Consider the following 72089-nt stretch of genomic DNA (forward strand, 5'->3'; position numbering starts at 1 on the left):
AGGAAAAAGTTATAGGAAAAGGTAACTTCAATGGCCCTTCTTAATTCTCAGTGGCCAGTGATTGATTACAGATTTTATAGATTTCTGCCTGGCATAATTTAGCCCTGGTGGTGGTTCTTAGAACCAGAAAGGAAAAAGTTACAGGAAAAGGTAACTTCAATGGCCCTTCTTAATTCTAAGTGGCCGTTGATTGATTACAGATTTTATAGATTTTTGCCTGGCATAATTTAGCCCTGGCTGTGGTTTTTAGAACCAGAAAGGAAAAAGTTACAGGAAAAGGTAACTTCAATGGCCCTTCTTAATTCTAAGTGGCCGTTGATTGATTACAGATTTTATAGATTTCTGCCTGGCATAATTTAGCCCTGGCAAGGGTTCTTAGAACCAGAAAGGAAACCCTGGCATGACTCAGGAAGAAAGGAAAGTGATAGAGGAAGAAAGAAGAAAGAAGTGATGAAGAAGATGTCTGTAGCTCAAACCCGTTTAGCCTTTGGCTTTGATGTGGCCTTCGACTTAGCGAGGTAAGTTCGGTTGTGACTTGTCTTCTCCAAGATTTTGGGATAATGGAGGGAGGTGGATGGTCTTTCACTACATCACAGTCTGTTCTTCCTAGGTAAGTAAGGGTTAGGGTTAGGTTTGAGGTAATAATAATCACAATTTTTTTTTATTATTATTATTATTATTATTATTAATTTTATTATTACAGTGGACAGGAATTGAAATAATGATTTGTTGTTTTATCTCAAAGGGACATATGGCAGCATCGTAGAAGAAAGAAGATTCATTTCCCTTCCTGCAGCATGATAAACTCAATGGTCTATGTTAATGCTAGGTGTGGCCATTGGTTGATTACAGATTTGATAGATTTTTGCCTGGCATAATTTACCCCTGGCTGTGGTTCTTATAACCAGAAAGGAAAAAGTTACAGGAAAAGGTAACTTCAATGGCCCTTCTTAATTCTCAGTGGCCAGTGATTGATTACAGATTTTATAGATTTCTGCCTGGCATAATTTAGCCCTGGCGGTGGTTCTTAGAACCAGAAAGGAAACCGTGGCATGACTCAGGAAGAAAGGAAAGTGAAAGAAGAAGAAAGAAGAGATCAAGAAGATATCTGCAGCTCAAGCCCTGTTAGCCTTTGGATGTGATGTGGCCTTTGACTTAGCGAGGTAACTTCGGTTGTGACTTGTCTTCTCCAAGATTTTGGGATAATGGAGGGAGGTGGATGGTCTTTCACTGCTTGGTAGTCTGTTCTTCCTAGGTAAGTAAGGGTTAGGTTTAGGTTTGAGGTAATAATAATCACAATGATTTACTATTATTATTATTATTACAGTGGACAGGAATTGAAATAATGATTTGTTGTTTTATCTCAAAGGCACATATGGCAGCATCGTAGAAGAAAAGAAGATTCATTTCCCTTCCTGCAGCATGATAAACTCAATGGTCTATGTTAATGCTAGGTGTGGCCATTGATTGATTACAGATTTGATAGATTTCTGCCTGGCATAATTCGGCCATGGTGATGGTTCTTAGAACCAGAAAGAAAACTTCAGTGGCCCTTTTTAATGCTATGTGTGGCCAGTAATTGATAATCGATTTTAAACCTATTTTGCCTGGCATAATTTAGCCCTGGCTGTGGTTCTTAGAACCAGAAAGGAAAAAGTTACAGGAAAAGGTAACTTCAATGGCCCTTCTTAATTCTAAGTGGCCGTTGACTGATTACAGATTTTATAGATTTCTGCCTGGCATAATTTAGCCCTGGCTGTGGTTCTTAGAACCAGAAAGGAAACCCTGGCATGACTCAGGAAGAAAGGAAAGTGAAAGAAGAAGAAAGAAGAGATCAAGAAAATGTCAGCAGCTCAAACCCTGCTAGCTTTTGGCTGTGATGTGGCCTTCTACACTGTAAGTTTGGTTGTGACTTGTCGTCTTCAAAGTTTTGGGATAATGGAGGGAGGTGGATAGTCTTTCACTTCTTGATGGTCCCTTCTTCCTCGGTAAGTAAGGATAACACAGTGGTTTGTGTAATCACAGTGGTTTGTGCATTCTTAGTATGGCAATTGAAGTAATGTTGCGTTGGGGTTTTTTTAATGTCCAAGGGACACAGTACAGCAACTTAGAAGACAGAAGATTCATTCGTCAGCCTGCAATGCTGAGAGTGAAAATGGAAGAAGGAATGGAACCCAAGAATGATACTTCAAGTAAATAGAAGGTGAACTGTATAAGAATTTCTGAAACTGTAAGTCTCTTCCACACACACATCATACCAGACATCATGTACATTTCAATATTTAATATCATAAGATTTTAATGCTGTGGCTGTTGATCGATAGTAGGGTTTCTAGTTTTCTTGCCTGCGTAGTTTTACCCATTGTGGTGTTTTTTTAAAAGCAGAAATCAAAGGTCAGTTACCCTTTTTAAATGTGTGTGTTTCATGATTAATATAAGATTTCATATTTTTCTTACCTCCTTACTTTTAGACCTGGCAATGGTCCTTAAAACTAGGAAGAATGCCTCTGTCTCCTTTTAATGCTAGATGTGGGCAGTGGTTATTTAACTAGTAATTGTTTATTTATTTATTAGATTTCTATGCCGCCCTTCTCTGAAGACTCGGGGCAGCTTACAGCACATAAAAAACAGTAAATTGCAATAGCATTAATCCAATTAAATTATAAATTAAATTATAAATTAAATTAGTACTCTGTTATGGTGTAATGTTAGCCATAGCTGTGGATGTTAAAATTTGATAGTGTCCCAAAAGCATTTCATACCAACACAGAATGGAAATGATAGGGCTGACCCATTGGTATAGGTTTTTCCAGTCCCTGAGCCCACCACCCTCTGTGAGACTCACACTGGAAGTCTCTCTGGAGCTCCACTGGGTGAACCTTCCAGTCCCTGAGCGGGCACCGAGGGCGAGTCACACTGGAGGAGTCAGAGCACTCAAAGAGAAGGCTCTCCCAGTCCCTGAGCGTCCTTAAATGACTCCCAAACTGGAAGGGAATCCTTTTGGGTCACCTCCCACATGGCCAGGGATGACCATTAGCAGTGCAGTCTGTGAAACAAGTGAGTCAAAAGAGATGCGCTACCCCTGATTCCATCTGTGCTCAAAATGAGGGTGGAAAGGCCGCAGCGCCTCCTGGTGGAGGAAGTCGTCCAGTCCCTGAGTGGGCAGTTGAGGGTGAATCACACTGGAAGGGTCCAGAACGCTCAGAGTGAAGGCTCTCCCAGTCCCTGAGGATCCCCAGAGAGTCTCAAACTGGAAGGGAATCCTTTTGGGTCACCCTCCACATGGCCAGTGATGACCGCTCGCAGTGCAGTCTGTGAAACAAGTGAGTCAAAAGAGATGTGCTACCCCTGATTCCATCTGTGCTCAAAATGAGGGTGGAAAGGCCACAATGCCTCCTGGTGGAGGAAGTCGTCCAGTCCCTGAGTGGGCAGTTGAGGGTGAATCACACTGGAGGAGTCTGGTGAGCTCAGAGTGAAGGCTCTCCCAGTCCCTGAGGATCCCTAAGTGACTCTCAAACTGGACATTTCAGGCCTGAGCACAGATGAGTTGATGGGGGCATTTCTCTGGGGAAAGGCTGCATAGTTTCTGAGGCCATTGTGACTGACACCAGGCACCCACACATGATGGTGGAAATGCCACAGCGCCTCCAATTTCAGAAGGTCTTCCAGTCCCTGAGCGGGCGGTGTGGGTGAATCACACTGGAAGGGTCCAGAGCGCTCAGAGACGAGGCTCTCCCAGTCCCTGAGGATCCCCAGAGAGTCTCAAACTGGAAGGGAATCCTTTTGGATCACCTCCCGCATGGGCAGTGATGACCGTTTGCAGTGCAGTCTGTGAGTCGAAGGAGATGCGCTACTCCTGATTCCATCTGTGCTCAAAATGATGGTGGAAAGGCCACGGTGCCTCCTGGTGGGAGGAGGTCTTCCAGTCCCTGAGCGGGCGGTGAGGGTGAATCACACTGGAAGGGCCCAGAGCGCCCAGATCGAAGGCTCTCCCAGTCCCTGAGGATCCCCAAAGAGTCTCAAACTGGAATCCTTTTGGCTCACCAGTCCTCCTGCCTACATTGATGCGTGAGCACAGATGAGTTGATGGGGGCGCTTCTCAGGGAGAAGGCTGCACTGTTTCCAAGGCCATCCATGTTCATAACAGACATCCATGCATCATGGTGGAAAGGCCACGGTGCCTCCTGGTGGGAGGAAGTCGTCCAGTCCCTGAGTGGGCAGTTGAGGGTGAATCACACTGGAAGGGTCCAGAACGCTCAGAGTGAAGGCTCTCCCAGTCCCTGAGGATCCCCAAAGAGTCTCAAACTGGAAGGGAATCCTTTTGGGTCACCCTCCACATGGCCAGTGATGACCGTTCGCAGTGCAGTCTGTGAAACAAGTGAGTCAAAAGAGATGTGCTACCCCTGATTCCATCTGTGCTCAAAATGAGGGTGGAAAGGCCACAATGCCTCCTGGTGGAGGAAGTCGTCCAGTCCCTGAGTGGGCAGTTGAGGGTGAATCACACTGGAGGAGTCTGGTGAGCTCAGAGTGAAGGCTCTCCCAATCCCTGAGGATCCCTAAGTGACTCTCAAACTGGACATTTCAGGCCTGAGCACAGATGAGTTGATGGGGGCATTTCTCTGGGGAAAGGCTGCATAGTTTCTGAGGCCATTGTGACTGACACCAGGCACCCACACATGATGGTGGAAATGCCACAGCGCCTCCAAATTCAGAAGGTCTTCCAGTCCCTGAGCGGGCGGTGTGGGTGAATCACACTGGAAGGGCCCAGAGCGCCCAGATCGAAGGCTCTCCCAGTCCCTGAGGATCCCCAGAGAGTCTCAAACTGGAATCCTTTTGGCTCACCAGTCCTCCTGCCTACATTGATGCGTGAGCGCAGATGAGTTGATGGGGGTGTTTCTCAGGGAGAAGGCTGCACTGTTTCCAAGGCTATTGTGACTCACACCAGACATCCACGCCTTCTGGTGGAGGAGGTTTTTCAGTTCCTGAGTAGATCCTCTGTAAGACTCACACTGGATGTCTCTCTGGAGTTCCACTGGGTGACCTTTCCAGTCCCTGAGCATGTGGTGAGGGCGAATCACACTGGAGGAGTCCAGAGCGCCCAGAGAGAAGGCTCTCCCAGTCCCTGAGGGTCCCCACTAAGCCTCAAACTGGAATGGAATCCTTTTGGCTCACCAGCCCTCCTTCCCCTTCTTAGGAATAACGTTAGTAGCAGCCAGATGTTACAGTAGAACCAAAAGTAAATCTGGTGACGCACTTTAATACGAGCCATTGCCATTTCAATAAATTAATATCTCCACTTTTGCTAGGGTGAGACGTTAGGTCCTCGAAATAGAAAGTCAATACGTGCCATCCTTTTTCATTCGAGATGTGGCCATTGAAATCCCGAGTAGATTTCTTGCCTGGGTCAATTTAGGCACGATGTTGGTTCTTAGAACCAGAAAACAATGGGCCCTTTTAATGTTAAGTGTGCCGGTGATTTATAATAGACTTTATAGTTTTCTGCTTGGCGTAAATTTATCCATGGCAATTGTTCTTAGAACCAGGGGGGGAAAAAGCCTCAACAGCTCTTTTTAATGTTAGGGGTGGCCAGTGATAGATAAAAAGTAGTGATAGATAAATAGTTTCTAGTTTTCCCCCTTCGAATAATTTTAGCCTGGGCTGTTGTTGAAAATATATGTTACGTTTCTGACTGGTAAAAATGTTAATCGTGACACACACTGGGTATCACTCACCTCAAGAATTTTGATTTGTCACACACATTTGTCATCTTTTTATACCTGGAATATTTCTAAATGGCATTCAGGCTTGGTAATAACCTCACATGTATTTTTTGAAATACTGCTGAGTTTTACTCTTAATTTACTATTGTTAAGTTGTTGTAATGCTCATGATAGACAAGATATTTAGCCCTGGCAAGGGTTTTTAGAACCAGAAAGGAAACCCTGGCATGACTCAGGAAGAAAGGAAAGTGAAAGAAGAAGAAAGAAGTGATGAAGAAGATGTCTGCAGCTCAAGCCCTGTTAGCCTTTGGCTGTGATGTGGCCTTCGACTTAGCGAGGTAACTTCGGTTGTGACTTGTCTTCTCCAAGATTTTGGGATAATGGAGGGAGGTGGATGGTCTTTCACTACTTGATAGTCTGTTCTTCCTAGGTAAGTAAGGGTTAGGATTAGGGTTGAGGTAATAGTAAATCACAATGGATTAATATTATTACAGTGGACAGGAATTGAAATAAAGTTTTTGTTGTTTTATCTCAAAGGCACATATGGCAGCATCGTAGAAGAAAGAAGATTCATTTCCCTTCCTACAGCATGATAAACTCAATGGTCTATGTTAATGCTAGGTGTGGCCATTGGTTGATTACCGATTTGATAGATTTTTGCCTGGCATAATTTAGCCCTGGCGGTGGTTCTTAGAACCAGAAAGGAAAAAGTTACAGGAAAAGGTAACTTCAATGGCCCTTTTTAATTCTAAGTGGCCGTTGATTGATTACAGATTTTATAGATTTCTGCCTGGCATAATTTAGCCCTGGCAAGGGTTCTTAGAACCAGAAAGGAAACCCTGGCATGACTCAGGAAGAAAGGAAAGTGATAGAGGAAGAAAGAAGAAAGAAGTGATGAAGAAGATGTCTGCAGCTCAAACCCGTTTAGCCTTTGACCTATTTTGCCTGGCATAATTTAGCCCTGGCTGTGGTTCTTAGAACCAGAAAGGAAAAAGTTATAGGAAAAGGTAACTTCAATGGCCCTTCTTAATTCTCAGTGGCCAGTGATTGATTACAGATTTTATAGATTTCTGCCTGGCATAATTTAGCCCTGGTGGTGGTTCTTAGAACCAGAAAGGAAAAAGTTACAGGAAAAGGTAACTTCAATGGCCCTTCTTAATTCTAAGTGGCCGTTGATTGATTACAGATTTTATAGATTTTTGCCTGGCATAATTTAGCCCTGGCTGTGGTTTTTAGAACCAGAAAGGAAAAAGTTACAGGAAAAGGTAACTTCAATGGCCCTTCTTAATTCTAAGTGGCCGTTGATTGATTACAGATTTTATAGATTTCTGCCTGGCATAATTTAGCCCTGGCAAGGGTTCTTAGAACCAGAAAGGAAACCCTGGCATGACTCAGGAAGAAAGGAAAGTGATAGAGGAAGAAAGAAGAAAGAAGTGATGAAGAAGATGTCTGTAGCTCAAACCCGTTTAGCCTTTGGCTTTGATGTGGCCTTCGACTTAGCGAGGTAAGTTCGGTTGTGACTTGTCTTCTCCAAGATTTTGGGATAATGGAGGGAGGTGGATGGTCTTTCACTACATCACAGTCTGTTCTTCCTAGGTAAGTAAGGGTTAGGGTTAGGTTTGAGGTAATAATAATCACAATTTTTTTTTATTATTATTATTATTATTATTATTAATTTTATTATTACAGTGGACAGGAATTGAAATAATGATTTGTTGTTTTATCTCAAAGGGACATATGGCAGCATCGTAGAAGAAAGAAGATTCATTTCCCTTCCTGCAGCATGATAAACTCAATGGTCTATGTTAATGCTAGGTGTGGCCATTGGTTGATTACAGATTTGATAGATTTTTGCCTGGCATAATTTACCCCTGGCTGTGGTTCTTATAACCAGAAAGGAAAAAGTTACAGGAAAAGGTAACTTCAATGGCCCTTCTTAATTCTCAGTGGCCAGTGATTGATTACAGATTTTATAGATTTCTGCCTGGCATAATTTAGCCCTGGCGGTGGTTCTTAGAACCAGAAAGGAAACCGTGGCATGACTCAGGAAGAAAGGAAAGTGAAAGAAGAAGAAAGAAGAGATCAAGAAGATATCTGCAGCTCAAGCCCTGTTAGCCTTTGGATGTGATGTGGCCTTTGACTTAGCGAGGTAACTTCGGTTGTGACTTGTCTTCTCCAAGATTTTGGGATAATGGAGGGAGGTGGATGGTCTTTCACTGCTTGGTAGTCTGTTCTTCCTAGGTAAGTAAGGGTTAGGTTTAGGTTTGAGGTAATAATAATCACAATGATTTACTATTATTATTATTATTACAGTGGACAGGAATTGAAATAATGATTTGTTGTTTTATCTCAAAGGCACATATGGCAGCATCGTACAAGAAAAGAAGATTCATTTCCCTTCCTGCAGCATGATAAACTCAATGGTCTATGTTAATGCTAGGTGTGGCCATTGATTGATTACAGATTTGATAGATTTCTGCCTGGCATAATTCGGCCATGGTGATGGTTCTTAGAACCAGAAAGAAAACTTCACTGGCCCTTTTTAATGCTATGTGTGGCCAGTAATTGATAATAGATTTTAAACCTATTTTGCCTGGCATAATTTAGCCCTGGCTGTGGTTCTTATAACCAGAAAGGAAAAAGTTATAGGAAAAGATAACTTCAATGGCCCTTCTTAATTCTAAGTGGCTGTTGATTGATTACAGATTTTATAGATTTCTGCCTGGCATAATTTAGCCCTGGTGGTGGTTCTTAGAACCAGAAAGGAAAAAGTTACAGGAAAAGGTAACTTCAATGGCCCTTCTTAATTCTCAGTGGCCAGTGATTGATTACAGGTTTTATAGATTTCTGCCTGGCATAATTTAGCCCTGGCGGTGATTCTTAGAACCAGAAAGGAAAAAGTTACAGGAAAAGGTAACTTCAATGGCCCTTCTTAATTCTCAGTGGCCAGTGATTGATTACAGATTTTATAGATTTCTGCCTGGCATAATTTAGCCCTGGCGGTGGTTCTTAGAACCAGAAAGGAAACCCTGGCATGATTCAGGAAGAAATGAAAGTGAAAGAAGAAGATAGAAGTGATCAAGAAGATATCTGCAGCTCAAGCCCTGTTAGCCTTTCGATGTGATGTGGCTTTTGACTTAGCGAGGTAACTTCTGTTGTGACTTGTCTTCTCCAAGATTTTGGGATAATGGAGGGAGGTGGATGGTCTTTCACTACTTGATAGTCTGTTCTTCCTAGGCAGATAAGGGTTAGGTTTAGGTTTGAGGTAATAATAATCACAATGGGTTATTATTATTATTATTATTATTATTATTATTATTATTATTATTATTATTATTATTATTACTACTACTGCTACTACAGTGGACAGGAATTGAAATAATGATTTGTTGTTTTATCTCAAAGGCACATATGGCAGCATCGTAGAAGAAAAGAAGATTCATTTCCCTTCCTGCAGCATGATAAACTCAATGGTCTATGTTAATGCTAGGTGTGGCCATTGATTGATTACAGATTTGATAGATTTCTGCCTGGCATAATTCGGCCATGGTGATGGTTCTTAGAACCAGAAAGAAAACTTCAGTGGCCCTTTTTAATGCTATGTGTGGCCAGTAATTGATAATCGATTTTAAACCTATTTTGCCTGGCATAATTTAGCCCTGGCTGTGGTTCTTAGAACCAGAAAGGAAAAAGTTACAGGAAAAGGTAACTTCAATGGCCCTTCTTAATTCTAAGTGGCCGTTGACTGATTACAGATTTTATAGATTTCTGCCTGGCATAATTTAGCCCTGGCTGTGGTTCTTAGAACCAGAAAGGAAACCCTGGCATGACTCAGGAAGAAAGGAAAGTGAAAGAAGAAGAAAGAAGAGATCAAGAAAATGTCAGCAGCTCAAACCCTGCTAGCTTTTGGCTGTGATGTGGCCTTCTACACTGTAAGTTTGGTTGTGACTTGTCGTCTTCAAAGTTTTGGGATAATGGAGGGAGGTGGATAGTCTTTCACTTCTTGATGGTCCCTTCTTCCTCGGTAAGTAAGGATAACACAGTGGTTTGTGTAATCACAGTGGTTTGTGCATTCTTAGTATGGCAATTGAAGTAATGTTGGGTTGGGGTTTTTTTAATGTCCAAGGGACACAGTACAGCAACTTAGAAGACAGAAGATTCATTCGTCAGCCTGCAATGCTGAGAGTGAAAATGGAAGAAGGAATGGAACCCAAGAATGATACTTCAAGTAAATAGAAGGTGAACTGTATAAGAATTTCTGAAACTGTAAGTCTCTTCCACACACACATCATACCAGACATCATGTACATTTCAATATTTAATATCATAAGATTTTAATGCTGTGGCTGTTGATCGATAGTAGGGTTTCTAGTTTTCTTGCCTGCGTAGTTTTACCCATTGTGGTGTTTTTTTAAAAGCAGAAATCAAAGGTCAGTTACCCTTTTTAAATGTGTGTGTTTCATGATTAATATAAGATTTCATATTTTTCTTACCTCCTTACTTTTAGACCTGGCAATGGTCCTTAAAACTAGGAAGAATGCCTCTGTCTCCTTTTAATGCTAGATGTGGGCAGTGGTTATTTAACTAGTAATTGTTTATTTATTTATTAGATTTCTATGCCGCCCTTCTCTGAAGACTCGGGGCAGCTTACAGCACATAAAAAACAGTAAATTGCAATAGCATTAATCCAATTAAATTATAAATTAAATTATAAATTAAATTAGTACTCTGTTATGGTGTAATGTTAGCCATAGCTGTGGATGTTAAAATTTGATAGTGTCCCAAAAGCATTTCATACCAACACAGAATGGAAATGATAGGGCTGACCCATTGGTATAGGTTTTTCCAGTCCCTGAGCCCACCACCCTCTGTGAGACTCACACTGGAAGTCTCTCTGGAGCTCCACTGGGTGAACCTTCCAGTCCCTGAGCGGGCACCGAGGGCGAGTCACACTGGAGGAGTCAGAGCACTCAAAGAGAAGGCTCTCCCAGTCCCTGAGCGTCCTTAAATGACTCCCAAACTGGAAGGGAATCCTTTTGGGTCACCTCCCACATGGCCAGGGATGACCATTAGCAGTGCAGTCTGTGAAACAAGTGAGTCAAAAGAGATGCGCTACCCCTGATTCCATCTGTGCTCAAAATGAGGGTGGAAAGGCCGCAGCGCCTCCTGGTGGAGGAAGTCGTCCAGTCCCTGAGTGGGCAGTTGAGGGTGAATCACACTGGAAGGGTCCAGAACGCTCAGAGTGAAGGCTCTCCCAGTCCCTGAGGATCCCCAGAGAGTCTCAAACTGGAAGGGAATCCTTTTGGGTCACCCTCCACATGGCCAGTGATGACCGCTCGCAGTGCAGTCTGTGAAACAAGTGAGTCAAAAGAGATGTGCTACCCCTGATTCCATCTGTGCTCAAAATGAGGGTGGAAAGGCCACAATGCCTCCTGGTGGAGGAAGTCGTCCAGTCCCTGAGTGGGCAGTTGAGGGTGAATCACACTGGAGGAGTCTGGTGAGCTCAGAGTGAAGGCTCTCCCAGTCCCTGAGGATCCCTAAGTGACTCTCAAACTGGACATTTCAGGCCTGAGCACAGATGAGTTGATGGGGGCATTTCTCTGGGGAAAGGCTGCATAGTTTCTGAGGCCATTGTGACTGACACCAGGCACCCACACATGATGGTGGAAATGCCACAGCGCCTCCAATTTCAGAAGGTCTTCCAGTCCCTGAGCGGGCGGTGTGGGTGAATCACACTGGAAGGGTCCAGAGCGCTCAGAGACGAGGCTCTCCCAGTCCCTGAGGATCCCCAGAGAGTCTCAAACTGGAAGGGAATCCTTTTGGATCACCTCCCGCATGGGCAGTGATGACCGTTTGCAGTGCAGTCTGTGAGTCGAAGGAGATGCGCTACTCCTGATTCCATCTGTGCTCAAAATGATGGTGGAAAGGCCACGGTGCCTCCTGGTGGGAGGAGGTCTTCCAGTCCCTGAGCGGGCGGTGAGGGTGAATCACACTGGAAGGGCCCAGAGCGCCCAGATCGAAGGCTCTCCCAGTCCCTGAGGATCCCCAAAGAGTCTCAAACTGGAATCCTTTTGGCTCACCAGTCCTCCTGCCTACATTGATGCGTGAGCACAGATGAGTTGATGGGGGCGCTTCTCAGGGAGAAGGCTGCACTGTTTCCAAGGCCATCCATGTTCATAACAGACATCCATGCATCATGGTGGAAAGGCCACGGTGCCTCCTGGTGGGAGGAAGTCGTCCAGTCCCTGAGTGGGCAGTTGAGGGTGAATCACACTGGAAGGGTCCAGAACGCTCAGAGTGAAGGCTCTCCCAGTCCCTGAGGATCCCCAAAGAGTCTCAAACTGGAAGGGAATCCTTTTGGGTCACCCTCCACATGGCCAGTGATGACCGTTCGCAGTGCAGTCTGTGAAACAAGTGAGTCAAAAGAGATGTGCTACCCCTGATTCCATCTGTGCTCAAAATGAGGGTGGAAAGGCCACAATGCCTCCTGGTGGAGGAAGTCGTCCAGTCCCTGAGTGGGCAGTTGAGGGTGAATCACACTGGAGGAGTCTGGTGAGCTCAGAGTGAAGGCTCTCCCAATCCCTGAGGATCCCTAAGTGACTCTCAAACTGGACATTTCAGGCCTGAGCACAGATGAGTTGATGGGGGCATTTCTCTGGGGAAAGGCTGCATAGTTTCTGAGGCCATTGTGACTGACACCAGGCACCCACACATGATGGTGGAAATGCCACAGCGCCTCCAAATTCAGAAGGTCTTCCAGTCCCTGAGCGGGCGGTGTGGGTGAATCACACTGGAAGGGCCCAGAGCGCCCAGATCGAAGGCTCTCCCAGTCCCTGAGGATCCCCAGAGAGTCTCAAACTGGAATCCTTTTGGCTCACCAGTCCTCCTGCCTACATTGATGCGTGAGCGCAGATGAGTTGATGGGGGTGTTTCTCAGGGAGAAGGCTGCACTGTTTCCAAGGCTATTGTGACTCACACCAGACATCCACGCCTTCTGGTGGAGGAGGTTTTTCAGTTCCTGAGTAGATCCTCTGTAAGACTCACACTGGATGTCTCTCTGGAGTTCCACTGGGTGACCTTTCCAGTCCCTGAGCATGTGGTGAGGGCGAATCACACTGGAGGAGTCCAGAGCGCCCAGAGAGAAGGCTCTCCCAGTCCCTGAGGGTCCCCACTAAGCCTCAAACTGGAATGGAATCCTTTTGGCTCACCAGCCCTCCTTCCCCTTCTTAGGAATAACGTTAGTAGCAGCCAGATGTTACAGTAGAACCAAAAGTAAATCTGGTGACGCACTTTAATACGAGCCATTGCCATTTCAATAAATTAATATCTCCACTTTTGCTAGGGTGAGACGTTAGGTCCTCGAAATAGAAAGTCAATACGTGCCATCCTTTTTCATTCGAGATGTGGCCATTGAAATCCCGAGTAGATTTCTTGCCTGGGTCAATTTAGGCACGATGTTGGTTCTTAGAACCAGAAAACAATGGGCCCTTTTAATGTTAAGTGTGCCGGTGATTTATAATAGACTTTATAGTTTTCTGCTTGGCGTAAATTTATCCATGGCAATTGTTCTTAGAACCAGGGGGGGAAAAAGCCTCAACAGCTCTTTTTAATGTTAGGGGTGGCCAGTGATAGATAAAAAGTAGTGATAGATAAATAGTTTCTAGTTTTCCCCCTTCGAATAATTTTAGCCTGGGCTGTTGTTGAAAATATATGTTACGTTTCTGACTGGTAAAAATGTTAATCATGACACACACTAGGTATCACTCACCTCAAGAATTTTGATTTGTCACACACATTTGTCATCTTTTTATACCTGGAATATTTCTAAATGGCATTCAGGCTTGGTAATAACCTGACATGTATTTTTTGAAATACTGCTGAGTTTTACTCTTAATTTACTATTGTTAAGTTGTTGTAATGCTAATGATAGACAAGATATTTAGCCCTGGCAAGGGTTTTTAGAACCAGAAAGGAAACCCTGGCATGACTCAGGAAGAAAGGAAAGTGAAAGTGAAAGAAGAAAGAAGTGATGAAGAAGATGTCTGCAGCTCAAGCACTGTTAGCCTTTGGCTGTGATGTGGCCTTCGACTTAGCGAGGTAACTTCGGTTGTGACTTGTCTTCTCCAAGATTTTGGGATAATGGAGGGAGGTGGATGGTCTTTCACTACTTGATAGTCTGTTCTTCCTAGGTAAGTAAGGGTTAGGATTAGGGTTGAGGTAATAGCAAATCACAATGGATTAATATTATTACAGTGGACAGGAATTGAAATAAAGTTTTTGTTGTTTTATCTCAAAGGCACATACGGCAGCATCGTAGAAGAAAGAAGATTCATTTCCCTTCCTACAGCATGATAAACTCAATGGTCTATGTTAATACTAGGTGTGGCCATTGGTTGATTACAGATTTGATAGATTTTTGCCTGGTATAATTTAGCCCTGGCAAGGGTTCTTAGAACCAGAAAGAAAACGTCAAAGGCCCTTCTTAATGCTTAGTGTGGCTGTTGATTGATTATTGATGGTATAGATTTCTGCCTGGCATAATTCAGCCATGGTGATGGTTCTTAGAACCAGAATGAAAACTTCAGTGGCCTTTTTTAATGTTATGTGTGGCCAGTAATTGATAACAGATTTTGTACTTATTTTGCCTGGCATAATTTAGCCCTGGCGGTGGTTCTTAGAACCGGAAAGGAAAAAGTTACAGGAAAAGGTAACTTCAATGGCCCTTCTTAATTCTAAGTGGCCGTTGATTGATTACAGATTTTATAGATTTCTGCCTGGCATAATTTAGCCCTGGCAAGGGTTCTTAGAACCAGAAAGGAAACCCTGGCATGACTCAGGAAGAAAGGAAAGTGATAGAGGAAGAAAGAAGAAAGAAGTGATGAAGAAGATGTCTGCAGCTCAAACCCATTTAGCCTTTGGCTTTGATGTGGCCTTCGACTTAGCGAGGTAAGTTCGGTTGTGACTTGTCTTCTCCAAGATTTTGGGATAATGGAGGGAGGTGGATTGTCTTTCACTACATCACAGTCTGTTCTTCCTAGGTAAGTAAGGGTTAAGTTTAGGTTTGAGGTAATAATAATCACAATTTTTTATTATTATTATTATTATTATTATTATTATTATTATTATTATTATTATTATTATTATTACAGTGGACAGGAATTGAAATAATGATTTGTTGTTTTATCTCAAAGGGACATATGGCAGCATCGTAGAAGAAAGAAGATTCATTTCCCTTCCTGCAGCATGATAAACTCAATGGTCTATGTTAATGCTAGGTGTGGCCATTGGCTGATTACCGATTTGATAGATTTTTGCCTGGCATAATTTAGCCCTGGCTGTGGTTCTTATAACCAGAAAGGAAAAAGTTACAGGAAAAGGTAACTTCAATGGCCCTTCTTAATTCTCAGTGGCCGTTGATTGATTACAGATTTTATAGATTTCTGCCTGGCATAATTTAGCCCTGGCGGTGGTTCTTAGAACCAGAAAGGAAACCCTGGCATGACTCAGGAAGAAATGAAAGTGAAAGAAGAAGAAAGAAGTGATGAAGAAGATGTCTGCAGCTCAAGCCCTGTTAGCCTTTGGATGTGATGTGGGCTTCGACTTAGCGAGGTAACTTCGGTTGTGACTTGTCTTCTCCAAGATTTTGGGATAATGGAGGGAGGTGGATGGTCTTTCACTACTTGATAGTCTGTTCTTCCTAGGCAGATAAGGGTTAGGTTTAGGTTTGAGGTAATAATAATCACAATGGGTTGTTATTATTATGATTATTATTATTATTACTACTACTACTACTACTACTACTACTACAGTGGACAGGAATTGAAATAATGTTTTTGTTGTTTTATCTCAAAGGCACATATGGCAGCATCGTAGAAGAAAAGAAGATTCATTTCCCTTCCTGCAGCATGATAAACTCAATGGTCTATATTAATGCTAGGTGTGGCCATTGATTGATTACAGATTTGATAGATTTCTGCCTGGCATAATTCGGCCATGGTGATGGTTCTTAGAACCAGAAAGAAAACTTCAGTGGCCCTTTTTAATGCTATGTGTGGCCAGTAATTGATAATAGATTTTAAACCTATTTTGCCTGGCATAATTTAGCCCTGGCTGTGGTTCTTAGAACCAGAAAGGAAAAAGTTACAGGAAAAGGTAACTTCAATGGCCCTTCTTAATTCTCAGTGGCCAGTGATTGATTACAGATTTTATAGATTTCTGCCTGGCATAATTTAGCCCTGGCTGTGGTTCTTAGAACCAGAAAGGAAAAAGTTACAGGAAAAGGTAACTTCAATGGCCCTTCTTAATTCTAAGTGGCTGTTGATTGATTACAGATTTTATAGATTTCTTGCCTGGCATAATTTAGCCCTGGCGGTGGTTCTTAGAACCAGAAAGGAAACCCTGGCATGATTCAGGAAGAAATGAAAGTGAAAGAAGAAGAAAGAAGAAAGAAGTGATGAAGAAGATGTCTGCAGCTCAAGCCCTGTTAGCCTTTGGATGTGATGTGGGCTTCGACTTAGCGAGGTAACTTCGGTTGTGACTTGTCTTCTCCAAGATTTTGGGATAATGGAGGGAGGTGGATGGTCTTTCACTACTTGATAGTCTGTTCTCCCTAGGTAAGTAAGGGTTAGGATTAGGGTTGAGGTAATAGGAATCCCAGTGGATTGTGGTTTGTTAGGGCAGCAGTTGAAACAATGTTTTTGTTTTATCTCAAAGGCACATATGGCAGCATCGTAGAAGAAAGAAGATTCATTTCCCTTCCTGCAGCATGATAAACTCAATGGTCTATGTTAATGCTAGGTGTGGCCATTGGTTGATTACAGATTTGATGGATTTCTGCCTGGCATAATTTAGCCCTGGCATGGGTTCTTAGAACCAGAAAGAAAACTTCAATGGCCCTTCTTAATGCTAAGTGTGGCTGTTGATTGATTATAGATTGTATAGATTTCTGCCTGGCATAATTCGGCCATGGTGATGGTTCTTAGAACCAGAAAGAAAACTTCACTGGCCCTTTTAAATGCTATTTGTGGCCAGTAATTGATAATAGATTTTTTATACTTATTTTGCCTGGCATAATTTAGCCCTGGCTGTGGTTCTTATAACCAGAAAGGAAAATATAATAGGAAAAGGTAACTTCAATGGCCCTTCTTAATTCTCAGTGGACCTTGATTGATTACAGATTTTATAGATTTCTGCCTGGCATAATTTAGCCCTGGCTGTGGTTCTTAGAACCAGAAAGGAAACCCTGGCATGACTCAGGAAGAAAGGAAAGTGAAAGAAGAAGAAAGAAGAGATCAAGAAAATGTCAGCAGCTCAAACCCTGCTAGCTTTTGGCTGTGATGTGGCCTTCTACACTGTAAGTTTGGTTGTGACTTGTCGTCTTCAAAGTTTTGGGATAATGGAGGGAGGTGGATAGTCTTTCACTTCTTGATGGTCCCTTCTTCCTCGGTAAGTAAGGATAACACAGTGGTTTGTGTAATCACAGTGGTTTGTGCATTCTTAGTATGGCAATTGAAGTAATGTTGGGTTGGGGTTTTTTTAATGTCCAAGGGACACAGTACAGCAACTTAGAAGACAGAAGATTCATTCGTCAGCCTGCAATGCTGAGAGTGAAAATGGAAGAAGGAATGGAACCCAAGAATGATACTTCAAGTAAATAGAAGGTGAACTGTATAAGAATTTCTGAAACTGTAAGTCCCTTCCACACACACATCATACCAGACATCATGTACATTTCAATATTTAATATCGTAAGATTTTAATGCTGTGGCTGTTGATCGATAGTAGGGTTTCTAGTTTTCTTGCCTGCGTAGTTTTACCCATTGTGGTGTTTTTTTAAAAGCAGAAATCAAAGGTCAGTTACCCTTTTTAAATGTGTGTGTTTCATGATTAATATAAGATTTCATATTTTTCTTACCTCCTTACTTTTAGACCTGGCAATGGTCCTTAAAACTAGGAAGAATGCCTCTGTCTCCTTTTAATGCTAGATGTGGGCAGTGGTTATTTAACTAGTAATTGTTTATTTATTTATTAGATTTCTATGCCGCCCTTCTCTGAAGACTCGGGGCAGCTTACAGCACATAAAAAACAGTAAATTGCAATAGCATTAATCCAATTAAATTATAAATTAAATTATAAATTAAATTAGTACTCTGTTATGGTGTAATGTTAGCCATAGCTGTGGATGTTAAAATTTGATAGTGTCCCAAAAGCATTTCATACCAACACAGAATGGAAATGATAGGGCTGACCCATTGGTATAGGTTTTTCCAGTCCCTGAGCCCACCACCCTCTGTGAGACTCACACTGGAAGTCTCTCTGGAGCTCCACTGGGTGAACCTTCCAGTCCCTGAGCGGGCACCGAGGGCGAGTCACACTGGAGGAGTCAGAGCACTCAAAGAGAAGGCTCTCCCAGTCCCTGAGCGTCCTTAAATGACTCCCAAACTGGAAGGGAATCCTTTTGGGTCACCTCCCACATGGCCAGGGATGACCATTAGCAGTGCAGTCTGTGAAACAAGTGAGTCAAAAGAGATGCGCTACCCCTGATTCCATCTGTGCTCAAAATGAGGGTGGAAAGGCCGCAGCGCCTCCTGGTGGAGGAAGTCGTCCAGTCCCTGAGTGGGCAGTTGAGGGTGAATCACACTGGAAGGGTCCAGAACGCTCAGAGTGAAGGCTCTCCCAGTCCCTGAGGATCCCCAGAGAGTCTCAAACTGGAAGGGAATCCTTTTGGGTCACCCTCCACATGGCCAGTGATGACCGTTCGCAGTGCAGTCTGTGAAACAAGTGAGTCAAAAGAGATGTGCTACCCCTGATTCCATCTGTGCTCAAAATGAGGGTGGAAAGGCCACAATGCCTCCTGGTGGAGGAAGTCGTCCAGTCCCTGAGTGGCCAGTTGAGGGTGAATCACACTGGAGGAGTCTGGTGAGCTCAGAGTGAAGGCTCTCCCAGTCCCTGAGGATCCCTAAGTGACTCTCAAACTGGACATTTCAGGCCTGAGCACAGATGAGTTGATGGGGGCATTTCTCTGGGGAAAGGCTGCATAGTTTCTGAGGCCATTGTGACTGACACCAGGCACCCACACATGATGGTGGAAATGCCACAGCGCCTCCAATTTCAGAAGGTCTTCCAGTCACTGAGCGGGCGGTGTGGGTGAATCACACTGGAAGGGTCCAGAGCGCTCAGAGACGAGGCTCTCCCAGTCCCTGAGGATCCCCAGAGAGTCTCAAACTGGAAGGGAATCCTTTTGGATCACCTCCCGCATGGGCAGTGATGACCGTTTGCAGTGCAGTCTGTGAGTCGAAGGAGATGCGCTACTCCTGATTCCATCTGTGCTCAAAATGATGGTGGAAAGGCCACGGTGCCTCCTGGTGGGAGGAGGTCTTCCAGTCCCTGAGCGGGCGGTGAGGGTGAATCACACTGGAAGGGCCCAGAGCGCCCAGATCGAAGGCTCTCCCAGTCCCTGAGGATCCCCAAAGAGTCTCAAACTGGAATCCTTTTGGCTCACCAGTCCTCCTGCCTACATTGATGCGTGAGCACAGATGAGTTGATGGGGGCGCTTCTCAGGGAGAAGGCTGCACTGTTTCCAAGGCCATCCATGTTCATAACAGACATCCATGCATCATGGTGGAAAGGCCACGGTGCCTCCTGGTGGAGGAAGTCGTCCAGTCCCTGAGTGGGCAGTTGAGGGTGAATCACACTGGAAGGGTCCAGAACGCTCAGAGTGAAGGCTCTCCCAGTCCCTGAGGATCCCCAAAGAGTCTCAAACTGGAAGGGAATCCTTTTGGGTCACCCTCCACATGGCCAGTGATGACCGTTCGCAGTGCAGTCTGTGAAACAAGTGAGTCAAAAGAGATGTGCTACCCCTGATTCCATCTGTGCTCAAAATGAGGGTGGAAAGGCCACAATGCCTCCTGGTGGAGGAAGTCGTCCAGTCCCTGAGTGGGCAATTGAGGGTGAATCACACTGGAGGAGTCTGGTGAGCTCAGAGTGAAGGCTCTCCCAGTCCCTGAGGATCCCTAAGTGACTCTCAAACTGGACATTTCAGGCCTGAGCACAGATGAGTTGATGGGGGCATTTCTCTGGGGAAAGGCTGCATAGTTTCTGAGGCCATTGTGACTGACACCAGGCACCCACACATGATGGTGGAAATGCCACAGCGCCTCCAATTTCAGAAGGTCTTCCAGTCCCTGAGCGGGCGGTGTGGGTGAATCACACTGGAAGGGCCCAGAGCGCCCAGATCGAAGGCTCTCCCAGTCCCTGAGGATCCCCAGAGAGTCTCAAACTGGAGTCCTTTTGGCTCACCAGTCCTCCTGCCTACATTGATGCGTGAGCGCAGATGAGTTGATGGGGGTGTTTCTCAGGGAGAAGGCTGCACTGTTTCCAAGGCTATTGTGACTCACACCAGACATCCACGCCTTCTGGTGGAGGAGGTTTTTCAGTTCCTGAGTAGATCCTCTGTAAGACTCACACTGGATGTCTCTCTGGAGTTCCACTGGGTGACCTTTCCAGTCCCTGAGCATGTGGTGAGGGCGAATCACACTGGAGGAGTCCAGAGCGCCCAGAGAGAAGGCTCTCCCAGTCCCTGAGGGTCCCCACTAAGCCTCAAACTGGAATGGAATCCTTTTGGCTCACCAGCCCTCCTTCCCCTCCTTAGGAATAACGTTAGTAGCAGCCAGATGTTACAGTAGAACCAAAAGTAAATCTGGTGACGCACTTTAATACGAGCCATTGCCATTTCAATAAATTAATATCTCCACTTTTGCTAGGGTGAGACGTTAGGTCCTCGAAATAGAAAGTCAATACGTGCCATCCTTTTTCATTCGAGATGTGGCCATTGAAATCCCGAGTAGATTTCTTGCCTGGGTCAATTTAGGCACGATGTTGGTTCTTAGAACCAGAAAACAATGGGCCCTTTTAATGTTAAGTGTGCCGGTGATTTATAATAGACTTTATAGTTTTCTGCTTGGCGTAAATTTATCCATGGCAATTGTTCTTAGAACCAGGGGGAAAAAAAGCCTCAACAGCTCTTTTTAATGTTAGGGGTGGCCAGTGATAGATAAAAAGTAGTGATAGATAAATAGTTTCTAGTTTTCCCCCTTCGAATAATTTTAGCCTGGGCTGTTGTTGAAAATATATGTTACGTTTCTGACTGGTAAAAATGTTAATCATGACACACACTAGGTATCACTCACCTCAAGAATTTTGATTTGTCACACACATTTGTCATCTTTTTATACCTGGAATATTTCTAAATGGCATTCAGGCTTGGTAATAACCTGACATGTATTTTTTGAAATACTGCTGAGTTTTACTCTTAATTTACTATTGTTAAGTTGTTGTAATGCTAATGATAGACAAGATATTTAGCCCTGGCAAGGGTTTTTAGAACCAGAAAGGAAACCCTGGCATGACTCAGGAAGAAAGGAAAGTGAAAGTGAAAGAAGAAAGAAGTGATGAAGAAGATGTCTGCAGCTCAAGCACTGTTAGCCTTTGGCTGTGATGTGGCCTTCGACTTAGCGAGGTAACTTCGGTTGTGACTTGTCTTCTCCAAGATTTTGGGATAATGGAGGGAGGTGGATGGTCTTTCACTACTTGATAGTCTGTTCTTCCTAGGTAAGTAAGGGTTAGGATTAGGGTTGAGGTAATAGCAAATCACAATGGATTAATATTATTACAGTGGACAGGAATTGAAATAAAGTTTTTGTTGTTTTATCTCAAAGGCACATACGGCAGCATCGTAGAAGAAAGAAGATTCATTTCCCTTCCTACAGCATGATAAACTCAATGGTCTATGTTAATACTAGGTGTGGCCATTGGTTGATTACAGATTTGATAGATTTTTGCCTGGTATAATTTAGCCCTGGCAAGGGTTCTTAGAACCAGAAAGAAAACGTCAAAGGCCCTTCTTAATGCTTAGTGTGGCTGTTGATTGATTATTGATGGTATAGATTTCTGCCTGGCATAATTCAGCCATGGTGATGGTTCTTAGAACCAGAATGAAAACTTCAGTGGCCTTTTTTAATGTTATGTGTGGCCAGTAATTGATAACAGATTTTGTACTTATTTTGCCTGGCATAATTTAGCCCTGGCGGTGGTTCTTAGAACCGGAAAGGAAAAAGTTACAGGAAAAGGTAACTTCAATGGCCCTTCTTAATTCTAAGTGGCCGTTGATTGATTACAGATTTTATAGATTTCTGCCTGGCATAATTTAGCCCTGGCAAGGGTTCTTAGAACCAGAAAGGAAACCCTGGCATGACTCAGGAAGAAAGGAAAGTGATAGAGGAAGAAAGAAGAAAGAAGTGATGAAGAAGATGTCTGCAGCTCAAACCCATTTAGCCTTTGGCTTTGATGTGGCCTTCGACTTAGCGAGGTAAGTTCGGTTGTGACTTGTCTTCTCCAAGATTTTGGGATAATGGAGGGAGGTGGATTGTCTTTCACTACATCACAGTCTGTTCTTCCTAGGTAAGTAAGGGTTAAGTTTAGGTTTGAGGTAATAATAATCACAATTTTTTATTATTATTATTATTATTATTATTATTATTATTATTATTATTATTATTATTATTATTATTACAGTGGACAGGAATTGAAATAATGATTTGTTGTTTTATCTCAAAGGGACATATGGCAGCATCGTAGAAGAAAGAAGATTCATTTCCCTTCCTGCAGCATGATAAACTCAATGGTCTATGTTAATGCTAGGTGTGGCCATTGGCTGATTACCGATTTGATAGATTTTTGCCTGGCATAATTTAGCCCTGGCGGTGGTTCTTAGAACCAGAAAGGAAAAAGTTACAGGAAAAGGTAACTTCAATGGCCCTTCTTAATTCTCAGTGGCCGTTGATTGATTACAGATTTTATAGATTTCTGCCTGGCATAATTTAGCCCTGGCGGTGGTTCTTAGAACCAGAAAGGAAACCCTGGCATGACTCAGGAAGAAATGAAAGTGAAAGAAGAAGAAAGAAGTGATGAAGAAGATGTCTGCAGCTCAAGCCCTGTTAGCCTTTGGATGTGATGTGGGCTTCGACTTAGCGAGGTAACTTCGGTTGTGACTTGTCTTCTCCAAGATTTTGGGATAATGGAGGGAGGTGGATGGTCTTTCACTACTTGATAGTCTGTTCTTCCTAGGCAGATAAGGGTTAGGTTTAGGTTTGAGGTAATAATAATCACAATGGGTTGTTATTATTATGATTATTATTATTATTATTACTACTACTACTACTACTACTACTACTACTACTACTACTACTACTACTACAGTGGACAGGAATTGAAATAATGTTTTTGTTGTTTTATCTCAAAGGCACATATGGCAGCATCGTAGAAGAAAAGAAGATTCATTTCCCTTCCTGCAGCATGATAAACTCAATGGTCTATATTAATGCTAGGTGTGGCCATTGATTGATTACAGATTTGATAGATTTCTGCCTGGCATAATTCGGCCATGGTGATGGTTCTTAGAACCAGAAAGAAAACTTCAGTGGCCCTTTTTAATGCTATGTGTGGCCAGTAATTGATAATAGATTTTAAACCTATTTTGCCTGGCATAATTTAGCCCTGGCTGTGGTTCTTAGAACCAGAAAGGAAAAAGTTACAGGAAAAGGTAACTTCAATGGCCCTTCTTAATTCTCAGTGGCCAGTGATTGATTACAGATTTTATAGATTTCTGCCTGGCATAATTTAGCCCTGGCTGTGGTTCTTAGAACCAGAAAGGAAAAAGTTACAGGAAAAGGTAACTTCAATGGCCCTTCTTAATTCTAAGTGGCTGTTGATTGATTACAGATTTTATAGATTTCTGCCTGGCATAATTTAGCCCTGGCGGTGGTTCTTAGAACCAGAAAGGAAACCCTGGCATGATTCAGGAAGAAATGAAAGTGAAAGAAGAAGAAAGAAGAAAGAAGTGATGAAGAAGATGTCTGCAGCTCAAGCCCTGTTAGCCTTTGGATGTGATGTGGGCTTCGACTTAGCGAGGTAACTTCGGTTGTGACTTGTCTTCTCCAAGATTTTGGGATAATGGAGGGAGGTGGATGGTCTTTCACTACTTGATAGTCTGTTCTCCCTAGGTAAGTAAGGGTTAGGATTAGGGTTGAGGTAATAGGAATCCCAGTGGATTGTGGTTTGTTAGGGCAGCAGTTGAAACAATGTTTTTGTTTTATCTCAAAGGCACATATGGCAGCATCGTAGAAGAAAGAAGATTCATTTCCCTTCCTGCAGCATGATAAACTCAATGGTCTATGTTAATGCTAGGTGTGGCCATTGGTTGATTACAGATTTGATGGATTTCTGCCTGGCATAATTTAGCCCTGGCATGGGTTCTTAGAACCAGAAAGAAAACTTCAACGGCCCTTCTTAATGCTAAGTGTGGCTGTTGATTGATTATAGATTGTATAGGTTTCTGCCTGGCATAATTCGGCCATGGTGATGGTTCTTAGAACCAGAAAGAAAACTTCACTGGCCCTTTTAAATGCTATTTGTGGCCAGTAATTGATAATAGATTTTTTATACTTATTTTGCCTGGCATAATTTAGCCCTGGCTGTGGTTCTTATAACCAGAAAGGAAAATATAATAGGAAAAGGTAACTTCAATGGCCCTTCTTAATTCTCAGTGGACCTTGATTGATTACAGATTTTATAGATTTCTGCCTGGCATAATTTAGCCCTGGCTGTGGTTCTTAGAACCAGAAAGGAAACCCTGGCATGACTCAGGAAGAAAGGAAAGTGAAAGAAGAAGAAAGAAGAGATCAAGAAAATGTCAGCAGCTCAAACCCTGCTAGCTTTTGGCTGTGATGTGGCCTTCTACACTGTAAGTTTGGTTGTGACTTGTCGTCTTCAAAGTTTTGGGATAATGGAGGGAGGTGGATAGTCTTTCACTTCTTGATGGTCCCTTCTTCCTCGGTAAGTAAGGATAACACAGTGGTTTGTCTAATCACAGTGGTTTGTGCATTCTTAGTATGGCAATTGAAGTAATGTTGGGTTGGGGTTTTTTTAATGTCCAAGGGACACAGTACAGCAACTTAGAAGACAGAAGATTCATTCGTCAGCCTGCAATGCTGAGAGTGAAAATGGAAGAAGGAATGGAACCCAAGAATGATACTTCAAGTAAATAGAAGGTGAACTGTATAAGAATTTCTGAAACTGTAAGTCCCTTCCACACACACATCATACCAGACATCATGTACATTTCAATATTTAATATCATAAGATTTTAATGCTGTGGCTGTTGATCGATAGTAGGGTTTCTAGTTTTCTTGCCTGCGTAGTTTTACCCATTGTGGTGTTTTTTTAAAAGCAGAAATCAAAGGTCAGTTACCCTTTTTAAATGTGTGTGTTTCATGATTAATATAAGATTTCATATTTTTCTTACCTCCTTACTTTTAGACCTGGCAATGGTCCTTAAAACTAGGAAGAATGCCTCTGTCTCCTTTTAATGCTAGATGTGGGCAGTGGTTATTTAACTAGTAATTGTTTATTTATTTATTAGATTTCTATGCCGCCCTTCTCTGAAGACTCGGGGCAGCTTACAGCACATAAAAAACAGTAAATTGCAATAGCATTAATCCAATTAAATTATAAATTAAATTATAAATTAAATTAGTACTCTGTTATGGTGTAATGTTAGCCATAGCTGTGGATGTTAAAATTTGATAGTGTCCCAAAAGCATTTCATACCAACACAGAATGGAAATGATAGGGCTGACCCATTGGTATAGGTTTTTCCAGTCCCTGAGCCCACCACCCTCTGTGAGACTCACACTGGAAGTCTCTCTGGAGCTCCACTGAGTGAACCTTCCAGTCCCTGAGCGGGCACCGAGGGCGAGTCACACTGGAGGAGTCAGAGCACTCAAAGAGAAGGCTCTCCCAGTCCCTGAGCGTCCTTAAATGACTCCCAAACTGGAAGGGAATCCTTTTGGGTCACCTCCCACATGGCCAGGGATGACCATTAGCAGTGCAGTCTGTGAAACAAGTGAGTCAAAAGAGATGCGCTACCCCTGATTCCATCTGTGCTCAAAATGAGGGTGGAAAGGCCGCAGCGCCTCCTGGTGGAGGAAGTCGTCCAGTCCCTGAGTGGGCAGTTGAGGGTGAATCACACTGGAAGGGTCCAGAACGCTCAGAGTGAAGGCTCTCCCAGTCCCTGAGGATCCCCAGAGAGTCTCAAACTGGAAGGGAATCCTTTTGGGTCACCCTCCACATGGCCAGTGATGACCGTTCGCAGTGCAGTCTGTGAAACAAGTGAGTCAAAAGAGATGTGCTACCCCTGATTCCATCTGTGCTCAAAATGAGGGTGGAAAGGCCACAATGCCTCCTGGTGGAGGAAGTCGTCCAGTCCCTGAGTGGCCAGTTGAGGGTGAATCACACTGGAGGAGTCTGGTGAGCTCAGAGTGAAGGCTCTCCCAGTCCCTGAGGATCCCTAAGTGACTCTCAAACTGGACATTTCAGGCCTGAGCACAGATGAGTTGATGGGGGCATTTCTCTGGGGAAAGGCTGCATAGTTTCTGAGGCCATTGTGACTGACACCAGGCACCCACACATGATGGTGGAAATGCCACAGCGCCTCCAATTTCAGAAGGTCTTCCAGTCCCTGAGCGGGCGGTGTGGGTGAATCACACTGGAAGGGTCCAGAGCGCTTAGAGACGAGGCTCTCCCAGTCCCTGAGGATCCCCAGAGAGTCTCAAACTGGAAGGGAATCCTTTTGGATCACCTCCCGCATGGGCAGTGATGACCGTTTGCAGTGCAGTCTGTGAGTCGAAGGAGATGCGCTACTCCTGATTCCATTTGTGCTCAAAATGATGGTGGAAAGGCCACGGTGCCTCCTGGTGGGAGGAGGTCTTCCAGTCCCTGAGCGGGCGGTGAGGGTGAATCACACTGGAAGGGCCCAGAGCGCCCAGATAGAAGGCTCTCCCAGTCCCTGAGGATCCCCAAAGAGTCTCAAACTGGAATCCTTTTGGCTCACCAGTCCTCCTGCCTACATTGATGCGTGAGCACAGATGAGTTGATGGGGGCGCTTCTCAGGGAGAAGGCTGCACTGTTTCCAAGGCCATCCATGTTCATAACAGACATCCATGCATCATGGTGGAAAGGCCACGGTGCCTCCTGGTGGAGGAAGTCGTCCAGTCCCTGAGTGGGCAGTTGAGGGTGAATCACACTGGAAGGGTCCAGAACGCTCAGAGTGAAGGCTCTCCCAGTCCCTGAGGATCCCCAGAGAGTCTCAAACTGGAAGGGAATCCTTTTGGGTCACCTCCCACATGGCCAGGGATGACCATTAGCAGTGCAGTCTGTGAAACAAGTGAGTCAAAAGAGATGCGCTACCCCTGATTCCATCTGTGCTCAAAATGAGGGTGGAAAGGCCGCAGCGCCTCCTGGTGGAGGAAGTCGTCCAGTCCCTGAGTGGGCAGTTGAGGGTGAATCACACTGGAAGGGTCCAGAACGCTCAGAGTGAAGGCTCTCCCAGTCCCTGAGGATCCCCAGAGAGTCTCAAACTGGAAGGGAATCCTTTTGGGTCACCCTCCACATGGCCAGTGATGACCGTTCGCAGTGCAGTCTGTGAAACAAGTGAGTCAAAAGAGATGTGCTACCCCTGATTCCATCTGTGCTCAAAATGAGGGTGGAAAGGCCACAATGCCTCCTGGTGGAGGAAGTCGTCCAGTCCCTGAGTGGCCAGTTGAGGGTGAATCACACTGGAGGAGTCTGGTGAGCTCAGAGTGAAGGCTCTCCCAGTCCCTGAGGATCCCTAAGTGACTCTCAAACTGGACATTTCAGGCCTGAGCACAGATGAGTTGATGGGGGCATTTCTCTGGGGAAAGGCTGCATAGTTTCTGAGGCCATTGTGACTGACACCAGGCACCCACACATGATGGTGGAAATGCCACAGCGCCTCCAATTTCAGAAGGTCTTCCAGTCCCTGAGCGGGCGGTGTGGGTGAATCACACTGGAAGGGTCCAGAGCGCTCAGAGACGAGGCTCTCCCAGTCCCTGAGGATCCCCAGAGAGTCTCAAACTGGAAGGGAATCCTTTTGGATCACCTCCCGCATGGGCAGTGATGACCGTTTGCAGTGCAGTCTGTGAGTCGAAGGAGATGCGCTACTCCTGATTCCATTTGTGCTCAAAATGATGGTGGAAAGGCCACGGTGCCTCCTGGTGGGAGGAGGTCTTCCAGTCCCTGAGCGGGCGGTGAGGGTGAATCACACTGGAAGGGCCCAGAGCGCCCAGATCAAAGGCTCTCCCAGTCCCTGAGGATCCCCAAAGAGTCTCAAACTGGAATCCTTTTGGCTCACCAGTCCTCCTGCCTACATTGATGCGTGAGCACAGATGAGTTGATGGGGGCGCTTCTCAGGGAGAAGGCTGCACTGTTTCCAAGGCCATCCATGTTCATAACAGACATCCATGCATCATGGTGGAAAGGCCACGGTGCCTCCTGGTGGAGGAAGTCGTCCAGTCCCTGAGTGGGCAGTTGAGGGTGAATCACACTGGAAGGGTCCAGAACGCTCAGAGTGAAGGCTCTCCCAGTCCCTGAGGATCCCCAAAGAGTCTCAAACTGGAAGGGAATCCTTTTGGGTCACCCTCCACATGGCCAGTGATGACCGTTCGCAGTGCAGTCTGTGAAACAAGTGAGTCAAAAGAGATGTGCTACCCCTGATTCCATCTGTGCTCAAAATGAGGGTGGAAAGGCCACAATGCCTCCTGGTGGAGGAAGTCGTCCAGTCCCTGAGTGGGCAGTTGAGGGTGAATCACACTGGAGGAGTCTGGTGAGCTCAGAGTGAAGGCTCTCCCAGTCCCTGAGGATCCCTAAGTGACTCTCAAACTGGACATTTCAGGCCTGAGCACAGATGAGTTGATGGGGGCATTTCTCTGGGGAAAGGCTGCATAGTTTCTGAGGCCATTGTGACTGACACCAGGCACCCACACATGATGGTGGAAATGCCACAGCGCCTCCAATTTCAGAAGGTCTTCCAGTCCCTGAGCGGGCGGTGTGGGTGAATCACACTGGAAGGGCCCAGAGCGCCCAGATCGAAGGCTCTCCCAGTCCCTGAGGATCCCCAGAGAGTCTCAAACTGGAATCCTTTTGGCTCACCAGTCCTCCTGCCTACATTGATGCGTGAGCGCAGATGAGTTGATGGGGGTGTTTCTCAGGGAGAAGGCTGCACTGTTTCCAAGGCTATTGTGACTCACACCAGACATCCACGCCTTCTGGTGGAGGAGGTTTTTCAGTTCCTGAGTAGATCCTCTGTAAGACTCACACTGGATGTCTCTCTGGAGTTCCACTGGGTGACCTTTCCAGTCCCTGAGCATGTGGTGAGGGCGAATCACACTGGAGGAGTCCAGAGCGCCCAGAGAGAAGGCTCTCCCAGTCCCTGAGGGTCCCCACTAAGCCTCAAACTGGAATGGAATCCTTTTGGCTCACCAGCCCTCCTTCCCCTCCTTAGGAATAACGTTAGTAGCAGCCAGATGTTACAGTAGAACCAAAAGTAAATCTGGTGACGCACTTTAATACGAGCCATTGCCATTTCAATAAATTAATATCTCCACTTTTGCTAGGGTGAGACGTTAGGTCCTCGAAATAGAAAGTCAATACGTGCCATCCTTTTTCATTCGAGATGTGGCCATTGAAATCCCGAGTAGATTTCTTGCCTGGGTCAATTTAGGCACGATGTTGGTTCTTAGAACCAGAAAACAATGGGCCCTTTTAATGTTAAGTGTGCCGGTGATTTATAATAGACTTTATAGTTTTCTGCTTGGCGTAAATTTATCCATGGCAATTGTTCTTAGAACCAGGGGGAAAAAAAGCCTCAACAGCTCTTTTTAATGTTAGGGGTGGCCAGTGATAGATAAAAAGTAGTGATAGATAAATAGTTTCTAGTTTTCCCCCTTCGAATAATTTTAGCCTGGGCTGTTGTTGAAAATATATGTTACGTTTCTGACTGGTAAAAATGTTAATCATGACACACACTAGGTATCACTCACCTCAAGAATTTTGATTTGTCACACACATTTGTCATCTTTTTATACCTGGAATATTTCTAAATGGCATTCAGGCTTGGTAATAACCTGACATGTATTTTTTGAAATACTGCTGAGTTTTACTCTTAATTTACTATTGTTAAGTTGTTGTAATGCTAATGATAGACAAGATATTTAGCCCTGGCAAGGGTTTTTAGAACCAGAAAGGAAACCCTGGCATGACTCAGGAAGAAAGGAAAGTGAAAGTGAAAGAAGAAAGAAGTGATGAAGAAGATGTCTGCAGCTCAAGCACTGTTAGCCTTTGGCTGTGATGTGGCCTTCGACTTAGCGAGGTAACTTCGGTTGTGACTTGTCTTCTCCAAGATTTTGGGATAATGGAGGGAGGTGGATGGTCTTTCACTACTTGATAGTCTGTTCTTCCTAGGTAAGTAAGGGTTAGGATTAGGGTTGAGGTAATAGCAAATCACAATGGATTAATATTATTACAGTGGACAGGAATTGAAATAAAGTTTTTGTTGTTTTATCTCAAAGGCACATACGGCAGCATCGTAGAAGAAAGAAGATTCATTTCCCTTCCTACAGCATGATAAACTCAATGGTCTATGTTAATACTAGGTGTGGCCATTGGTTGATTACAGATTTGATAGATTTTTGCCTGGTATAATTTAGCCCTGGCAAGGGTTCTTAGAACCAGAAAGAAAACGTCAAAGGCCCTTCTTAATGCTTAGTGTGGCTGTTGATTGATTATTGATGGTATAGATTTCTGCCTGGCATAATTCAGCCATGGTGATGGTTCTTAGAACCAGAATGAAAACTTCAGTGGCCTTTTTTAATGTTATGTGTGGCCAGTAATTGATAACAGATTTTGTACTTATTTTGCCTGGCATAATTTAGCCTTGGCAGTGGTTCTTAGAACCGGAAAGGAAAAAGTTACAGGAAAAGGTAACTTCAATGGCCCTTCTTAATTCTAAGTGGCTGTTGATTGATTACAGATTTTATAGATTTTTGCCTGGCATAATTTAGCCCTGGCTGTGGTTCTTATAACCAGAAAGGAAAAAGTTACAGGAAAAGGTAACTTCAATGGCCCTTCTTAATTCTAAGTGGCCGTTGATTGATTACAGATTTTATAGATTTCTGCCTGGCATAATTTAGCCCTGGCAAGGGTTCTTAGAACCAGAAAGGAAACCCTGGCATGACTCAGGAAGAAAGGAAAGTGATAGAGGAAGAAAGAAGAAAGAAGTGATGAAGAAGATGTCTGCAGCTCAAACCCATTTAGCCTTTGGCTTTGATGTGGCCTTCGACTTAGCGAGGTAAGTTCGGTTGTGACTTGTCTTCTCCAAGATTTTGGGATAATGGAGGGAGGTGGATTGTCTTTCACTACATCACAGTCTGTTCTTCCTAGGTAAGTAAGGGTTAAGTTTAGGTTTGAGGTAATAATAATCACAATTTTTTATTATTATTATTATTATTATTATTATTATTATTATTATTATTATTATTATTATTATTATTATTATTACAGTGGACAGGAATTGAAATAATGATTTGTTGTTTTATCTCAAAGGGACATATGGCAGCATCGTAGAAGAAAGAAGATTCATTTCCCTTCCTGCAGCATGATAAACTCAATGGTCTATGTTAATGCTAGGTGTGGCCATTGGCTGATTACCGATTTGATAGATTTTTGCCTGGCATAATTTAGCCCTGGCGGTGGTTCTTAGAACCAGAAAGGAAAAAGTTACAGGAAAAGGTAACTTCAATGGCCCTTCTTAATTCTCAGTGGCCGTTGATTGATTACAGATTTTATAGATTTCTGCCTGGCATAATTTAGCCCTGGCGGTGGTTCTTAGAACCAGAAAGGAAACCCTGGCATGACTCAGGAAGAAATGAAAGTGAAAGAAGAAGAAAGAAGTGATGAAGAAGATGTCTGCAGCTCAAGCCCTGTTAGCCTTTGGATGTGATGTGGGCTTCGACTTAGCGAGGTAACTTCGGTTGTGACTTGTCTTCTCCAAGATTTTGGGATAATGGAGGGAGGTGGATGGTCTTTCACTACTTGATAGTCTGTTCTTCCTAGGCAGATAAGGGTTAGGTTTAGGTTTGAGGTAATAATAATCACAATGGGTTGTTATTATTATGATTATTATTATTATTATTACTACTACTACTACTACTACTACTACAGTGGACAGGAATTGAAATAATGTTTTTGTTGTTTTATCTCAAAGGCACATATGGCAGCATCGTAGAAGAAAAGAAGATTCATTTCCCTTCCTGCAGCATGATAAACTCAATGGTCTATATTAATGCTAGGTGTGGCCATTGATTGATTACAGATTTGATAGATTTCTGCCTGGCATAATTCGGCCATGGTGATGGTTCTTAGAACCAGAAAGAAAACTTCAGTGGCCCTTTTTAATGCTATGTGTGGCCAGTAATTGATAATAGATTTTAAACCTATTTTGCCTGGCATAATTTAGCCCTGGCTGTGGTTCTTATAACCAGAAAGGAAAAAGTTACAGGAAAAGGTAACTTCAATGGCCCTTCTTAATTCTCAGTGGCCAGTGATTGATTACAGATTTTATAGATTTCTGCCTGGCATAATTTAGCCCTGGCTGTGGTTCTTATAACCAGAAAGGAAAAAGTTACAGGAAAAGGTAACTTCAATGGCCCTTCTTAATTCTAAGTGGCTGTTGATTGATTACAGATTTTATAGATTTCTGCCTGGCATAATTTAGCCCTGGCGGTGGTTCTTAGAACCAGAAAGGAAACCCTGGCATGATTCAGGAAGAAATGAAAGTGAAAGAAGAAGAAAGAAGAAAGAAGTGATGAAGAAGATGTCTGCAGCTCAAGCCCTGTTAGCCTTTGGATGTGATGTGGGCTTCGACTTAGCGAGGTAACTTCGGTTGTGACTTGTCTTCTCCAAGATTTTGGGATAATGGAGGGAGGTGGATGGTCTTTCACTACTTGATAGTCTGTTCTCCCTAGGTAAGTAAGGGTTAGGATTAGGGTTGAGGTAATAGGAATCCCAGTGGATTGTGGTTTGTTAGGGCAGCAGTTGAAATAATGTTTTTGTTTTATCTCAAAGGCACATATGGCAGCATCGTAGAAGAAAGAAGATTCATTTCCCTTCCTGCAGCATGATAAACTCAATGGTCTATGTTAATGCTAGGTGTGGCCATTGGTTGATTACAGATTTGATGGATTTCTGCCTGGCATAATTTAGCCCTGGCATGGGTTCTTAGAACCAGAAAGAAAACTTCAATGGCCCTTCTTAATGCTAAGTGTGGTTGTTGATTGATTATAGATTGTATAGATTTCTGCCTGGCATAATTCGGCCATGGTGATGGTTCTTAGAACCAGAAAGAAAACTTCACTGGCCCTTTTAAATGCTATGTGTGGCCAGTAATTGATAATAGATTTTTTATACTTATTTTGCCTGGCATAATTTAGCCCTGGCTGTGGTTCTTATAACCAGAAAGGAAAATATAATAGGAAAAGGTAACTTCAATGGCCCTTCTTAATTCTCAGTGGACCTTGATTGATTACAGATTTTATAGATTTCTGCCTGGCATAATTTAGCCCTGGCTGTGGTTCTTAGAACTAGAAAGGAAACCCTGGCATGACTCAGGAAGAAAGGAAAGTGAAAGAAGAAGAAAGAAGAGATCAAGAAAATGTCAGCAGCTCAAACCCTGCTAGCTTTTGGCTGTGATGTGGCCTTCTACACTGTAAGTTTGGTTGTGACTTGTCGTCTTCAAAGTTTTGGGATAATGGAGGGAGGTGGATAGTCTTTCACTTCTTGATGGTCCCTTCTTCCTCGGTAAGTAAGGATAACACAGTGGTTTGTCTAATCACAGTGGTTTGTGCATTCTTAGTATGGCAATTGAAGTAATGTTGGGTTGGGGTTTTTTTAATGTCCAAGGGACACAGTACAGCAACTTAGAAGACAGAAGATTCATTCGTCAGCCTGCAATGCTGAGAGTGAAAATGGAAGAAGGAATGGAACCCAAGAATGATACTTCAAGTAAATAGAAGGTGAACTGTATAAGAATTTCTGAAACTGTAAGTCCCTTCCACACACACATCATACCAGACATCATGTACATTTCAATATTTAATATCATAAGATTTTAATGCTGTGGCTGTTGATCGATAGTAGGGTTTCTAGTTTTCTTGCCTGCGTAGTTTTACCCATTGTGGTGTTTTTTTAAAAGCAGAAATCAAAGGTCAGTTACCCTTTTTAAATGTGTGTGTTTCATGATTAATATAAGATTTCATATTTTTCTTACCTCCTTACTTTTAGACCTGGCAATGGTCCTTAAAACTAGGAAGAATGCCTCTGTCCCCTTTTAATGCTAGATGTGGGCAGTGGTTATTTAACTAGTAATTGTTTATTTATTTATTAGATTTCTATGCCGCCCTTCTCTGAAGACTCGGGGCAGCTTACAGCACATAAAAAACAGTAAATTGCAATAGCATTAATCCAATTAAATTATAAATTAAATTATAAATTAAATTAGTACTCTGTTATGGTGTAATGTTAGCCATAGCTGTGGATGTTAAAATTTGATAGTGTCCCAAAAGCATTTCATACCAACACAGAATGGAAATGATAGGGCTGACCCATTGGTATAGGTTTTTCCAGTCCCTGAGCCCACCACCCTCTGTGAGACTCACACTGGAAGTCTCTCTGGAGCTCCACTGGGTGAACCTTCCAGTCCCTGAGCGGGCACCGAGGGCGAGTCACACTGGAGGAGTCAGAGCACTCAAAGAGAAGGCTCTCCCAGTCCCTGAGCGTCCTTAAATGACTCCCAAACTGGAAGGGAATCCTTTTGGGTCACCTCCCACATGGCCAGGGATGACCATTAGCAGTGCAGTCTGTGAAACAAGTGAGTCAAAAGAGATGCGTTACCCCTGATTCCATCTGTGCTCAAAATGAGGGTGGAAAGGCCGCAGCGCCTCCTGGTGGAGGAAGTCGTCCAGTCCCTGAGTGGGCAGTTGAGGGTGAATCACACTGGAAGGGTCCAGAACGCTCAGAGTGAAGGCTCTCCCAGTCCCTGAGGATCCCCAGAGAGTCTCAAACTGGAAGGGAATCCTTTTGGGTCACCCTCCACATGGCCAGTGATGACCGTTCGCAGTGCAGTCTGTGAAACAAGTGAGTCAAAAGAGATGTGCTACCCCTGATTCCGTCTGTGCTCAAAATGAGGGTGGAAAGGCCACAATGCCTCCTGGTGGAGGAAGTCGTCCAGTCCCTGAGTGGCCAGTTGAGGGTGAATCACACTGGAGGAGTCTGGTGAGCTCAGAGTGAAGGCTCTCCCAGTCCCTGAGGATCCCTAAGTGACTCTCAAACTGGACATTTCAGGCCTGAGCACAGATGAGTTGATGGGGGCATTTCTCTGGGGAAAGGCTGCATAGTTTCTGAGGCCATTGTGACTGACACCAGGCACCCACACATGATGGTGGAAATGCCACAGCGCCTCCAATTTCAGAAGGTCTTCCAGTCACTGAGCGGGCGGTGTGGGTGAATCACACTGGAAGGGTCCAGAGCGCTCAGAGACGAGGCTCTCCCAGTCCCTGAGGATCCCCAGAGAGTCTCAAACTGGAAGGGAATCCTTTTGGATCACCTCCCGCATGGGCAGTGATGACCGTTTGCAGTGCAGTCTGTGAGTCGAAGGAGATGCGCTACTCCTGATTCCATCTGTGCTCAAAATGATGGTGGAAAGGCCACGGTGCCTCCTGGTGGGAGGAGGTCTTCCAGTCCCTGAGCGGGCGGTGAGGGTGAATCACACTGGAAGGGCCCAGAGCGCCCAGATAGAAGGCTCTCCCAGTCCCTGAGGATCCCCAAAGAGTCTCAAACTGGAATCCTTTTGGCTCACCAGTCCTCCTGCCTACATTGATGCGTGAGCACAGATGAGTTGATGGGGGCGCTTCTCAGGGAGAAGGCTGCACTGTTTCCAAGGCCATCCATGTTCATAACAGACATCCATGCATCATGGTGGAAAGGCCACGGTGCCTCCTGGTGGAGGAAGTCGTCCAGTCCCTGAGTGGGCAGTTGAGGGTGAATCACACTGGAAGGGTCCAGAACGCTCAGAGTGAAGGCTCTCCCAGTCCCTGAGGATCCCCAAAGAGTCTCAAACTGGAAGGGAATCCTTTTGGGTCACCCTCCACATGGCCAGTGATGACCGTTCGCAGTGCAGTCTGTGAAACAAGTGAGTCAAAAGAGATGTGCTACCCCTGATTCCATCTGTGCTCAAAATGAGGGTGGAAAGGCCACAATGCCTCCTGGTGGAGGAAGTCGTCCAGTCCCTGAGTGGGCAGTTGAGGGTGAATCACACTGGAGGAGTCTGGTGAGCTCAGAGTGAAGGCTCTCCCAGTCCCTGAGGATCCCTAAGTGACTCTCAAACTGGACATTTCAGGCCTGAGCACAGATGAGTTGATGGGGGCATTTCTCTGGGGAAAGGCTGCATAGTTTCTGAGGCCATTGTGACTGACACCAGGCACCCACACATGATGGTGGAAATGCCACAGCGCCTCCAAATTCAGAAGGTCTTCCAGTCCCTGAGCGGGCGGTGTGGGTGAATCACACTGGAAGGGCCCAGAGCGCCCAGATCGAAGGCTCTCCCAGTCCCTGAGGATCCCCAGAGAGTCTCAAACTGGAATCCTTTTGGCTCACCAGTCCTCCTGCCTACATTGATGCGTGAGCGCAGATGAGTTGATGGGGGTGTTTCTCAGGGAGAAGGCTGCACTGTTTCCAAGGCTATTGTGACTCACACCAGACATCCACGCCTTCTGGTGGAGGAGGTTTTTCAGTTCCTGAGTAGATCCTCTGTAAGACTCACACTGGATGTCTCTCTGGAGTTCCACTGGGTGACCTTTCCAGTCCCTGAGCATGTGGTGAGGGCGAATCACACTGGAGGAGTCCAGAGCGCCCAGAGAGAAGGCTCTCCCAGTCCCTGAGGGTCCCCACTAAGCCTCAAACTGGAATGGAATCCTTTTGGCTCACCAGCCCTCCTTCCCCTTCTTAGGAATAACGTTAGTAGCAGCCACATGTTACAGTAGAACCAAAAGTAAATCTGGTGACGCACTTTAATACGAGCCATTGCCATTTCAATAAATTAATATCTCCACTTTTGCTAGGGTGAGACGTTAGGTCCTCGAAATAGAAAGTCAATACGTGCCATCCTTTTTCATTCGAGATGTGGCCATTGAAATCCCGAGTAGATTTCTTGCCTGGGTCAATTTAGGCACGATGTTGGTTCTTAGAACCAGAAAACAATGGGCCCTTTTAATGTTAAGTGTGCCGGTGATTTATAATAGACTTTATAGTTTTCTGCTTGGCGTAAATTTATCCATGGCAATTGTTCTTAGAACCAGGGGGGGGAAAAGCCTCAACAGCTCTTTTTAATGTTAGGGGTGGCCAGTGATAGATAAAAAGTAGTGATAGATAAATAGTTTCTAGTTTTCCCCCTTCGAATAATTTTAGCCTGGGCTGTTGTTGAAAATATATGTTACGTTTCTGACTGGTAAAAATGTTAATCATGACACACACTAGGTATCACTCACCTCAAGAATTTTGATTTGTCACACACATTTGTCATCTTTTTATACCTGGAATATTTCTAAATGGCATTCAGGCTTGGTAATAACCTGACATGTATTTTTTGAAATACTGCTGAGTTTTACTCTTAATTTACTATTGTTAAGTTGTTGTAATGCTAATGATAGACAAGATATATTTTCTGTTGCCTATTTTTAATGTATCCTTTCATATCGCCATCTGTTCACCAAGATATACCTGTAGTAATATTCGAGTGTTTGAACATTGAAGTTGTGTTTTCTTTCTTCGGAGAGAAATATTTCAATGACAACTGTGGTTTCTTTTACGCTTCACCTTTTTATCAAAAAAAAAGTCATTTTAAACGGGTCAACAATTTAACTCACCATGGTATTTTATTGTTGCTTTTGTAATGTTTATGATGATGTGACTCTTTGTCATCCTTAAAATTTTGAATGATATTTTTATGTATTTTGTCTTATTATGATTTGTACATCTGTTATGGTTGGAAGATGTGATGCTTATTGTGTTAAAGAAACAAAGTGTTTGAAACTATTTTCGAGTTTTCCTTGATTATATTTGTGATCCTGCCATCAGGATCTTGGATCTGTTTAATATTTATTCTGTTCTGTTCTATTCTTCATTCCAATATTTATTCTATTCTATACTACTAATCTCTATCTTATTTCTATTTTATCTCTATTTTATCTAATTTATTCAGTAACCTTTTCTGCTGTACCTAAGGGGTGGGGGGGTATCATGGACTTAACGTGGCTACAGGAGGGAAGCACCCCCTGTTTTGCCACCCTCTGTTTCCTATTAGAAATGAAATTTTATCTCCTGGGACTAACATTTCTATTCCTGACAGCCTCTTCTGGGGCTGCTTTGAGCTTTCGTCAAAGGAAAGAAACATACGAATGGAAATACGGTAAGCCTCTTGAATAAAAATAAGCCACTTTGGGCCTTCTTTGTCAAATGTTACAGCACACACACAGGCCACAAAAGGGCAAACTTTACTTCTTTTACATAATAAACACAGTTTTGTGGTTGCTTATCATGTACTTTGGTGTGTTTTCAGTGCCCCTAGGAAAAAAAACACAGAGTTATAGTAGGAATTGTCTGAGATGGTATAGGTTCTCCTGCTTGAGCCGGGGGCTAGACTAGAAGACCTCCAAGGTCCTTTCCAGCTCTTATTCTATTCTAAATTCTCTATGAATCATAACAACTCACTGGAATTCTTCACCAGGAGCTATGGTGAAAGCTGTCCCAGAGTGAGGGCAGAATTTCCTCTTTTTCCCACCCAGCTGGGTTTGGGCCCAATCAAAGTCCTGCTACAAGATTTCCCACTTGCTATCCAAAGTCTTCCTGAAACACCACAACTCCTTATTTTGAGCCAGAGGCTGCCCAGGCCTGTCCAAGGGGCCGTTTCCCCTGAATCCCCAATTAGTCACAAAACAAGAGCCAGAATCTCTTGAGGTTTTTAAGAAGCATTTTCCCCCTATTAAACAAGAGAAGCAAGTAACGGTGCAATTCCACTTCGCTGCAGAGATTCACTTCACAACCCTGGGGGAAGCAGGTTGTAAAATCGAGTGTAACTCACTTAACAACTGCCTTGCTTAGCGTTGGAAATAGTGGTTCCCAATCCTGGTCGTCAAGCTGAGGACTCTGTAAGTTAAGGAAATGTCCTTTGGAACAATGCTTAATAAAAAGAAGGACTGGGGTGACATGACATAGCAGTGGGCCCACACCCGAGAGAGGCTGTCATGAAGGAGAAGGGGTCAACTCAATTTCCCAAGCTCCCAAAGAAACAGTGGACGTGGTTGCTCCATCCACGGAGGCTTTTAAGAAGAGATTGGACAACGGTTTGTCTCAAATGGTATAGGTTCTTCAGCTTGAGTAGGGGGTTGGACTAGAAGGCCTCCAAGGTCCCCACCCTCTCTATTCTGATTGATTGAGTGATGCAAAGGACAGAAGAATCCTCCCTCCCCCGCCCGCCCCCCACTTTTTATGGGCAGTGAGAGAGGCCTTCCTTGGAGGGATGCCATCTCAGCACAGGGGCGGCTAAGAACGTCCGTCCGTTACTTGCCAATTGTGCTCTGTCCTTTTGCGACAGATGCAGCCCCCGCATGGAGGGTACGGGGCAGTGATTGGGGAAGAGCAAATAAAGGCCGACCTCCCTTAACAATGCAGGGGGCACATCCTCTCTCTCCCTCTCCCCCCCACCTTCCTCAGAGGGGGGGGCTTCCCAGAGAGAGACCTCGGGACCTTCCCAGCCAACCATGGAAGGTTGGAGGCCACCCTTTGACCTGGGCTGGCCAGGATGATGGGCTGTCTCAGGAGTGGGAGCAGCAGACGTTTGGGGTGTGTCTTGTGGGAGTGCAGCTCCCTTTGTCGTGTGTGTGTGTGTGTGTGTGTGTGTGTGTGTGTGTGTGTGTGTGTGGATCACCCAGGGGGGCTTCGGGAGAGGCTGCAGCTGGTCCCTCTCTCACCTGCCACCCAGAGCTAAGCTGGGAAGCCATTGGCAGCTCTCCTACCTGGCCATCTGGGGTCAGCCAGACATAATGGGGGCTGTCGTGTATCCCCTTTCCCAGCCAAAGCCCCTTCCCCTGTGTAGCCCCCCACCAGTCCCCAGAGCTCTTCCGATGCTGAAGAGACCTTGGCAGTGTCAGCCTCAACATCTGGGCTAGAGAGGCTGTGACAAGTCTGCAAGACATTTAGACACCGTGACCACATAATATGCTAGACTTATTACCGGTAGCAGCGGTACTGACAATCCGCTCCTGGACATCAGCTATTTAATCTGATACTACAGCATCTCATCCGGTCTCTATTTAAAGCACTTCAATGATTCCATTAATGGAAGTTACAATTCTTTTATTCCTGCCCACCCCCATGTTCAACCTAAATCTTTGTAATTTAAAGCCACTGATTCTCATCGTGTCTTCGAAAGCAATTCTGAACCAAGATGCCCCATTTTCTCTTTTTTCTATCTATCTTCTATCTGTCTGTCTGTCTGTCTGTCTCAGTCCGTCCGTCCATCCATCCACCCACCCACCCATCCACCTTTCTATCTATCTATCTATCATCTATCTATCTATCCATCCATCCATCCATTTGTTTGATTTGTATGCCACCCAACTTCCTAGGGGAAAAAATAAAACCTTCAGAAGGAGAAAATGACCATCCACAAGTATATCAAGAGGCCTCCTGCAGAAAATGGGGCATCTTGGTTCAGAAATGTTGTGTGTATAGTCTCTTCTTTCTATTCCAAGCCCCACCCACGAGAGCAAGCTTTGCCAATACATAAGTAAATAAACAAATAAAATAGATGGGGAACCAAAATTGGTAGAATTTTAGCAACAGAACCTGTTTGATCAGAATGTTGTTGTTGTTGCTATTGCTGTTGTTCTGGAAATCATATTACTGGAAGATTCTGTCATGAACCACTGAGGGAAAATTTCCTCCACTTAGTATGCAAACGACATTAGCTGAGATATTAATTAAGGCTCCATCTCAAATTAAAAAGGCTCTTTCCTTGATTTTCGGTAATCGTACTTGACATGCTAAGCCGTTGGAGGCAAGCTTCGGATCACAATGGCAACCCAACTAGGATGACTTTAGACAGCTTGGAAAAATCCATACAGGACAGTGAACAGCTGCAAAAAATGTTACTACCACACTGTGGGTGTGGCTTATTTTGTGGGAGTGGCTTGGTGACTATGTGACCAGGTGGGAGTAGCTTGACGATCATGTGACCGGGGGTGACTTAAAGGTCATGTGATTGGCTTAAAGGTGGTCAACTTGACGTCACTCACGTCAAGGGCTTGGGTTAGGGTGCCTGGCCTCGCCTCAGAGAGATACTATTACCCTGTCTATTTACTATTACTGAAGATCCAAAATATACTATGTAATTCTATGTATATATCCCACATGTGTACATATAGGTGGTGGACAGAAAGATGGAAACACCTTGCAGCTCTTCCGTGGAATCCAGATTTGTGAATCTCCCTTTGAACAGTTTTTGTGGAAACTGGGTTCTGTCCATGTCTATTGAGCTCTGCAGTGATTTTAGGAGCTGCAGTCTTGCAATCCGCTCTAACAATTCGCTCTAGAGTCCGACGGTCTCTCTCCGACAACTTCGACTTTCGACCAAAACTGTGCTTGGCTGAGGACGTTTTCCATTCTCTTTCAAAAGTAGTCGTTACTTTTGAGACATGACCTCTGGAAACGCCAAACATTCGGGCACTTTCTGTTACCCTAGCGCCTGCCCTTCGAGCACCAACAATTTGGCCTCCTTGAAAGTCTGAGAGGTCTTTATAACCAATTTCCTTAAATTTCTGTAAAACAAAAAGGTAGTTTAAAAAAACATATCAAATAACAGAATTTTTTAAAAACCATTAAAATATGTCAAGTTTTGATTGATATGAACATGTTCAAACATTATGATGCCAAAAAGTCAAGTGTTTCCATTTTTTGTCCACCCCCTGTACATATTACACACAGGCACACAAAAATATGCATTATCTACTACTGTATATAAAGTGTATATACACACATGCACCACAGCTCTTCTAAAATTATACACATGCAACCTCATTTATTGTGATAGGAAAAACATACCCAGAGCCCAGAAGGGGAAAAAAGAAAAAAATTCAATTTTTTTCTACCTGTTCTGCATACCTGACCATACCTGTAGGAGCCCATCACTGGTAGAAGATCTGTACCCAAACGTACAATCCAAAAAATGAAATTTAATGTGGAGGAAAGCAAAGTTTTACATCTGGACCAAGTACAAGCTGAATAAACCTTGCAGACCCTCACTTGGAGTTATCAAATGACCTAAGTGCCAAAGCCCACTGCAACAACATTGTCAAAAAGGCTTCAAGGATTGTTAACCTAATCCTATGTAGCTTCTGCTCCAGTAATCCCACACTACTAACCAGAACATCCAAAACCTTCGCCAGACCAAACCTTGAATACAGCTCATCCGTCTGGAACCCACACCACATTTGGGACATAAACACTCTAGAAAATGTCCAGAGATACTTTACAAGACGAGCCCTCCACTCCTCCACTCACAATAGAAAACCCTACGCAACTAGACTCACAATCCTAGGTTTAGAAAGCTTAGGACTACATCGTCTTAAACACGACCTAAGCATAGCCCATAAAATCATCTTCTACCACGTTCTTCCTGTCAATGAATACTTCAGCTTCAACCACAACACACGAGCACACAACAGATACAAACTTAGAGTAAACCTACAAGGTCCTTTCCAACTCTGTTGTTATTATTATTAAGACCATTTTTCACACGAATGACCATTGCCGCATCCCCATGGTCAAGTTCAGACCCTTGGCCTCCGACTCATATTTATGATGTTTGCTTTGACCCAGGGTCACATGACCCTATTTGCGAGACCTTTTAACAAGTAACGTCAAGATTTACTTAACAGCCGTGTTTGTTTATTTATTTATTTATTTATTTATTTATTTATTTATTTATTTATTTATTTATTTATTTATTTATTTATTAGATTTGTATGCGGACTCGGAGCAGCTCACAATAAGAAAAAAATCCAGTACAAATTGAATATTTAAAAAACAGTTTAAAACCCTTAATATAAAAAACAGTCAAACATCTCAGACAAAAACCATACATAAAGTGAAAACGGCCCACAGGAATCAATTTCCCCATGCCTGACAGCAGAGGTGGGTTTTGAGGAGTTTGGGAAAGGCAAGAAGGGTGAGGGCAGTCCTAATCTCTTGGGGGAGTTGATTCTAGAGGGTCGGGGCCACCACAGAGAAGGCTCTTCCCCTGGGGCCTGCCAGACAACATTGTTTTGTTGATGGGACCCGGAAAAGGCCAACTCTGTGGGACCTGACCGGTCACTGGGATTCGTGCGGCAGAAGGTGGTCCCGGAGATATTCTGGTCCGATGCCATGAAGGGCTTTAAAGGTCATAACCATCACTTTGAATTGTGACCGGAAACTGATCGGCAACCAATGCAGACTACGGAGTGTTGATGTAATATGGGCATACTTAGGGAAGCCCATGATTGCTCTCGCAGCTGCATTCTGCACGATCTGAAGTTTCCGAACACTCTCCAGAGGTAGCCCCATGTAAAGAGCATTACAGTAGTCGAACCTCAAGGTGATGAGGGCATGAGTGACTGTGAGCAGTGACCCCTGGTCCAGGTAGGGCTGCAACTGGTGCACCAGGCGAACCTGGGCAAATGCCCCCCTCACCACAGCTGAAAGATGTTTCTCTAATGTGAGCTGTGGATCTAGGAGGACGCCCAAGTTGCGGACCCTCTCTGAGGAGGTCAATAATTCCCCCCCGCCCCAGGGTAATGGACGGACAGATGGAATTGTCCTTGGGAGGCAAAACCCACAGCCACTCCGTCTTATCAGGGTTGAGTTCAGTCTGTTGACAACCATCCAGACCCCAACAGCCTCCAAGCACCGGCACATCACTTCCACTGCTTCACTGACTGTGTTGCTAACTTAACAACCGCCGTTGCTTCACTGAACAACTGTGGCAGGGCCGGTTGTAAAACAGGGCACAAGTTCACTCAACGACTGTCTCGCTGGGCTCCATTTTGGTCATAAATCAAGGACTTGCCTATATTAAGAGTCCCAACACAGAAGAGACGTCGAATCTTTTTTCAAAGCTGATGTGGCCTTCCAGGGCGATTTTCCCTCTATTCTATTTTCACAGCAATTATCCGGTGGAATTGGTTGGACTGAAAAAGAATGAGGTTGGCTTAAAATCATCCCCTGAATTTCCCTGGATGAGGGGAAAAAAAGATGTAAAATCTGTCTTTGGGATTAGTTAACCACTCCCTGTCCTGCCTTCGAGCTCTTTATAAGGAGCATAGCTCAGCTAAAGACTCCAAAAAATGATGCTTGTGTCAATAAACAGTGGCCTCTGTGCCACATTCTGCCAAGGATATATTCCATAAAATGACTTTATTTTCGATTGAAGGAGGAGGAAAGGGAGGAGAAGTGTGCGATTAACCTGATTCTAAAAGCTTCTCTTAAAATTGTAGGCACCCACGGGAACTTTTAACTTTATAATTTCCCCGCTTATGAATTCATCTGTTTTCTCCCTGCCTCCCCCCCCCCCTTCGTATGGCTTTGAGAAAAAAAGTATATATATATATATAAGACCGTCATATATATATATATATATATATATATATATATATATATATATATATATATCGACTTAGCACACGTGACAGAATTCAAGAAGAAAACCATAATTGCATAGAGACATAAGAGGAGAGAGAGAGAGAGGGAGGGAGGGGAAAAGGGAGGGAGGGGGGAGAAGGGAGGAGGGAGAGAGAGGGAGAGAGATGAAGCGAAGAGGGAGAAAGAGAAGAAGGAAGGAGAGTAAGAGAGGGGGGAGAAGGAAGGATGGAGAGAGAGAAGGGAAGAGGGAGAGGGGAGAGGGGGGGAAGAAGAAAGGAGGATGGAGAGAAAGAGAGAGAGAGTGAAGAAGGAAGGAGGGAGAGAGGGGGAAGGAGGGAAGGAGGAGGAGGGAGAGAAAGAGGGAGTGAAGAAGAGGGAGAGAGAATAAGGAAGGAGTGAAAGAGAGTGAGAAGGAAGGAGGGAGAGAGGGAAGGGAAGGGAGAGAGGTGGGAGGGATGGAAAAAGGGAAGAGGGAGGGAAGGAGAGAGAAGAAGGAAGGAAGGAAAGAGGGGGAAGGAGGGAGGAGGGGAAGAGAGAGAAGAAAGGAAGAGGGAGGAGTGAGGGAAGAAGAAAGGAGGATGAAGAAAAAGAGAGAGGAAGGAAGGAGGAAAAGAGAAGAAAGAAGGAGGGAGAGAGGGGAGGAGGGAGGGAAGAAGGAAGGGAGAGAAAGAGAGAGAGTGAAGAATGGAGGAGGGAGAGAAAGAGAGAGAAGAAGGGATGAGGGAGGGAGGGGGGAAAGAATGGAGGAGGGAGGGAGGGGGAGAGAATGAGAGAGAGAGAGGTTAATGTCACATAGTTTCGGCAATGAGTTTGATGTTTACTGAAATTTGTAATTCAATCTCTTCCAGACCAGCTGCCACACTGTTCGGTACACACAACAGCCACAAGTGCTCCCTCTTGTACTCGTTACTGCCAGAATATGATACTCAGCGTGTGATTAATACAAGGCGAAGGGCTTAATTCTGTGTATTGTGAAAGGCAGCCTGGGTTGGTCCCTAGATTTTTTATTTTATTTTCTTCATAATGACGGCACATTGAAACGGCTCTCTGGAGCTCTCGGAGAATTCATTCCACGCAGAATGAAAAAAGACAAAAAAATCGGGGGCGGGGGAGATACTCCACGTTGGTATTTTTGCAGGTCTCGAACCAATGAGATGGAGCAACATGACACACATCACTAAAAACAAGCATTTGTGTAGTTCCTTTGAACGGAAGGGCATTGTATCCTTAGGAGCATCCAATGAAGCTTCTCATAGTGTCACATTCTTTGCACACAGAGATGGGGAATTGGGTGCAATATATAAAATGATGGTGATCGTGATCTGTTGCACAGACAGATAAATGTTTAGACTGGATTTAGCATTTCTATCAAGTCCTTCCCAAGGACCTGGAATAGACAGGCGTTGTGGTCTGATAGTAAGAGCACTTATATACCGCTTCACGGTGCTTCACAGCCCTCTCTAAGCGGTTTACAGAGTCAGCCTCTTGCCCCCAACCATCTGGGTCTTTATTTTACTGACCTTGGAAGGATAGAAGGCTGAGTCAACCTTGAAGCAGTTGGGATCGAACTCCTGACAGTGGGAATGTTTTTCATAGCAATAGCATTTAGTCTTCTATACCGCTTCATAGTACTTTTTCAGCCCTCTCTAAGCAGTTTAGAGAGTCAGCCTTTTGCCCCTAACCATCTGGGTCCTCATTTTACCCACCTCGGAAGGATGGCAGGATGAGTCAACCTTGAGCCGGTGGTGAGATTTGAACTGCTGAACTACAGCTAGCAATTAGCCAAAGTAACCTGCAGTATTGCAATTAAACCACTGCACCACCCCATCATCCAAGGCACCTATAACTATTGGTGCCATCTTTTCTTTGGCTTTTGCCATGGGCATCATCATTGTTGTTGTTGTTGTTGTTGTTGTTGTTGTTGTTATTATTATTATTATTATTATTATTATTATTATTATTATTAATTAGTTTTGCATGCTGCCCTCTCCGCAGACTCGGGTCGGCTCACAACAATAATAAAAACAGTGTACAATGAACAAATCTAATATTTAAAAAATAGCTTAAAACCCATTATTTAAAAGAAAATACAACACAAGCATACCATACATAAAACTATATAGGCCTGGGGGAGATGTCTCGATTCCCCCATGCCTGATGGCAGAGAAGGGTTTTAAGGAGCTTGCGAAAGGCAAGGAGGGTGGGGGCAATCCTAATCTCCGGGGGAGCTGGTTCCAGAGGGTTGTGGCCACCACAGAGAAGGCTCTTCCCCTGGGTCCCACCAGACGACATTGTTTAATTGACGGGACTCGGAGAAGGCCATCTCACGTTGATTCACATTTTGTCAATTTTCCTCCCATCCTTTCTCTTCTATTATTTGCTGTTGTTATTGTTAGTCTCCCAGTCAGCCAGAGTTTAGACTAGATTTGGCATTTCCCTCTACATATGGTGTCCTTCTGAAAGGCCTGGGATAGACAGATGTTGTTTGATGGTGTTATTATTATTTTACGCAGTTGGACAGATCCCTACACAAAGTATTCTAGGAAAGCACTTCCCTCGGTTTATTCAGCATTGCCAGGGGAAACCATGTGTTGCTGTAATTTTTTTTTTTTGGCAGAATTACTACATCAAATGTTTGAAAAGAAAAACAGAAAGAAAGAAAAACAGCCATCATTAAGGAGTTTATTTCTCTTGTGGCAGTAGACATTCCAAAGTACCAACAACCGAGTTGAGGACATCTAAGAAAAGAGGACTTATTTGGGGGCCACTTAAATTATAGGACATATCTGTCTTTGGATAAATCACCTCCATGTGCCCACCAATCTACTAACAAAACTATATTAGTAGAAGATCAACCCAAATGTCTTTATTTTTACAGGAGCTGACTGAGATTTGCATTGCTTTTAGTACACAGGGAAGCTGTAAGTAAAATTAAATAAACTGTGTGAAAAACTGCAGATCTGGGAAATACATAGAAACATAGAAGACTGATGGCAGAAAAAGACCTGCTGGTCCATCTAGTCTGCCCTTATACTATTTCCTGTATTTTATCTTAGATCTATGTTTATCCCAGGCATGTTTACATACCATGTCTGCTGGAAGTTTGTTCCAAGGATCTACTACTCTTTCAGTAAAATAATATTTTCTCATGTTGCTTCTGATCTTTCCCCCAGCTTATATGGAAAAACTTTATACAGAACTTTCCCCCAACTTTATATGGAAAAATACTGTATTTTTCAGTATATAAGACATACCTTAGTTTTGGGGGAGGGAAATAGGGAAAAGAATCTGCTTACTAAGTATTCATTTGGCTAGCGTCCTTAGTCTGGTCAGTTTCAGCACATAATTTTATCCCCCGGTTGAGGCTTTAAAAAAACTTTATTCAGAGAGAATAACAATGAAAGAGCTTGCAAGCCAGTAAGAACTGGGAACATCATTAGCGCCTGGAAAGAAACATTTGGAACAAGTAGAGCAACGAAAAACCCCCTGCAAAGACTTAGGGCTTGGAAAACATTATTTGCAGAGAGTAACAATGAAAGAGCTTGCAAACAGGTAAGAGCTCGGAACATCATTAGCACCTGGTTAGGGCTGGAAAGAAACATTCAGAGCAAGTTAGAGGAATGGAAAAAACCCTGCAAAGACTTAGGGCTTGGAAAACATTCTTCACAGAGAGAAACAATGAAAGAGCCTGCAAGGTAAGAGCTGGGAAGATTGTTAGCAGCTAGTTAGGGCTGGAAAAAAGCTACATTCAGAGTATAAGATGCACCCAAATTACCAGCCTCTTTTAGGTGCATATTATACTCCAAAAAATATGTTGTTATTGTGGGAAGAGGTCTCATGATATGCAGTACGATCCGCTGCCTTATAAATATCCATAACGGCTGGAACACTGAAATTACATCCCGCATAAATCCATTTTCCATCTTGAATTGCTATTGATTTTTGACATTGCCAGATGAATCTAGAGATTTCTGCTCGAGGAGAAATGACACTCAAGAATTCAGAAAGAACCAACGTTGAAGGGGGTACACCTGTGCAATCTACCATTTTGCAACACTTTGAAGAAATCACCAATTCGTTCAATCTCTATAGCCCAAGACAAGTTATTATTATTATTATTATTATTATTATTATTATTATTATTTATTAGATTTGTATGCCGCCCCTTTCCGCTATTTCCAGTGGTGGGCTGTACCTGGAAAGGGCCACATGTCAGTGTGGTAGCAAAAACCATGATGCGCACATAGCTGCGCATCCCTGACATATGAACACATGCCCCGCATGAGATTTGGCTTCTGCGCATGCGCCACAAGTAAAATATTGCTCAAGGATGCTCATGTGTATGAGATTTCACCTATTTTCTGAATTCCTTTGCTTCTGTGCATGCACGGAAGAACAAGACAGAGTTGGTCTCCTCCGGGTCCCATCAACTAAACAATGTCGTTTGCCAGGGGAAGAGCCTTCTCGGTGGCAGCTCCGACCCTCTGGAATCAGCTCCCTCCAGAGATTAGAACTTTCCCCACCCTCCTTACCTTTCGTAAACTCCTTTAAACCCACCTCTGCCATCAAGCATGGGGGAACTGAAACATCTCCCCCTGCCTATGTAGTTTTTTGTGTATGATATGACTGTATGTATGTTTTTATATATTGGGGTTTCTTGTTTTTTAGACTTTTTAAATGTATTATTGTTATTTTAGATTCTAACTATTAGATTTGTTACTATATATTGTTTTTATCATTGCTGTAAGCCGCCCCGAGTCTACAGTGAGGGGCGGCATACAACTCTAAATAATAATAATAGTAGTAGTAGTAGTAGTAGTAGTAGTAGTAATAATAATAATAATAATAATAATAATAATAATAATAATAATAATAATAATAACTAAAAACAGCCATTTCCATTTTTTAAAAAGTCAACACCACATCAAATGCAGCAGCTGAGATGGAAACTAAGAGCAGCTGCTCAGGCTAATTGAAAGCCTGGGCATGCTGCCAAAAGTTATTAACCCTTCCAACTCTATTATTCTATGTTCTCTATATTCTAAATTAGGTGCTTCACAGCAGAACCAATACAGCTGGCTGCACCACACATGCATTAAATTCAGGACCTATATGATCAAGTGCCTAATTGTCCCCTCCTGTATCTCCCCCCCCCCAGGAGGAAACAAGAAGTAACCCATACTACAGCAGTTATAACAGTCTTGGGGAAACTCCAGGGAGTATTGGGGGTGTTCTGTCTAGGCGAGCCACCTAATTAAAAGTCACACACACTCAATGGATCATATATAAGAATCTATAATGATTACAAAAAGTTCTGATATAAAATTTTCGTAAAGGGGCAGCATATAAATCCAATTAATAAATAAGTAATAAATAAATTAAATGGCTAATAGTCCAAGATATAGTTAGTCCATTCTGGCAGTGTTCTGAGGCTAATGGCTTTGAAATAAGCACAAGTCTGGGCTGGAGGCCAAAGACTCATTAGGAAATTCCTTTGAAGTGATTCTGTCAATCAACCAAACTCACATATCTTCCTAAACTCTTTGCCGATGCAGATTGCATGGTTCAACAGTTGACTTAAAGCAAAGTGTTCTTCTAACTCCAGAGATCACACATGGCCATGAATTTTGAGAATGTTGCCCATCACAATCACTTCTCATGAGATTTTCCCTTAAACAGTGACAAGGCGTGGCCAAATGTTCTCTAGCGCTACTAATGGCAAGATCCTTTCTTTCTCCACTGCATCTGGAAGGAGAGTCCAACATGGGTAATTCACCAATCTTATTGGTAGAGACTGAGTTAATTTAAATATTTAAATATGAGGTAGTCACCGCCCCTCAGCAGCCCCCAATACCTCAGTTTTAAAAACTCAGTCTTAGTGTAGAGACTGTTGAGTTTGCTTCTCTGAGGAAGCATTAATAATAACAATAATAATAATAATAATAATAATAAAAATAATAATAATAATAATATTAATAATTAATTATTTAATTTCTGTTTTTTCTCCCCTTTCTAATTGCAGGTGCAGTGACTCTTGAAAGGGAATTAAGGGGCCTCTGCCCTCCGCGGGCAGAATCACCCCCACCGTTAATCTCCTCGAGCTTCCCTTCCCTCCGTGGGTACCATGCTTAACGAGGAGCACCTCAGCCTAGGGTCCCCGACCTCAGTGGTCATACCCGGCTGTCAGCTGAAGGTGAGGGGGTCCGCCCCCCTCACTGGGAAGCTTGGACTGCAGAATTTCGATGTAGAACTGCAGGATTGCCGCGGAGAATGAAGGCGGCTTGAATTGGCGCCGGGCCAGCGCCTCTCAGCTGTTCGGCGGCTTTTGATTGACGCCGCCGCCGCCGCCTTTGCCGCCGAAGCCGAAAAGCCGTTTGCAGAGCCGGGGAAGCCGCTTGGATCGGCTGGCTCGAAAAAGCGGATGGTGTGGGGGGGGCATAAATTGCTGGAAGCTCCCTGTGTTGGCGAGGGCGGCAAAAAAGAGCGGGAACGCCATTTTGAATCAACAGATGCCCGCGCCCGCCCTGTTTAGGCGGGTATAAGGTTGCTCTCCGCCCAATCAATGGGCGCGACCAACCTGTCAAACTCAGGCGTAGGCTCTGAAGTGCCAAAACGCCATTTTGAGTGCATTTGCTCAGTGACAGCTCTATCTGTCAGCGTGCTGCAGCTTCTGTTAATAATAAAACAACTGTTAACCGTGAGTAATGGAGGATAAAACCTTAGAGAAAGCATCTTCCCCCATTGTATTGCCTCAGGATAAAGGCAAGGGGAAGTCCAAAGAAAAATCTAAGGCCACAGCCTCTTCTTCAATCAAGGAGGCAGAGAGGCGCATTAAAGCGTTGGAGCAGAAACTGGAGGCAGCCCTCTTAGCTCCAAGAACCGTCTCTCCCTTATTGCAGGCCAGGGATCCACCAGCCTTATCTGTTTTGAGACCCTCAGAGACATTATCAGAGAGAGATTGGTCTCCAGAGAGGCAGCACCCATTTATGCCTCAGGCTGCTCCTCCATCTGGCCTTCAGCTACCAAGGCCAGGGTCTGCCAGCCACTCATTGAAGAGTGCCCCTTCTGCCACCTTTACGCCCACTGCGGCTGGGCTGCGTGTGCAACCAGATACCTGGCAGCAGATGTCCCCTGCCTTACAGGGACTCATTTCTGATGTTTACTCACAAGGGATGGCAGCTGGGGTGCAACAGAATATCCCACACCCCCAGCCAGCACAGCCCAGGAACCTATGGGCTGCACCGCCCCCCTCGGGTATGGGGTCCTGGATGGAGGAGCCGTCACCCCTAGAGGAGGCAGAAAGAGAATTCGACTTTTCGGATGATGAGACAACTCCTGATCCTCCGGTGACAGCTGGACTCTTTAAGGCTCCCCTTTTCAAGATTCTGCTGCATAAAGCTAAGCAGGTGGCAGATTTACCGGGTCCAACCAAGGCTACTGAGGCCTCAGATGACCCTAAGCCTTCGGCAGTATTGTTCAAGGAGCCCCAACCCGAGACTGATCATGTGCCATCCTCGGACATATTCAGGCAAAGCATCAAGCGCCCATGGCAGCAGCCTGCAGCAGCTCAAGGCCCTTCGGTCATCGAAAGGAAGTTTTATACTTTAGATGATGACATGGAGAAGCTGCTAGAATTTCCGCCCATAGACCAGCCGGTAATGACTTTGATATCTAAGGCCTTGGTACCATCTGAAACGGGCGACAGCTTGAAACCAGAGGATAGAAAGGCGGAAATTTTACTCAGAAAATCCCATCAAATGGCAAGCTGGGCATTTAGGGCGGCGACCTCAGCTTCATTTTTCAATAGGGCCTCCATAATGTGGTTGCAGGAGGTGCAAGCCCGCCTATCTCCAGACGAAGGTCGCTTACGGCAGGACCTCAGTAAATTATTGGCAGCTGCGCAGTTTTCAGCGGATGCAACTCTCCATGCCGCAAAGTTTTCGGCCAGAGGAATGGCGGCGTCACTTGCATCCAGACGCCTTCTTTGGCTGAGGAGCTGGCCAGCGGACCTGAAGTCCAAGTGGAACCTGGCATCATCTCCATACCAAGGGGAGAAGCTCTTTGGGGAGGCTTTGGACCCTGTCCTCATTGAGGATAAGGACAAACGTAAGACCCTCCCCAGAGCATACCGGCGCCAGGAGCGTAGACCCAATCCTTACGCTCGCCGTCAGCCCTTTCGTTGGGATTCCTCTTCCTCGGCTAGCCAGAATAATAGGTCATACACCCAAAATCAGTATGGCCAACCCGCCTTTAGAGGGGACCGAGCGGCCTTTCAGGATAGGCCCAGAGGATACCAGCAGTCAAGGCGTCCTTTTAGAGGGAACCAACGTGGCTTCAGGCGCACAAAATGACTTGGCTCCCTTACAGCCCATAGGAGGCAGACTTCAACACTTCAGTGCCTCCTGGAGGATTACCTCCACCGACAAATGGGCAAGGGCCACAATATCAAGAGGACTGCGCCTGGAGTTCTTGCAGCCCCCGCCAAACCGATTTGTCACCTGTCCGCTAACACGAGACCCACTCAAAAGACGTCATCTTCAACTGGAGATAACACACCTTCTCAACATACAAGCAATAGAGAAGGTGCCCGAACATGCCAAGGGCACGGGATTTTATTCCGTTGTGTTCCTAGTGCCGAAGTCTTCGGGGGGGTTCAGGATGATATTAAACCTAAAGCTCCTGAATACCTTCATTCGGTATCGCAGATTTCGCATGCACTCCCTGCAGTCGATTTTGGCCTCGGTTCGGCACAACGATTTTCTCGCCTCTATCGACCTCAAAGAGGCTTACCTGCATGTTCCGGTTTGGCCAGCTCATCGTCGGTACCTCAGGTTTTGTCTCAACGGGGTCCACTACCAGTACCGTGCCATGCCGTTCGGCCTATCTTCGGCTCCCCGTACATTTACGAAGCTGATGGACATTCTGACAGCACATTTAAGGGCCCAGTCCATCAGAGTTATGGCATACTTGGACGACATAATCGTTATGTCCAAGTCTATGGTCCAAGCGCAACACCATCTGGCGCTCACACGGGAGACTCTGGAGAGACACGGGTACACGGTCAACGTGGAGAAGAGCCATCTTCATCCCACCACATCAATCCAACACCTCGGCTCCATCATAGACACCGCAGAGGACACGGTCTCGCTAACACCAGAGAGGGTCCTCAATATACGGAGATTGGTAACCAGCCTTCGTCGACAAAGGCAAATTCCGTTGGCGACATTGTCCAAGGTACTAGGGACTATGGTCTCGGCCATAGGGATTGTGCCTTGGGCTCGCCATCATATGAGGGGCCTCCAATGGTTTCTCCTCCCGGCCCAGAGGGACAAGGTGAGTCACTCCCACCGAAAGGTGCGACTACCAGCTTCAGTCAAGCAGTCGCTGGCATGGTGGTTGTCCCCAGCTTTGATCCAGGGTTCTCCTCTTCACAGCCACGAGCGTGTGATCATCACAACAGACGCGAGCTTGTCCGGCTGGGGCGCTCATATGGGGCCTCATATAGCTCAGGGCTTGTGGTCTCAGGAGGACTTAACCCAGGTCAATATCAACGTTCTCGAACTCAGAGCGGTGTTCTTAGCCCTTCAGGCCTTCGCTCCCTGGGTTCAGGACAGGCATGTCCTGGTTCTGACGGACAACGTGGCCACAAAAGCCCACCTGAACCATCAAGGAGGTACCAGGTCTCATCGCCTCATGGCTCAAGCCACGGACCTCTTCGATTGGGCCGAATCTCATCTGGCCTCTCTGATGGCGGAGCATATTGCCGGGACCAGCAATGTGCAGGCGGACTGGCTGAGCAGGTCCACTCTGGATCCTTCGGAGTGGCAGCTGGACCCTGCACTCTTCAAGCAGATAGTGCGCCGATTTGGTCTTCCGTTGGTGGACCTCTTCGCAACCCCATCAAACACCCAATTACAGAGGTTTTTCTCCCGGTTTCCGACGCCAGGGGCGGAAGGGGTCAACGCCCTATGGTCACCATGGCCCCAGGGGTTACTGTATGCCTTTCCCCCCACGTGTCTGATTCAAAGGATACTAGACAAGACAATTCGGGAGGGGGTGGAAATGATCTTGGTGGCTCCCTATTGGCCGAGACGGCCTTGGTTTGCAGACCTAGTAGCCCTGTCGGTGTCTCCCCCGTGGAGGATTCCAGATTCCGAGGTAGTGTTGGTTCAGGGGTCAGTTTGCCATCCGGACCCTCAGTGGTTCAAACTGACCGCCTGGCACTTGAGAGGGCGGGTCTGAGACAGCAAGCCTTGCCAGACGAGGTCATATCCACCATTCAGGCAGCACGTCGCCCTTCAACGGTAAGACTATACCAGGCCACTTGGGCAGCCTTCTGTAAGTTTTGTTTGGATCACCACCTTAGTCCAGGGGAGGCTTCGGTTGTGTCAATCTTACGGTTTCTACAGTCAGGGATAGAAAAAGGGTTAGCCCCGAATACCTTGAAAAGGCATTTAGCTGCTCTGGCAACCATCATCCGGGTACCCCACGTTCGCTCCCTATCACAAGATCCTTGGATTAGGGATTTTATTAAAGGCGCGATTAACACCCATGCGCCTCCAGTACACAGATTCCCGACGTGGGACCTTTCCCTGGTACTCAAGGCGTTGACAGCCCCTCCTTTCGAGCCGATGAGAACTATTCCAGTACGATTGCTCTCATTAAAGACTGCCTTTTTAGTGGCAATTACGTCGGCACGCAGAGTGTCGGAGCTGTCGGCCCTGTCTACGCGTGCAGATTTATGTATATTCCACCCTGATCGGGTAGTTTTGAGGTTAGACCCTACATTTATCCCCAAGGTTAACTCTGGGTTTCATAGGGCTCAGGAGTTAGTGTTGCCAGACTTTTGCACACATGGACAGCACCCTCTTGAGCTGAGATGGCACAAGATAGATGTTCGGAGGGCCTTGAAAATCTACATCAGACGGACTGGACATTTCAGGAAATCTGACCGGCTGTTTGTGTCCTTTGGTCAGCGATCAATGGGTCTGGCAGTGTCAGCTAAATCCATCAGTCGCTGGCTGAAAGACTGTATTGAGGAGGCTTACAAGGCCCGGTCTCAAGTACCACCAACCGGGGTAACAGCGCATTCCACTAGAAGTGCAGCCACTTCAGTGGCTTGGAGGACTCAGCCGTCCATTGAGGACATTTGCAGGGCGGCTACGTGGGCGTCTCCTAATACCTTCATACGCCATTACAATCTGGACTCAGTAGCGTCGGCGGAAGCTTCGTTTGGGAGACGGGTTTTGCAGCAAGTGTGTTCAACTCCTGCGACCGTAGCTCAGCCTTTTCCCTCCCATGGGCAGTAATCTTTGGCATATCCCATGTTGGACTCTCCTTCCAGATGCAGTGGAGAAGAACCGTTGTACATACCTGAACGGTCTTCTCGATGCACTGGAAGGAGAGTCCAAACCCACCCGGCATGGTTGTTTCGCCAGGTCGCTGGAGTTTGGGGATTCAAGTTACACAGTTATGAGGTTATATGGTTATTGTTCAATAAACAGGTTATCCTTAAACTGGCTTCGTTTTTAAAACTGAGGTATTGGGGGCTGCTGAGGGGCGGTGACTACCTCATATTTAAATATTTAAATTAACTCAGTCTCTACCAATAAGATTGGTGAATTACCCATGTTGGACTCTCCTTCCAGTGCATCGAGAAGACCGTTCAGGTATGTACAACGGTTCTTCTCAGATACTCATGCCTGGACATGATTCTCCTCACCCTTGTGTCTAACGGGCCCCTCCTCTATTTCCTCATCATCCTCTAATTCATCTTCATCCTCTGAGTCACTCAGTACCATAACTGGGGATGCCACAGTCTCTGGTGGGTCTTTATTGTCTAACTCCTCATCGCTCTCACTCTCAGGCTCATTTGTTAAGTACACTGGCTTAGGATACCAATACGCATCCATCTCGCAATCCACAAAACCCATGACCAGCTGGACTAATTACAACAGGGTGATAACAGAAGTGTAACTTAATACTCTTTATAATGAAAATGTTTGTAATCTTGTCCTTCTTTTTGAAGGGAAGAGGCTAATCTCATCCCTAGATGGGTGATAGAGGGGGTTCCCGGCCCTAATCCTGTCAGTTTCTGTTGTTTATTGACTTGATTCAGTAAAATAGCGCTATTTTTAAAAAGGTTTTAAAAAACCTCTCTTGTGCTTCATTTGTAACCGCCTAAGCCAGCGGTCTCAAACCCGGGCCACTTTAAGACTTGTGTAATTCAACTCCCAGAATTCCTCAACCAGCAAAGCTCAACACCTCACCTCAGCAAAGCTGGCTGAGGAATTCTGGGGGTTGAAGTCCACAAGTCTTAAAGTGGCCCGGGTTTGAAACCTTTGGCCTAAGCCAATGATGGTGAACCTGTGGCATGCAGAGCCATATCTTCTGGCACGTGAGCTGTTGCCCTAGCTCAGCACATATGTATGCCAGCCAGCTAACACTGGGATAGTGTTTTTGGCTTCCAGAGAGTCCCCAGGAGGATGGGAGAGGGTGTTTTTACCCTCCCCCAGCTCTAGGGAAGCCTTTGGAGCCCAGGGAGAGCGAAACACAAGCCTACTGGGCCTACCAGAAGTTGGGGAATGGGCCATTTCTGGCCTCTAGAGGGCCTCCAGGGGGCAGGGAAAGCTGTTTTTGCCCTTCCGCAGGCATTGAATTATGGGTGTGGGCATTTGGGCATATGCGATAGCGCATGCATACACTCTTTTGGCACTTGAGGAAAAAAAGGTTCGCCATCACTTGCCTAAGCATTTTACTAATGGTTCGGGCGAACCGGTGAGAACCGGTTGCATTTCACCTGCATTCTGCATTTGCCAACACACCAACCCAGGTTTACCCCCAGTGTATCTTGTTTTAAAGCAGTGGTTCTCGACCTGGGGGTTGGGACCCCTTTGGGAATTGAAGGACCATTTCATAGGGGTCACCTAAAATCATGGGAAAAGACAAATTTCTCCTGGTGTTAGGAACTAAAGCTTCTATTGTGGCACCTTGAAAGATATTTTTACAATCCAACCAATCAGGCGTTTACAGTGGGGCATCCCTCTGACCTTCCTACCACTCAGCTTAAAACTCTGTTGGGAGAATTGGGGCTAGACCTATGGTTAGGGGTGATCACAACATGAGGAATTGTGTTAAGGGGTCGTGGCATTAGAAAGCTTGAGAACCTTTTTTCTTCTATATAGTTTCCCCAAAACTGTATAGTAAAGTATTAAGCAAATTCATTTTGTATATCTATAAGTGTGTCTATATGTCTTGTTTTGTTTGTTTATAATTAAAAATAAATAAAATTAAAAAATAGAAAGCTTGAGAACCACTGTTTTAAAGCTTCACCTTTCCAGCCTCAAGGGCTTCCAAGTATGGATTATTTGAGAGATGCCTGGTAGGATGTATAAGGCTGTAGCTCAACCCTTTTCATTCCAGAGTTTAATATTACTCACTGCTGACTAAGTGTAATTATGGATCGGGTTGATTTTTATAACCAATGACTTGTCGGGCTGACATGCCGTCACATCAACCTCTCATCGGGCTGAAGACACTAGCTTTTTGGCTGGCTTTTCACATCTGCCAAATCTCCTTTCCCCGACACAAAACAAGAATTGAGCAAAAATATACACTGCCCAAAAGGAAACCCTTAAACAACACAATATAACTCCAAGTAAATCAAACTTCTGTGAAATGAAACTGTCCACTTAGGAAGCAACACTGACTGACAATCAATTTCACCTGCTGTTGTATGCATTCAACTTTGTACAGAACAAAGGATTCCATGAGAATATTTCATTTATTCAGATCTAGGATGTGTTATTGGCAACAAGGATGATAAAGGAAATGGACCCCCTCCCTTATGAAACCAGGTTGCAACGCCTTGGTCTCTTCAGCCTTGAAAGACGGTGTTGAAGGGGCGACTTGATTGAAGTGTATAAAATAATGGATGGGATACAAAAGGTGGATAGAGAAAAATTAATTTCTCTATCACACAATACTAGGATGAGGGGGCCCTCCCTAAAGCTCATAAGTAAGAAAGTGAGGACAAATAAAGGGAGATATTTCTTCACCCAGAGGGTCCTTGGTTGATGGAATTCCCTTCCAGAAGAGGTCGTGACAGCTGTCAGCCTTGATAGCTTGAAGGCAGGATTAGACAGATTCAGGGATGCCAAGTGTATCGGGGGTTATTGAAAGTGATGTCCAAGTGCTGCCTCTATGTTGGTTGAAGCAGGGGTCCCATTTGTTGAGGGTCAAGGGAAAGGGAGGGTTTGGCCTTATCCTTGATATAGCTTTACTAGATAAGTGGTCAAAGCAATGGATCCTTCAGTTTAATGTTTCCAAATGTAAAATAATGCACTTGGGGAAAAGGAATCCTCAATCTGAGTATTGTATTGGCACTTCTGTGCTAGCAAAAACTTCAGAAGAGAAGGATTTAGGGGTAGTGATTTCTGACAGTCTCAAAATGGGTGAACAGTGCAGTCAGGCAGTAGGGAAAGCAAGTAGGATGCTTGGCTGCATAGCTAGAGATATAACAAGCAGGAAGAGGGAGATTTTGGTCCTGCTGTATAGAGCGCTGGTGAGACCCCATTTGGAATACTGTGTTCAGTTCTGGAGACCTCACCTACAAAAAGAAATGGATAAAATTGAATGGGTCCAAAGATGGGCTACAAAAATGATGGAAGATCTTAAGCATAAAACCTGTCAGGAAAGACTTCATGAACTCAGTCTGCGTAATCTGGAGGACAGAAGGGAAAGCAGGGACATGATTGAAACATTTAAATATGTTAAAGGGTTAAATAAGGTTCAGGAGGGAAGTGTTTTTAATAGGAAAGTGAACACAAGAACAAGGGGACACAATCTGAGGTTAGTTTGGGGAAAGATCAGAAGCAACGTGAGAAAATATGATTTGACTGAAAGAGTAGTAGATGCTTGGAACAAATTTCCAGCAGATGTGGTTGGTAAATCCACAGGAACTAAATTTCAACATGCCTGGGATAAACACAGATCCATCCTAAGATAAAATATAGGAAATAGTATAAGGGCAGACTAGATGGACCATGAGTTCTTTTTCTGCCGTCAATCTTCTATGTTTCTTTGTTTCCTTCTGCTCAAGATCCCCATGGACAATTGGTGGGCTACTGTGGAACACAGAATGGTGGACTTGGTGTGCTTTGGGCCAATTCAGCATGGATTTTCTTATGTTCTTATTTGAGTGTTCCCTTTATTTTTTTGAACTATATATATACTGTGCATATATTTGTCTAGTGTGATCCAGGAGTAAACTAGCCCTCTTCCTCCTGGTGTTGTTTGTCCGTTCTTTTCAGTTTTCTCTCTCTTGGCCGGCATAATCAAGTGGTGGGTTTATTTTTTTCCCTTTTTGCTTCCTACCCTGGCGATGCAACCTAGCGCATGTCATTAAAGAACATTGCCATAAATCAGAGGAGGCCCAGTTTATTCTCCTTTGATCCGCGAAGCATGCATAAAAGAGCTACTCTATTAATTCCCCAATGGACTTGCAACGCGAACGACTGTAGATTCTTTCGGCATAAAATATACCAGAAGAAATTTTTTTTTATCATAAATTCTCTCTGGTTTTTTTAACCGGAATGAGGTGGACAGGATCAAAACATTGCGAGGTGGACCTTCTCAGGGTGGGTAACTCCCGTGAGAAATGGTGTGTGTGTGTGCATGTATATATATATTTATTTATTACCGATTGATTATTGAAGCTGAAATCTTGGAAGAAAAGCTAATTTAACAAGTGGGCGAGGAGGGGATCCATGCAAAAGCGAAGGAATAAAAGAAAGATTGATTGCCAATCCCGACGTGACAAGAAAGGATATATAGTCAACCCTTCTGCCGACTCTCTAGCGCAAAGGCAGGTTCGCCCGCCTTCCCCCTCTTCAAGTCTCCACGCTGAAGTAGGTAATTTAAAACATCAGAACGAGCACAGATGGAGAGAGGAAAATCTTGGTTTTCTCCGATGGTTTTTTATTGCGAACAGACTGCCTTGTCGCAACGGAAGACACTGGCTCGGACACTGAGTGAGTGATAGACTTGCAAATAGGAGCAAACGAGCCAGAAGAATTTAGTTACATGTCCCTTGGTATGAAAAATCCTCTTGTCTGCTTCATGCCCTAGAAGCAACTAGGGGCTTAACTGGGCTGGAAGGCAAAGTCCCAAACTGTCCGAATCTTTTTTTGTTTTTCACAAAGATCTCTGTGATTGCTACACAAGTGGGCTGTTGATGAAAGATGCTGCAGAGAACAAACCGAAAGGCAACTGCTTTAAAAAATTGACAGAATAGCAAGAGTTGGAAGGGATCTTTCCAGGCAAATCATTGTCCAATTTCTCCTTGGTGGAGCACCCACAAGATCTGGGTTGTGAGAAAACGGCAGGGGAGATAGTATGAGGTTCTTATTATTCCTTTCTAGAAAGCCAAGGTCATCCTTTTTCTCTGTACCCCTGCACCTACCTTGAAGGAGATGGATGGATTCTGCCAGGATGGCACTTGGAGATTGAAGAAAGTGATGGACTTATGGGGATGGGGACATGGGATTGAACTTTCAACTGGGTGGTGAAACCTTGGAGACTTCATATTCGGGTTTCACCCAGGTGTTGCCAACATGGTTCTGTTAATAAATTGGAACTTAATTTCCAAATCCTACATGGGAAGAAATCCGAATATACCAAGACCGTCATACCTGTACCCGTGAAAATCTACGAACACACACACACACACACACACACACACACACACACACACACACACACACACACACACACACACATATATATATATATATATATATATATATATATATATATATATATATTCACGGGTAAAGGTATGATGGTCTTGGTATATTCGGATTTCTTCCCATGTAGGATTTGGAAATTTCTGGCGATGTTTCGATGAGGTCATCTTCAGACAGCTGTGTTCGCCCTAGAACAAGGACAGAAACATCAGCCTGAAGATGACGAGTGGGACCTTGTCGAAACGTCGCCAGAAATTTCCAAATCCAAGAAACCCGAATATATCAAGACCGTCATATATGTATGTATGTATGTATGTATGTATGTATGTATCACATATTTTTTTGCTGAATTTTTAAAATTAAGGGAGACTAGGATGGCACTATTTTGGCCTTGTTCTGGCCTCATCAGCTAGCCACACCCTTACTGGGATTTGATCCGGCAGCTTCTGCTTTGTAAGGCAGAGAATTAACCTCTAGGCCATCAAATCTGATTCCTTTCAGCTCTGTACCAGGGAGGGGCTACATGTTTTTTATGTCAATATACCAGGGTGATCTGACATATATATCTTACGTGTAGCTAGATATCTTATATAAGGTATCTTGTATAGACCGAGGAAATGTATGGTAAGGTCAAATCAACCATTACTGCTCTCTTGAAAAACTATTCCAGATCATACAATTAAATTACTATAAATGATTCACCAACCCTCCTCAAGAACTGAATAATAAAACACCCGTAAAACTTTTGTTTCTGGAAGGTAAACATTTGGAGGATCAAATTTTTTAAAAAAGCGTTCCAGGGGAAAAGAAAAAAGAAAATTGTTATCAAGGGTTTTAAAATAAATAAATAAGTAAATTTGCTTTCCGATTCCACTCCAAAGACTGGCAGAGGTTCAAGCCACGAAGTGAAATGCTATGCAAATTGATCTGCCATTCACAGTAATTTAAATCTAAATTCATCATGCATCATGAATTCATTAAGGTAAACGGTTATATGAATACTCAGCAAAGTTACCTGACTGATAGCTAATTAATCTTCACACCACCTTGATCTGAATCCTCTGCTTTCAAAATTCTGCCCGGAGTCTTTTTTGTGTCTCCATGCCTCAATGTTTACCATGACGTTAGTTTGATTCCCTCCATTGCAGAGGTGCTATTCAGCTGGTTCGCCCGAACTGCTAGTAGCGACTTGTGGGTGGGGTTGGGCCTGCCCAACTGCCCTGATGATAGATTGTCCTACTTGGGGATGTTTTGAAGACATGAGCATGTGTGCAAGCCACAAGTGTGAGCAAAGAGCATCGGTGGAAGGCTGCACGCATGCACACTTGCATTTTTTGGTGCTGGTAAGTAAATAATGGGTGTCAACAAGCTCAAATTCAACCCCAACAAGATGAAGTGGCTGTGGGATCTGCTTCCCAAGTACAATTCCATCTGACCATCTATTACCCTGGGTGTGGAATCATTGCCCCCCTCAGAGAGGGTCCATAACTTGGGCATCCTCCTCGATCCACAGCTGACATTGGAACATCATCTTTCGGCTGTGGCGAGGAGGGCGTTTGCCCAGGTTCGCCTGGTGCACCAGTTGCGGCCCTATTTGGACGGGGAGTCACTGCTCACAGTCGCTCATGCCCTCATCACCTTGAGGTTCGACTACTGCAATGCTCTCTACATGGGGCTACCTTTGAACATAGAAAACAGAAACATAGAAGTCTGACGGCAGAAAAAGACCTCATGATCCATCTAGTCTGCCCTTATACTACTTTCTGTATTTTATCTTAGGATGGATATATGTTTATCCCAGGCATGTTTAAATTCAGTTACTGTGGATTTACCAACCACGTCTGCTGGAAGTTTGTTCCAAGGATCTACTACTCTTTCAGTAAAATAATATTTTCTCATGTTGCTTTTGATCTTTCCTCCAACTAACTTCAGATTGTGTCCCCTGGTTCTTGTGTTCACTTTCCTATTAAAAACACTTCCCTCCTGGACCTTATTTAACCCTTTAATATATTTAAATGTTTCGATCATGTCCCCCCTTTTCCTTCTGTCCTCCAGACTATACAGATTGAGTTCATTGAGTCTTTCCTGATACGTTTTATGCTTAAGACCTTCCACCATTCTTGTAGCCCGTCTTTGGACCCGTTCAATTTTGTCAATATCTTTTTGTAGGTGAGGTCTCCAGAACTGAACACAGTACTCCAAATGTGGTCTCACCAGCGCTCTACACAGCGGGATCATAATCTCCCTCTTCCTGCTTGAAGAGTGTTCGGAAACTTCAGATCGTGCAGAATGCGGCCACGAGAGCCATTGTGGGGTTACCTAGGTTCGCCCACGTCTCTCTAACACTCCGTGGCTTGCATTGTCTGCCGATCAGTTTCCGGTCACAATTCAAAGTGTTGGTAATGAGAGGGAGGAAGGATGGAAAGAAAGAAAGAAAGAAAGATGGAGGGAGGAAGGGAAGGAGGGGGGTAGGTAGGGACGAAGGAAGGAAGGAAAGAAAGAAATAAATAAAAGGAGAAGAAAAAGAGAAAGGGAGGAAGGAAGAAGAAAGAAAGAAAGCAAGCAAGCAAGCAAGCCAGGGAACAGAAGTTGTGATTTTTTTTTTTAAAGAGATTTAATGCAGGTGTGTTAAACCACAGGTCATACAGGGAAGTATTTCTCCATTTCTAGCCAGCTGCAACTTTAACATCTGAATGAGTGGAAGCCTATTTCTAAAAATCCTCTGAATGAAACAAAATATGCAATTAACATCCATCAAAGGCACTCTCCCAAGCTTGTAATTAGCGGAAAGATGAAATGCAGCACCTTTTGCCAACGAATGTCTTCATATATTGTCAACCAACATCAAGAGTGTATTTGTTATAAACCTGTCAGTTGCTAATTTATAGCTTGCTATTTTTGGCCACGGAGGTGTGAGGTTCATTAGGACCCTTAATTTTGTAGGTGCCTAATTTCTAAGGCTTCAGATGCAGCCTCCAAAAAATTCTTTAGAGCTCCTGGGAGCAAGTATTGGCATGCCTCAACTTGCAACCATTCCTTTAGTGACAGGTTCAAAATTACAACAGCATTGGAAAAAAGGGGATTCGCTTAACAAATTTCTGACTTAGTGACATAAATTTGGGTCTCAGTTGTGGTTGAGCACTACTTATATGGAGTACTCATCCATCACTCTTACAAGAGCTACCTATTACAACATTTTATTTATTTTATTTTTATTTATTTTAATAATGGTATAAAGAGATATAATAATATTTACATACATGATACTAGTAAGAAAGAAACATTAGGACAGGGGATGGAAGGCACTCTGGTGCACTTATGCACACCCCTTACTGACCTCTTAGGAATCAGGAGAGGTCAACAGTGGCTAGTCTAAGAGTAAAGTTTTGGGGGCTAGGTGATGGTATAACAAAGTCTGGTAGTGAGTTCCATGCATCAACTACTCAGTTACTAAAGTTGTAACCAAATAGTTATCGTATTAACCGAGTAGTTGCCGTACTCGGTTACTAAAGTCGTAACCTGCAGTGGAGTTTGAAGCGGTTTACTTTAAGTTTGTTTCTGTTGTGTGCTCATGTATTGTTATGGTTGAAGCTGAAGTAGGAAGGACATTGTAGCAGATGATTTTATGAGCTATGCTTAGGTCGTGTTTAAGGTGACGTAGTTCTAAGCTTTCTAAACCTAGGATTGTAAGTCTAGTTGCGTAGGGTATTCTGTTGCGAGTGGAGGAGTGGAGGGCTCTTCTAGTAAAATATCTCTAGACCTTTGCTAGAGTGTTTATGTCCGAAATCTGGTGATGGTTCCAGACAGATGAGCTGTGTTCAAGGATTGGTCTGGTGAAAGCTTTGTATGCTCTGATTGTATGCTCTCTGAGTCTTCGGAGAGGGGCAGCATACAAATCTAATAAATAAATAAATAAAAATAATAAATAGTAGTGTGAGATTACTGGAGAAGAAGCTACGTAGGATTAGGTTAACAACCCTTGAAGACTTTTTGGCAATGTTGCTGCAGTGGGCTGTGACGGACAGGTGTGATATTCCTGTATCCACACCTCTAGAAGCATCTTTTACAGATAAACCTCCGTAAATTGCTCATTTCTACTCATTAACATCCAAAAGAAACATTTCATAAAAGAAGCAAAAAAAAAATTTTTAACACCATTCTGTTTTTTTTCAGATTTCTTTTTTTTTTTTAATATCCTTTTTTTTTTTTAGATTTGCTGAATTATAGGGCTTGGTTAAAATAGTTAGCAGCTGCGCCAGGGAGGGAAAGAATGAATGGCAAAGTGATTGCGTGGATGAAAATTTTTTGCAAATCGTCAGGACCATTCCTACTGGAGGCGTTCGGTCTTCTCATTCTGATAAGAACCTAAGAAGAGCCATGCTGAATCGGGCCCAACGAGTCCAGCATTCTGTGTCACACTGTGACCCAACAATTGTCCATGGGGATCTTGAGCTGAAAGAAAAGGCAAGACCCTCCCTTTCCCTTGACCCCCAACAAATGGGAGCCAAGGGAATCCTGCCTGCCTCAACCCACATAGAGGTGGCACTTGGACATCCGTTTCAATAACCACCATGGATATACTTGGCATCTATGAATCTGTCTAATCCTGTCTTGAAGCTCTCCAGGCTGACAGCTGTCATGACCTCTTCTGGAAGGGAATTCCATCAACCAAGGACCCTCTGGGTGAAGAAATATTTCCCTTTATTTGTCCTTGTTTTTTTACCTATGAGCTTTAGGGAGGGCCCCCTCGTCCTAGTATTGTGTGAGAGAGAATAGAATTTTTCTCTATCCACCTTTTCTATCCCATGCATGATTTTATACACTTCGATCAAGTCATCCCTTAAACGCTGTCTTTCAAGGCTGAAGAGACCAAGGAGTTGCAACCCGGTTTCATAAGGGAGGGACTCCATTTCCTTGATCATCCTTGTTGCCCTTTTTTGCACTTTTTTTAGTTCCATTATATCCTTCTTGAGGTATGGGGACCAGAACTGTACACAGTACTCCAAGTATGGTCTCACCATTGATTGGTACAGAGGCAATGCAACAAATACTATATGTCCTTCCATAGATTTCTCCCAAAGCTTTTTTCAGGAGACAACTGGACTGAACCAGGGGAGACATGATAGCAGTGTTCCCATATTCGAGGGTCTGCCACAGAAGAGGAGGTGGTCAAGTTCCTTTCCAAGGCAACCAAAGGCCAAAGAATAATTGAAAAAGGAAGAGAGTCAGCTTAGAAATAAGGAGAAATTTTCTGACAATGAGAACAATCAACCGGTGGATCAGAAGTTGCCTTCAGAAGTTATGGGAGCTCCATCACTGGAAGAGACCAAATGACCATTTGTCAGAAATGCTTCTGCTTGGGTGGGGGGTTGGATTAGATGGCCTACAAGGTCCCTTCCAACTATCCTGATCTGTTAAATAATCATTGCTTCTTCCTTGTCCTGCCTTCGGCTGCTTTGGAAGATAAGTTGACCCCTCTCTTTCTTGTGTCAACCTTTCAAACATTGCAACACTGCTATCATGATACCTCCTCGTCCTTCTTTTCAATAAACTGGACATACTCAAATTCCTGCGACCGTTCTTTGTACATTTCATCCTCCGGTCCCCTAATCAGCTCCTTAATTCAGTATTAAGCAACTACTCGAAGACCATTCCCCACTCCTCCCTGGATGCCATTCTAATTCACTAGGCTGCAATTACTCTGTGTCAAATGTCAGACCCAGCTACTCATTAGCTGACTTATGACCTTTTCCCCCATCTCAGGGTGTTTGTAGAAGAATGTTGAATTTCATTTTATTTTATTTTCCAGTAGAACGAAGATGTCGAAAGGCTCTTCAGTTCTGATGAGCGCCTCTCTCTGTGGCACCATTTTCTAAAACTATTTCCATCGTGTCCAGGGGCTTTCTTAGTTGTACATGGAAAAAAACGACCAACAATAGCCTTCACGAGGATGGATTTGTTACGGGGGTGATAAATAACGCTAAATAGCGCTTTAGATCACCGTTGGGGACCCGTTTTGTGGCAGATGGTTTGAAATCCCCCCCTCCCATCATCTCATCCCTCCTCACGCCTTGATCTCCTGCAGATGTTGCGAAGGACAAAAAATGCCCCTTGCCGTTACCAGTGAAAGATCTCGTAAATGACCGTATCACGTCTAGTGGCGGGATAGGCCTCTAACTGCATTTTCATTGCGGCCGTTGACCCGCTCCGATTCTTCTGCGCTTCAAGAGTTATGTCAACAATTGTGAAGCCGTTGAAAGGGAGAAGTCGATCCGCACGGTGGAGAAAGATTTTTTTTGGGGGGGGGAGTAAAAATAATCAGCCAGTATAGTAGTTGAATGATTTGGGGGGGAGTGTGAAGGATGAGCTTGTGCCACCGCTAGCAATGAAGAAACTAAGTAGACTGCATGTATTGTCTTCTCAAAAGATAGGCCAACAGCCTATTATAGTCCTCCTAATGAAGCTGTCATGCGTTTCTCTTTAGGTAACTATTAAAATCTTATCTACATCTGCTGAAGGTTGGCTTGCAAAGGGGAGTAGCTAGGGAGCCCTAAAACCCCCTTTGTTAGGAATGTCTTTGCTGTTTGGGATTAATAATAACAACAACAGAGTTGGAAGGGACCTTGGATGTCTGTTTATGCAGGAAACCCTACATTATTTCAGACAAATGGTTATCCAACATCTTCTTAAAAACTTCCAGTGTTTGGAGCATTCACAAGTTATGGAGGAGAGCTGTTCCACTGATGAATTGTTCGAACTGTCAGGAAATTTCTCCTTCGTTCTAAGTTGCCTCTCTCCTTGTTGAGTTTCCACCCATTGCTTTTTGTTCTACCCTCGGATGCTTTGGAGAATAGGTTGACTCCTTCTTCTTTGTGGCAACCCCTGAGATATTGGAAGACTGCTATCATGTCTCCCCTGGTCTTTCTTTTCATTCAACTAGCCATGCCCAGTTCCTGCAACCGTTCTCCATATGTTTTAGCCTCCAGTCCCCTAATCCTCTTGGTTGCTCTTCTCTGCACTCTTTCTAGAGTCTCAGCATCCTCAACATCCTAATCAATCAGAATAGAAGTTTGAAGGGACCTTGGAGGTCTTCCAGTCTAACCCCTGGCTAAAGGAGAAGACTCCATACCATTTGAGACAGTCTCTTCTTAAAATCCTCCAGTGATGGAACACCCACAACTTCTGGAGGCAAGTTGTTCGACTGGTTTACTGTTCTCACTGTTAGGAAGTTTCTTCTTAATTGCAGGTTGCTTCTCTCCTGGATTAGTTTCCATCTAATATGGAGAGCATAGGAACCAAACACAAATTCCTTGGGTGTCCAGGTGTCACCTTGGCCAATAAAGAATTCTATTCTATTCTATTCTATATTATTATTTCTATTTCTGTTTCTATAATTTCTATTTCTATTATTTCTACTGTCATTTCTAATTATATTCTATCATTTCTTCTATTGTTTCTGTTATTTCTATTTCTATTATTTCTATTTCTATCATTTCAAATTTTATTCTATTCTGTTCCTTTCTATTCCATTCCATTCTATTTTCTATTCTCTTCTATTCCATTTCATTCCATTTTCCTTTCTATTCTATTCCATTCCATTCCATATTCTATTCTATTCCATTTTCTATTCTATTCCATATTCTATTCTATTCCATATTCTATTCTATTCCATTTCATTCCATTTTCCTTTCTATTCTATTCTATTCCATTCCATTCCATATTCTATTCTATTCCATTTTCTATTCTATTCCATATTCTATTCTATTCTATTCCATATTCTATTCTATTCTATTCTATTCCATTTCATTCCATTTCCTTTCTATTCTATTCCATTCCATATTCTATTCTATTCCATTTTCTATTCTATTCCATTTTCTTTTCTATTCCATATTCTATTCTATTCCATATTCTATTCTATTCTATTCCATTTTCTATTCTATTCTATTCTATTCCATTTTCTATTCTATTCCATTCCATTCCTTGTCAGATCGAAACATAGAAACATAGAAGACTGACGGCAGAAAAAGACCTCATGGTCCATCTAGTCTGCCCTTATACTATTTTCTGTATTTTATCTTAGGATGGATATATGTTTATCCCAGGCATGTTTAAATTCAGTTACTGTGGATTTATCTACCACGTCTGCTGGAAGTTTGTTCCAAGGATCTACTACTCTTTCAGTAAAATAATATTTTCTCATGTTGCTTTTGATCTGTGGAATCCGTGTGTTCAGGGTGTATGCATCTCTCCCGGCATATGGGTGCATAGCGCTAAACATTACTCATTTGGGGGGAAATAATCTTTGCCAAACTGCATGAACGTTTGCTAAAGGGCCAGACAAGCACCTGACAAATGAGTTCCAAAGGGGAAAACTTGCGATGAGCTTTTTCAAAGACTTTTTCCGTGAAGGAAAACTAGATGTCTCCGAATGCCGAAGGGAGAGATTTTAGCCCAAGAAGCGTTGGGAAATACATTGTAAACTTTCCTCTGGTGTCTCTTTGATCTTCCACAACTCTTCCACAGCTACCAAAATGGGAACCGTACCATCTGTGCGATCGCTTAGGCCTAAACACCACAGATCTAGGGAGAACCACAGTGGAGGAGAATTCGCAAAGACGAGACAAAAAAAAGGAAATTATTGTGCATAGCAATGGGAATGCTGATTCTACCCATCCCACTTTTCAACTTGTTGGAAAAAATGCCACATGTCCAGCTTGGCTATCCCCTTATAACAGAATAAGGGAATTGGAAGGGACCTTGGAGGTCTTCTAGTCCAACCCCCTGCTTGGGCAGGAGACTCTACACTACTTCAGACAAATGGTTATCCAACATCCTCTTAAAAACGTCCAGTATTGGAGCATTCACTACTTCTGGAGGCAAGCTGTTCCACTGATTAATTGCTCTGTCAGGAAATTCCTCCTTAGTTCTAAGTTGCTTCCCTCCTTGATTAGTTTCCACCCATTGCTTCTTGTTCTACTCTCATGTGCTTTGGAGAATAGTTTGACTCCCTCTTCTTTGGGACAGCCCCTGAGATATTGGAACACTGCTATCATGTCTCCCCTGGTCCTTCTTTTCATTAAACTAGCCATGCCCAGTTCCTGCAACCGTTCTTCATATGTTTTAGCCTCCAGTCCCCTAATCATCTTTGTTGCTCTTCTCTGCACTCTTTCTATTTATTTATTTAATTGTTTGTTTGTTTGTTTGTGTTTGGAAGGGACCTCGTAGGTCATCTAGTCTAATCCCCTACTCTATTCTACTCTACTCTACTCTACTCCGCTCCGCTCTACTCCATTCCACTCTACTCTACTCCACTCCACTCCACTCTACTCTACTCCATTCCACTCTACTCCACTCTACTCCACTCCATGCTACTCTACTCTACTCCACTCCACTCTACTCTACTCCATTCCACTCTACTCTATTCCATTCCACTCTACTCCATTCCACTCTACTCCACTCCACTCCACTCCACTCTACTCTACTCACTCCACTCTACTCTAATCCACTCTACTCCATTCCACTCTACTCCACTCCACTCCATTCCACTCTATTTCAAAAGATATTCTGAATTCAAATTTTCCTAAAAAAAATATTTTGAACTTCGAAACACTCAAAGCAGTCCGACAATCCAATGGACTACCTCATCAAGCGTAATTTTCTGCTGAATTCTCATCTCGATCTACTCATCCTTTTTTTAAAAACTTTTGTTTGGAAAGATTGGTTTCTCTCCCCCCCCACCCCCCACCCCCTGGGAAACCTCCGTAACTAAACCAGTTGGAATCCCATGCTTCTTCTCTTGTTCGGACGCCCGAGTGCTTTCGTGATGCTCGAGATACAAAAGCCCTGGTGGTTTTGTCCAATGACTCGTCACCCACCGGGCGGAGGGTCTTCACAATGGATGTGGGGGTGCCCCCTTTCATGGAGGGAGGGGTGGTCTGGCCATGAATATATCGGAGGCCTGTGCCTGGCTCCGCAGGAGGCCGCGAACGGGACCCCTTCCTCTAATGAGGCAGATTGAAAATGGATGAATGCATCTCCGAGCACACAATGCTCGGGGTGTCTGGTTTGTTTTAGTGTGAACAGTAACCTCTTTTTTCTCTTTCGCCTCCCTGCTTTTCCAGGGTAAATGCCCAAACAATAGACTGGCGCCACATGAATCTATTATGTCTCGTGGAGCTTTGAGCAAGGATAGGACTGTTTAACCAGGCGGTGACACGAGAAGAATGAAGGCCCCTGCGCCTAGCCAAGCCTGCAGCTGAACGTACAGATTTCATTGATTCCCCCCGCCTGCCCGTCATTTGAGCCCTGATTGATACCTGCTCGTGAATTCGGAGGGAAGGTAATGCTCTGCTGAGGAACACAACAGCAGGCCCAGGCTGCAACCATCTGTCAGCCCCCAAAAAGGAGAAGGAGGAGGAGGTGATAGGAGGGGAGGAGAAATGAGATGGTGTGTTGTTTCTTCTTCTTCTCCTTCTCCTTCCTCTTTCTTCTCCTTCTCTTTCTTATCCTCTTCCTCCTCCTTTTCCTCATCTTCCTCCTTCTTTTCCTCCTCCTCTTCTTTCCCTCCTCTTTCTCCTCCTCTTCCTCCTTCTCCTCCTTCTCCTCCCACCCCTCTTCCTCCTCTTCCTCCTTCTTTTCCTCATCTTCCTCCTTCTTTTCCTCCTCCTCTTCTTTCCCTCCTCTTTCTCCTCCTCTTCCTCCTTCTTTTCCTCCTCCTCTTCTTTCTCTCCCTCCTCTTCCCCCTCCTCCTCCTCCTTCTCCTCCTTCTCCTCCCACCCCTCTTCCTCCTCTTCCTCCTTCTTTTCTTCCTCCTCCTCTTCCTCTTCCTCTCTCTCCTCCTCCTCCTCTTTCTCTTCCGTCTCCAATTTATTCTACCACATCATTAAAACCATAAACCATGGAGTTTTTTTTTCATTTTATGCAA

General features: G+C 44.2%; 3 long non-coding RNA genes across 3 annotated transcripts; all 3 read left to right on the plus strand.

The window, feature by feature from the left end:
• Positions 1 to 12704: 12704 nt before the first annotated feature.
• Positions 12705 to 17435, plus strand: LOC139166998 (uncharacterized). Its single transcript, XR_011559067.1, has 6 exons — positions 12705 to 13817; positions 14017 to 14666; positions 14912 to 15329; positions 15573 to 16241; positions 16434 to 17073; positions 17268 to 17435. It is a non-coding gene; the product is annotated as an uncharacterized lncRNA (long non-coding RNA).
• A 109-nt stretch (positions 17436 to 17544) lies between these two features.
• Positions 17545 to 25222, plus strand: LOC139166997 (uncharacterized). The gene is made up of 6 exons (XR_011559066.1): positions 17545 to 21237; positions 21437 to 22086; positions 22335 to 22752; positions 23020 to 23687; positions 23880 to 24519; positions 24714 to 25222. It is a non-coding gene; the product is annotated as an uncharacterized lncRNA (long non-coding RNA).
• A 2218-nt stretch (positions 25223 to 27440) lies between these two features.
• LOC139167000 (uncharacterized) lies at positions 27441 to 31579 on the plus strand. Its single transcript, XR_011559068.1, has 3 exons — positions 27441 to 30003; positions 30203 to 30981; positions 31236 to 31579. It is a non-coding gene; the product is annotated as an uncharacterized lncRNA (long non-coding RNA).
• The last annotated feature ends 40510 nt before the right edge of the window (positions 31580 to 72089 follow it).

Source organism: Erythrolamprus reginae, chromosome 4, assembly GCF_031021105.1.
Source record: "Erythrolamprus reginae isolate rEryReg1 chromosome 4, rEryReg1.hap1, whole genome shotgun sequence".
Taxonomy (NCBI): Eukaryota; Metazoa; Chordata; class Lepidosauria; order Squamata; family Dipsadidae; genus Erythrolamprus; species Erythrolamprus reginae.